Here is a 72089-nt window from a genome sequence, read left to right on the forward strand (position 1 = left end):
ACCCTTAACATTAGGCAAGTCATTGCACAACTATCTATCCCTACATTGATTTCAAAATAGAGCAATGGTAGGCACTATTATCATGGTGCTGGCTTCTATTTTAATAGAAGTCATAAGAGGTGAAGGTAATTATAGGTGGTAAGGAAGGCGGATGCTGTGAACTCATCTAGGAAGTAGGTGATGGGAGGCTGGATGTCTTGAGCTCCAAAAACAAGGCATTCTTTAGGGCTGGAGACATTGACATTATAGATCAAAGGAAATTCATACATGCCATGCTTCCCTTGGTCAAAATCCACACCGTGGTGCCTCGGGTAAGCCATGTAGGTGGGGTCATCCCTTTCATATGGTAGCATGTTGCAAAAAGCCATCCATGCCTCAAAATTTTTGTCCCAAATTCTTTGGCACCATTTAGGTTGGGCTTCATAGCCTTTGACCTTTCTAGGCTCTTTTGTGACCTCATCCTCCCAATACAGTGACTAGGCTCTCTTCTCCATAGTGTTGGTTTTCTTGCCCTCTCATCTAGCCATCGCTTTCCGAGCCTCTTCATGACCTAGATGGCCCCTTCAACCATTGGAGGGGGTAGCACTAGATTTAGGGAAGTAGGGTAGAAAAAGTTAAATTCAAATGGTGTGCCCCCCTTCTCCCACTGCTCCCAATGGTTTAATTCTAGTGCCCAATTGATTGGCAGTTGTTCCTCGATTTGTGGCATCTGAACCTCAGGCATATCTTGTGGCCTCACATTAAATTTCCTCCTTATGAAGTCAACTAGCTCTCTGCATTTTCTTTTAGCTTCGATTCCTGTAGTGGATCTTCTTCTTGGTCTTGTGCTTCTGTTGATGGAGGTAGGGGTGGGCTCTATTCAACAAACTGATTTTTGGGGTCATCCAACAACTCCAAATATGGACCTTCCTTAGTTGATAGTTTTTCTTCGGTGGTCATGGTCGACTATTCTTGTTGTTATTGGCCTCCAACTCCCAGTTTCTCCAAGTCTTCTCTAGAGAGCCCTACTTGTAGCAAAATCTACCTTTGTTGCTCTAGGCTTGGGCTTGATCTGGTTCTAGGGGTATGTTCTTGGAGCTCATACTTTTTGGTTCTTTGTGTGATTTCTAGCTTCTTCTTTAGCCCTTCTAAGTTGTCCTCATCTCCAGCTTGAGTCACATGAAGCACCATGTTTAGGACGGATGGCCCCACCTCCATTGCCTCGGCCCTTGCCTCTACCATGATCCTTCCACTTTCTACTAGTGTGAGGCATTCTGCTAGGTCTCTGATGTTGAGAAATGTGCAATCATATCCACTATATCCTCTTTGTATGGGACAAATAAGGCAAAGAAATATACAACAAATAAAGCCTTAGACTAGGTCATGTATGCATGGTTTATTAAAACCATGATTGTTGAATACCATAGTCCCTTTTCACCTATTTCCACCTACCAATACCACCTACTATAAGCCTATAAAAGGCACTCATCCCCACACTCATTCTATCAGTCATTATCAATCAATTGTACTTGTGTTATGTTTGGATAATATTAGTTGTTCTTCCTTGTCAATTCTTCTGTCTCATTATGATTGTCTATTTGCTCATCAGTGATCCTCCATAGCATGCATTCTCAATGTTTTAACATGGTATCAGAATAGGTTTTAAGTTAGTGAGTCAACAGGCCACTAATTGAGTCATTCCAGTTTGAATTTTTGGCTCCCTCCACTTTTCCTTAGACCTCTCACCTACCTCCATAGCTACCCATCTTCAGTGGAGGACTTGAAGCTCCCAATCCAGGCCATTTCAGCTTGTTGTTTCTTCTAGGGAAATACTCCTTGCTGACTCAGGGTGCTGCTCTGATGCCAGGAGGCATATTCCACGGTGGATTCCGTGCCACGGTGCATTCCGTGAGGTTTTACGGTGGATTCCGTAAACTTAGATGACCGGGGCTCATACACAAAGAGGATTCTTTGTGCGAGAAGTTGATGGGAACGCCTGTCCTTTTCGGGCGTTTCATTAATTTAGTGTGTACATGGGTGATTCCATAGCGGGTGATTCCGCAAAATGCATATTAAATTAATAAATGTTTATGAGTTTAGAGTGCGCACTCGTAATAAATTAAGGTTAGGATTTATTTCTAACCAGTTGATTTATTTATGTAGCTGAAGATTGCTAGGTATTCACTTTTGTCGGTTTAATTGTATGATTTTACTAACGATTGTGAATGCTTCAGTTGATGTGTAGAGATAGCAGCAGTGGCGGAGGAAAGCATTGGAGTCTAGCGGGTATTCGACCTTTGGACTATATTTTGATAGGCGCCACGCCTATATTTTGTTATGTCTATTGAGACATCGATTATTGATTATTATTTTGTATGCGCTTATGCGCCCAGATATGTTATTTCTATTTGGACATTGAGATTGGGCGTGCCAGACTCTATGGGCACCGTCCATTAGCTTTATTTTCCTATTTTTGTAGAAAGCAAACTCAAAAGCTAAAAGCTTGTCATATTTTTGTAAATTGGGCTATTATTGAGCATGAAGATTGGAAATATACATTAAATACATGCTTTGTGAAGTGCTCACACAAGGCATGGGGAAGATTGAACCCAATTTGTCTCTTGTCTCTTGTCGTGTATGCTTTTACATTGTTTTTTGTGCAAAAAGGTAGAGTTCATTGTTCTTGGGGACCTTCAGGGATTCACTACGTGAGCTATCTGCGACCGATCTGAGCACCAGTGGTATCAGAGCGGAGCAGAGATCAAGAGCTTCCAATCGCTACCAATCTCGGGCGAAGGCGGAACTCCAGGAACAAACGGGCTCTACAGTCAATCTCGTCGCGAACCGTCGATACAGGCAGACTTCTGGCGATCAAGAACCCCTGTTTCCACTGTCGGATCGCGAAGGACCAGGCTCTGCAGGCGGAGGACCACGCATCCATCTCCTTCAACAAGTCGTCAACAAACAGTGAGAAAACAAAAGTTTCATCCATTAATTCTCATAAGATAAAGCTCTAAGCTTAGAAGAAGCTTAAGAAGCTTAAAAGCTTCTTATTTTTTTCATCGTGGCCTCAGAGGAGGTCCGAATTTTTTGCACGGCGAAAAAAAACGGACCCCCCCCCTCACGAAATCAGACGCCGCCCTTCTTTAAGCTTATTAAGCTTAAGCTTAATCATTTAAGCTTAAGTCATTAAGCTCCCTGCAAGTCTGAGAAGACAGATAAGTTGGCAAACTCCAGGTCCTGCGCTGCCAAAGTCAAGTTCTACAAGTCAGGTGGAATCAAGTTCTGCAAGTTCTGCAAGTCGGCCTAAGTTCAGCAAGTCAACAACTCTGCAAATCTGCTAAGTCTGCAACTTTGCAAGTCAGACTAAATCAGAACTGACTAGTGCTTAAAACTCATAGAAGACTTGTTCGTATGCAAAAACTCTGAACTGGAAAGTTGTTCGCAGCAAGCTGTTCTACCTATCTACAAGTTCGTTGAAGTACTTTCACCAAACAGAGACAGAAATATTGCAAATTTTCAGAAAATATACAAAGAAATACCCAAAAATACATAGCCTTGTAACCCCAAATTTGAGCTACGCTCATCCCGCTAACCTGATTTTGAGAGAGAAAGGTTTGTTGAGTTTTACAGGATGACTACCCCACATATGGATGATCCTATGGCTGAAGACGACTTACCTGAGCCTACCATGGAACAAAAGCTGGATCTAATCATGCTACAATTGGAAGAAGAGCGAAGGGCTAGGCAAGCATTGCAAGCGCAATTGACAAAACTTCAAAGAGCGTCCACCGATAAAGAAGAACCTCAAGCTGAAGATTTGATTCGCGTACCATCGACGCCACTCTTGAAGCACAAACCATTCGCAAGGAATCCAAGATAAGTAAACGAAGTTTCAAGTTTCGCACTTTCAATGGTATACGAGAAGGAAAGACTGTTTTATCATTCATTAGCCAGTTTGATGACTATTTCCATGAGGAAACTTATCCCGAAAAAGATAAAATCAAGTGTGTTACTAATCATCTGATAGACAGAGCATCACTTTGGTGGACTGTAGTCCGCAAGAGCATAGAATGTCCTACTACTTGGGAAGATTTCAAGAAGAAGTTCATGCAAAATTTCCTTCCACCGCAATTTCATGAGAAGGCTATCAAGCAATGGGATTTACTTCAACAGCGAGATCGTGAGCCTATCCCACAATATACAGAGCGTTTTTGGAATGCACTCCTACAGCTACGCATGCTTGAAGACGTACCAGAGATGACACATAAGCAGAAGTATATGTCTGGACTTCTTGGACATTACTACGCTGAAGTGAACATGTTCAAGCCTGCTACCCTTGAAGACGCCATCTCCTTAGCTCACGACACTGAAGAGAAGTTATGCGGAAGAGACAGACGACCACAGCAATTCCAAGCCAACGGTAATTATGGAACTAAACAATTCAATTTCAATTTTAGAAGGTTTAATCCAGGTCGTTTATTATCACCATCTTTCCGCAAGAATTGGCCTAAACCACCTGCATTACCATCCACTGTCAATCCAAATTCTAAGCCTATTCCACAAGCAAATCCAAATGTACCCAGACTTCCAGCCATTGCAAATAATGTGACCAAAGCCAAGCCAATAGTATGCTACAAGTGTCACCAGCCAAGGCATCTCGCAGCAAATTGTCATTCAAAGAAGCCATCAGCACATATCAACTACCTTGGAGCCATGGATGAAGACGAGCATGAGGATATGCCGGATTTTACTGAAGATGAGGATGATCCTACTACTACTTCCGACACTTTACCAGGTATGTCTACTCCACATTCATTGTTGACTATGAAATGTATGGTGCATGGAAAATAAAGAACTATCTTGCATGATGACGGTAGTACCCATGACTTTATTTCAGCAAAATTGGTAAAGGAATTAAAATTGCATACTGTACCTACGCATTATCGCATAAAAGCTGCATTTTTAGGCACTAGGTACAATGGCACACAAGAAGTTCAAGATTTAGAAATTCAAATTGGTCCATACATTGAAAGAAGAAATTTCTTAGTTGTTCCATTACAGTCAAGCGACATTATTTTAGGAATGCCATGGAGACACCAGCATAATCCAAATATAGATTATTCCACACACACAATGAATATTAATTTTCAAGGAAAATCTATTACATTATATGGTATGCATGCATCTCATATTTTTCCACTGCTTTCGCATACTCAAGCAAAACGTGCACTACGCAAGAATACTAAATCATATCTCATTTGGGTGAATGAATTGCACGCAAAGGAAAATCATATGCACCCTAGGCATAAGGAATTTCTTGCATATTTTAAAGACTGTTTTGCAGAAGACCTACCACCAGGTTTACCACCTTCACGTCCAGAAGACCATAAGATTGATTGAATTCCTGGCACACAACCACCTTGCAAAGCACCATATAGGCACAATCAAATAGAGCAAAAAGAAATCCAGAGTCAAGTTGAAGAATTACTAAATAGAGGCTTAATTCGACCTAGCAGTTCCCCATTCGGTGCACCTATACTCTTAGTCAAGAAAAAGAATAATACCTATCGTATGTGTATTGACTACCGAGCATTAAATAAGATCACTGTAAAGAATAGGTATCCTATACCTAGAGTTGATGACCTTATGGACAAACTGCAAGGATCTTCTATATTTAGTAAAATTGACCTTAAGTTTGGATATCATCAGGTGAGGCTAGATAGATCTGACATATTTAAGACCGCATTCAGGACACAGTTTGGCCATTACGAATTCTTAGTCATGCCATTCGGATTAACTAATGCACCTGCTACTTTCAGTAGAATGATGAACCGTATCTTTCTGAAATATCAGTATTGTGTGATTGTTTTCTTTGATGATATTTTGGTGTTCAGTCAAAGTGAAAAAGAGCATTATGAGCATTTATCATTAGTTTTTCAATTACTGAAAGAAAATCAATTGTTTGCAAATCCTGACAAGAGTGAATTCTTTAAGACAGAAATAGAATATTTAGGACATATTGTATCAAAAGAAGGAATTAAAGTTGATCCTAAGAAAATTGATGCAATATTGCATTGGCCTGTTCCTAAAAATGTACATGAATTACGCTCATTCCTTGGTCTTGCTAGTTTCTATAGGAAGTTTGTACGTAATTTCTCATTACTTGCTTTACCATTAACAAAACTTCTTAAGAAAGGAATTGTTTATCAATGGACTGAAACTCAGCAGAAATCCTTTGATTTTCTGAAATGTGCATTAACTAATGCCCGTGTTCTACAATTGCCTGATTTTAACCGACCATTCTTTCTAGTTGTGACCGATGCTAGCGAATCAGGAATAGGAGCCGTATTAATGCAAGACAACCATCCAATAGCATATTCTAGTTCTAAGCTGAAACCCTCTGAGCTCAAATATTCCACTTATGACAAGGAACTATTAGCAGTTGTACAAGCATTAAAACAATGGAAGCATTATTTAATGGGTTCAGAATTCATGATAAAGACTGACCAGCAAAGCATTAGACATTTACTTAGCCAACCCCAAATTTCTGACCGTCATATCAAATGGGCTTCCTTCATTCAAAGTTTCCACCCTATCATTCAATACCAACCTGGAAAAGAAAATGTAGTTGCTGATGCATTGAGTAGAAGACCTGCAATTCATAATATTTCTATCATATCTTTTGATTCTTTGATTGCTATGAAAGATACATATCACCAGGATATTACTTTTCATTCTGATTGGCAAAAATTAGTTCAAAATAATTTCATTCCTGTTGATTCATTGTCATATAATGATGGATTTTTGTTTTTTGAAAAGAGACTGTGTGTTACTATTCCATTCCGATCTTTTGTTTTGAATGAAATTCATTGTCCCCCATATCAAGGTCATAGAGGTATCATATCTACATTACGCATGTTAACTGAAGATTTTTATTGGTCGCATATGGATGCAGATGTATCTAATTTCGTTTCTGAATGTTTGATTTGTCAAAGAATAAAGAGACATCATGGTAAACAGTATGGATTACTAATGCCTTTGTCTATTCCATCTAAACCTTGGGAACATATTTCTCTGGATTTCATTACTGGTTTACCAAATACTAAATCTAACCATGACATGATTTGGACAATTGTAGATAGATTTAGTAAGCAAGCATATTTCATTGCATGTAAGAAAACTTTAACAGCATCACAAGCAGCACAGTTATTTTTGAAAACTATTTTTACTAACCATGGATTGCCGAAAGTGATTATTTCAGATCGTGATTCTAGATTTTGTAATAATTTTTGGATTACACTGTTTGCAAACCTAGGCACAAAGATTGATTTCTCATCTGCATTTCATCCAGAAACAAATGGACAAACAGAAGCCACAAATAGCACCATTCTAGATCTTTTACGTGCATATACTATCTCTAAACCTCAGACATGGGATACTCATTTGCATTTATTACAGTTTGCATATAACAATACACCGCACACATCTACAAAGAAAGCACCTTTTGAAGTCATTTATGGATATAGATTATCTACACCTGTTGCATCTTTGTCTAATAGAATTCAAAGTGCTGATGATATTGCTACTATGCATAACAGTATTTTTGATGAGGTTAAGGATATGATTGCTAAAGCCCAACAATCATATACCAAACAAGCCAACAAGAAAAGACAAGTCATGAATTTCAAAGTTGATGATTATGTTTGGCTTAGAATAGAAAAGCGTAGACTGCAAAGTGTAGATAGACATCCAGTTGTAAAATTAGCTCCTAGATTCTATGGACCATTTAGAATTATTCATAAGATTAATGACAATGCATTCAAGTTAGAATTGCCATCTCATTGGAAAATTCATAATACATTTCACATTAGTTTATTGAGACCATTTAGAGGCCAATTACCTATCCACCCTGTTTATGAAAACCCACCTTTACTAGAAGAAGAGACTGAAATACTTGAACCAGAAGCCATCATAGACACTGACTACATGACCACTAGAACTGGCCGAAGGTATTCTAGATATCTAGTAAAATTTAAGAACCATCCTGTAGAGGAAGCACAATGGATGCACGCTAGAGACTTAAATGCTTTCCCCACTCTGTTAGCTCCACATTGAGCTAATAGCAATTGAGGTCAATTGCTATCCCACCCCGGGGGTATGATGCCAAGAGGCATATTCCAAGGTGGATTCCGTGAGGTTTTACGGTGGATTCCGTAAACTTAGATGACCGGGGCTCATACACAAGGAGGATTCTTTGTGCGAGAAGTTGATGGGGACGCCTGTCCTTTTCGGGCGTTTCATTAATTTAGTGTGTACATGGGTGATTCCATAGCGGGTGATTCCGCAAAATGCATATTAAATTAATAAACGTTTATGAGTTTAGAGTGCGCACTCGTAATAAATTAAGGTTAGGATTTATTTCTAACCAGTTGATTTATTTATGTAGCTGAAGACTGCTAGGTATTCACTTTTGTCGGTTTAATTGTATGATTTTACTAACGATTGTGAATGCTTCAGTTGATGTGTAGAGATAGCAGCAGTGGCGGAGGAAAGCATTAGAGTCTAGCGAGTATTTGACCTTTGGACTATATTTTGATAGGCGCCACACCTATATTTTGTTATGTCTATTGAGACATCGATTATTGATTATTATTTTGTATGCGCTTATGCACCCGGATATGTTATTTCTATTTGGACATTGAGATTGGGCGTGCCAGACTCTATAGGCACCGTCCATTAGCTTTATTTTCCTATTTTTGTAGAAATCAAACTCAAAAGCTAAAAGCTTGTCATATTTTTGTAAATTGGGCTATTATTGAGCATGAAGATTGGAAATATACATTAAATACATGCTTTGTGAAGTGCTCACACAAGGCATGGGGGAGATTGAACCCAATTTGTCTCTTGTCTCTTGTCGTGCATGCTTTTACATTGTTGTTTGTGCAAAAAGGTAGAGTTCATTGTTCTTGGGGACCTTCAGGGATTCACTACGTGAGCTATCTACGACCGATCTGCGCACCATGCTCTTGCTCATCACATCAAACCTCAACATTGCTGACTCCAGGCTCCAGCATTGCGCCATCACTCAATCGCTGCCATTTTCTACGCCCTCTGTTGTTTGTACCCTCCATTCTGCCTCTACACATCACGATGCTGACAAGCATCATAGGGCTTTGATAACCTACTTCCTAAGCTTTGTTTCTATCAAGAAATTTTTGGAAATTATCAACTATTCAGTTCACAGGAGGTGAAAAACTAGGCTGCCCCCTAAAACCCTAATGCAGACTCCATAACCATCAACCTCAAAGCTCAATTTTTTCTTCATTTTCCTACTTTCTTTAGCTCAATAATGTCAGTGACCCTCTGATCTACTATAACACTGATTTTCCAGCTAATTTACACTTCAAATCATCAAGAAGAAGAGTCAACATCAAGTGCCAACTACATTGTATCTAGTGTTGATTAACACTAATCCTCCTGTGTCCTTTGACACACTCAAAATCAACACTTTTGCTGGACTATTCTCAGTTCTTTTTCACAACTCCAACATCAAATCAAGGAGGGGAAGACTCGTGTAAAAAATTACACGGCACAACGAACAAAATTTGAGAAAGAGATAGAGAGTACATAACAAATAAGAGGAGAATAACACAATTTCTTTATCTCCAAACAACTGATACAAAGATGGCTTTGTCCATCCATGTGCTTCCACTATGAAGCTTAGATGGCGATCTAGATAGAAGATAGGTGAAGAGCTTAAGGCTAGTTGGAACAACTCTGACTGGGTGAAAGATAAATGATGGATGGCTATGAAGGGGTTTAGCTTTTATAGCTTGTGAAGGGAGTCATGATAGATGACCTTCCATATGCACTCCTTGCACTCGGTCATGCCAAATGCCTTTAAGATCTCCCATGCATACTTCTTCTGAGAGATGAAGATCCTTCATGGCTCTTGCCAGACTTCAATCCCCAAACAATAGTGTAGCAAGCCTAAGTCTGTTATTTCAAACTCAGAACTCAAAGCCTTTCGAGTTTGGTTGATCATATCTTCATAGTCACCTATAATAAGAAGGTCGCCCACATATAGGACAATCACTATAGACTTTTTACTATCCCTGTAAACATACAAGTTATCATCTAAGGCACATCTTTTGAAGTTTAAGTTTAAAAAGAACTTATCTATCTGCTAGTACCATGCTCTTGGGGCTTGTTTTAGCCCATACAATGCCTTCTTAAGCTTACACACTTTGTTCTCAGAATGGGGGCTTCAAACCCTAGCGGCTTAGCCACGTACACCTCCTCCTTGAGGTCACCATTTAAGAATGTTGATTTAACATCCATTTGGTAAACTGGCCACTGCAAGTACTATGCGAATAGTGGTCATTCTGGCAGTTGGGACAAATGATTCTAATCAAACCCTTCAACCAATGAAAATCCCTGGGCAAGTAGTCTGGCTTTATACTTTTCTAAGGTACCATCAGCCTTGTACTTTACCTTCCAGAACCACTTGGTGCCAATAACCTTCTACTTTGTTGGCCAATCCACTAGCTCCCAAGTGTCATTCTTCATTATGATGTCATACTCGACCTGCATAGCTGCCTTCCATGCTAGATCTACAAGTGCGTCTTCCAAGTTAGTTGGCTCCTTTACTTCTCTCATAATCTCAACCATCAAGGCCATATTGACTATGTGAGCAGAAGCCCTCCTTTGCTCCTCTATTCTCTCATACCTCCTTCGTCCGTCTGCCTTCTCCTCAATAGATGCAGGCATAGGATTATTGTGGTCATAGAGATGCTTCACCCAACATGGCAATGGCTTTTCTGGTGGGGTGATGTCAGGTTGGTGAACCTTTTCCTCATCATCTTAAGATGATGCTTCCTCCTCCTTAAGGATAGGGATAGGTCTCGGGACAGGTTCATAGTGGTCTACTTCTTCACTTGATGATAAAGCGAAATAACTTGCCTTCTTCTCCTCCACTGTATGCAGCTCCTCCTTGAACACCACATCACGGCTCGCAATGATCTTCTTTTCCTCTTGGTCATATAATTTGTAAGCCTTCTTCTCATCACTATAACCCAAGAAGACACATTTTTTGTTTTTTGGTTTTAACTTGTTTCTCTTCTCATTTGGAACATGTACATAACATTCACATACAAAAATTATGAAATGTGAGACAGATGGTTTCTTCCAAGTGTAAGCCTCATGAGGTGTTTTTTCCTTGAGAGCCTTTGTGTAGCTCCGATTTAGAATGTAGACTGCAGTATTAACAGCTTCAGCCCAAAAATGGTTAGGAAATCCCTTGCCCTTTAGCATGCATCTTGCCATCTCCACAATGGTGCGATTCCTACGTTACACAACACCGTTTTGCTGAGGTGTGTGAGGCGTCGTCAATCGGCGCTTGATCCCTTTGCTCTTGCAAAAGTCTTCAAACTCCTTTGAGTTGAACTCACCACCACCATGTATTCTAAATTTCTTCACACTTTTCCCTGTTTCACAAGTTCTAGTCATTCTTTAGACTTACCAAAAGCTTGAGCCTTATCATGAAGGAAGTATACCCACATCTTCCTACTGTAATCGTCAAAAATCAACATAAAATAAGAAGATCCTCCCAAGGCATGTGTAGGCATCTTACCGCCCAAGTCAGCATGCATCAACTCTAGAGGAGCCTGTGCTCTATTCTTGCTTTCCTATGGAAATGCCTTTCTCTGTTGCTTGCCCATCATACAAACTTCATATGGTTCCTTCAATTCAGTCACTGTAGATAGGTGAGCAAATATATATTGCTTTTGCATCTCCTTCAACACTGCAAATCTAATGTGTCCAAACCTTTCATGCCAAAGCTTACTTGTGCCCACTCCAGTGGTGGCTGTAAGAGCACTTACCTCATACATGTTGTTCTTTCTTTCTCCTTTGCCAACAATTTTTCCAGCACTGTCAAGAATTTCTGCACCTGTCTTCTTGAACCTCACTTCATGACCAAGATCAATTATGGCAGCTGATAACAGATTTCTCTTAATTTCAGGAACATACAACACATCTAAAAGCTTTTTGACTTCACCATTTGCAGCAACAAAAGAAACAGTACATGTGCCCGCAGCAAGGCATTTTGCATCATTTCCAACTGTCACAGTGATGGATTCTTGTAGAGGCTGCATAGAACTATATAGACCTTTCTTGTTGGTCATGTGATGGGAGGCCCCATTATCCAACACCCATGAGTCAGTGGTAGATTCTTCTTGTGCCGAGGAGCACACTTCCTCAATGCTCACCATGAATAACTCCAACTCTGCTTCAATCGTATTGGCTATCTCTTTCCCTTTACTTTTAAGGGTACCATTCTTTTCATCTGCCTTCTTAACACGACAATCTGCGATTGCATGTCCTTTCTTCTTGCAGTAGAAGCACTCTCCTTGAAACTTCTTCTTACCACCCTTCTTCTTTTTCTCCCCATCATTTTTGGTGGAGGAACAACCTTTGCCTTTTGCATTGGCAGAGAATGCATAGCATCTCCATTGTTACTTCCTTCTCGGGCTTTCAGCCTCAACTCCTCCTCCATCAATAATGCACAAAACTCCTCAAAATTCAAAGCTTGAGGTCTCACCTGAGTATTAAGGGCAGTTACTAGTCCATCAAACTTTTGTGGACAAATTCGAAGACATCTCTTCGCTAGCTCTTCGCTAGTCTTTTGTATCCCAGTGCCAGCCATCTGGTCGCGCAGATTCTTAATCTGAGTGATGAATGCTTCAACTGTCTCTCCTTCAGCAAACTTCTCTACTGCTAGTTGATTCTCTAATTTTTGAATCCTTGTTTGGTTTCATGTTTCATAGTGACTCCTCAGTACATTCCAAGCCTCAGATGCTTTGGTTGTATGCTGAATCAAAGTCAGAACACTGTCAGAATAGCTTGTAACTAAGGCACACAATGCATTTGCATTCCTTAGTTTCTAAGCTCGTAGAAGATCTACATTCGGAGGAATCATCACACTAGAATTTGATGGGTTGGGGGTAGGCTGTGGTTCTACGTCAGTCCCCAGCACAATCTCCAAAAGCTCATAAGAATCAAGGATAGTTGTAATTTTGAACTTCCACAAGGTATAGCTTGTACCATCTAACTTGCCTTTGTTGAAGGTTGGTGGACGAATCCTCAATGTTTGAATAGATGGTACAACAGCACCACCTCTTGCACCACTTCCTGATGCGCTAGAACCGCTTTCAGAAGATGACATCGTTTCTCTTTGCTATTGAAGCCTTTGCCTCTTGCGCACTCTTCAATCCCTAGAGCCCCCTGGGCTCTGATACCATGTAAAAAATTACACGGCACAGTGAAAAAATATGAGAAAGAGATAGAGAGTACACCACAGATGAGAGGAGAATAACAAAATTTATTTATCTCCAAAAAACTGATACAAAGATGGCTCTGTCCACCAGTGCACTTCCACTGTGAAGCTTAGATGGCGATCTAGACAAAAGATAGGTGAAGAGCTTAAGGCTAGTTGGAACAACTCAGATTAAGTGAAAGATAGACGATGGATGGCTGTGAAAGGGTTTAGCTTTTATAGCTTATGAAGGGGGTCATGATGGATGACCTTCCATATGCACATGTGTCTATTGACCTTCCATGTGCACCTTCACTAGTTGGCCATAGAATATTCTAGGGAATATTTCCTTTACCATTGGCTAGGGCCCCTGATAACTCTCTTACCCCGCAACTCAATGCAATGTGCCTCAAGTTGCTACCAGCTTAACTACTCTTTCTAACCCAAAGATTAGACCCACAATGATCACCTTTTTGCCATCCAGTCACATAGACCTCATCTGACATACAAGTCAGGACTCAACCAATGTCCAGGCTCACATATGGCTTCTCCTCATAATGGGGGCCTTACAACTTTGAGCACCATGGATCATTGGTGGCACCTTATGAGGGTGGGGCATTGAGCATATCTAACAACTCAGACTTGCAAGATCTTGAAGATTCCAACTTCAAGGGCATCGTAGTCACTGAATCAGCTAGTATCTCTTGATATGAATCACCTAGTGCTTCCTAACAGTGGTGCTCAACTGAAATTTGAAGTGTTTTGGAGCCAATTTTCGATTGATCTTGCAATCTCAAAATGGGAAAGGACTCACCGACATCCTGATTCAATGGTGTTGGATTCCATACAAGGTAAACTAATCCTAATGAAGAAAGGCTTGTGGTCAATCACAAGTGGTGAAGAGAAGAAACCAAGGGAAGCTGCACTTTCAGTTATGTGGGATAAAAATGATGATAAGGCTCAAGCTATTGTCAAGCTCAAACTTGATGACAGCTACATTCATCATGTTGATGATTGTGAAACCTCTTACGCAACATGGGATATATTAGAAACCCTATTTGGAGCTCATTCAAAATCCTCAAAATATGGTTTACTAATTGAATTTTTTAGGCTTGACATGCAAAGTAATACCTCACTTGCAACTCATTTGAATTATATGGAAAGCTTGTTGACACAACTTGCAGGAATCAACTTGAAGATGGATGAAGACATTTGCATTGGAGTGCTTCTCAAAAGTCTTCAACCTGAGTTTGATGATGTATCTACCACATTAATCAACATGCCAAAGCCGAAACTTGTGGACATCAAAGCCTCTCTCCTGGAAGAGGAAAAAAAGATCAAGAATAAAGGAGAAACAAGCATCCCAAGAGGAGACTAACAGCCCCTCTATGCGTGAAAGGGAAGAAGAGCATAGTCTGTGACTTTTGTAAGAAATCTAGGCATATTGAGAAATTTTACTATGCTAAGAAAAAGTCTCAAAGAGCAACTCTTGCTACAATCAAAGAATATGAAGACAACATTGAAGAAGAAGGAGAAGAAGAACTCCAAGATCAAAAGGATAAGACTCACCAGTCCCTCTTTTGTAGCTCATTTTTTAACGATAGGCTTTTTTAGTTTAACATGTGAACTTGCCTTATGTTCCTACCATAAGCTCCTAAACTTATCATGTAGCCTTTGCACACTACAACCTCTATACACTTAGTGAGGCCTTGTAACAACCTCTATCTTTGTATGGTTGTTTTTGTTTCTTCCATGTCTACACTTAGCAAGGTTCTACTCATGACAGCCTCTGTATACTCAGTATCCTTTCCGGTTGTGATTGAGGAGGGGTGTTGAGAAATATGCAATCGCATCCACCGTAGCCTCTTTGTATGGGACAAATAAGGCAAGGAAACATATAGCAAATAAAGCCTTAGACTAGGCCATGTATGCATGGTTTATTAAAACCACGGTTGTTGAATACCATGGTCCCTTTCCACCTATTTCCACCTTTCCACCTATTTCCACCTACCAATACCACCTACTATAAGCCTATAAAAGGCACTCATCCCCACACTCATGCTATTAGTCATTATCAATTACTTGTACTTGCATTATGCTTGGATTATATTAGTTGTTCTTCCTTATCAATGCTTCTGCCTCATTATGATTGTCTATTTGCTCATCAATGATCCTCCATAGCATGCATTCTTAGCACTTTTTAACCCTTCCAATATGTTTCTCTTGCCAAGCTTTGGCCTTCTCCTCCATCCTTCCTTGATTGTTTACTAGCTCTCTTAATAGCATTGCCATTACTTGTTCTTGTTCTTTCTAGGAGTCAAGCATTTTTTCTTTGTCTTACTTATGGTGGGCCAACTTTTTTTGTAGTCTTTCATGCTCTTGAAGAGTCTCAAGTAGTCGATTCTCTACCTCTAGGAACTTTGTGGTTGACTCCTTATCCTTTCAAGCCTTAACCTCTTGCAACTCCTTGAGCAATAGTTCTTTTTGGCTTTTCTCTTAGTGGTATTGTGCATGGACTTGAGTCTTTACTTTTTTTATCTCCTCTATGAGCCCATCCCCAATCGTCTTCAGTTGCTCAATGACCTCTTCTATGTCCTTTTGTCCTCCTTGCTGCATGAGGCTGGAGAAATGTGTTCCCAAGCTGGTTTTGTCCTCGACCTTTGCTGACCAGAGTTATTGTGTGCCTTCTTCTTCTTTTCTCAGCTCCACCTCCTTCTTTCCTTCTAATTATTTCTTCAATTCATTCAGTTGCCTCTGATATACAGTCACCTATTTAGTCTTTTCAAGCTAATAGGTAACAAACACTTCTGTTTTTATCTCTAGATCTGTTATGGCGGCCTTTCTTTCCTCTTTCATCTTCTCAAGCTATCCTTGGAGCTCCTATACATATTCATCATATTGAGCTATTGGTGGCAAGGCTAGTGGCATGGACACATCAACAACGTCCAAAAATAGTGCTTGATCTTGGTTTCTCTCTTAGGCTCCTCTCTGTTGGCTACTCGCTAGCTATTGAGGGTGAAAGGTCTCCTCAATTGACAGCCTCATGGCCAAGGCCAGTTGCTCATCATCTTCTTTTTTCAACGTCTTCTCCTTCTCTAGCTGCTTCCTCTTTCTTTTTTCCTCTACTTTGCACGATTCTTCTTCAATCTTTTTTACCTGCTCATTCTCTTCCTCTTGCTTCTTTAACTCTTCTAGATGCCTCCTCTTCCTTGCATCTTTCTTGACTTCTTCTCTTTGCACCCTTGCTGCTTCATCATCTCCTAGGTTTTCAATGGAGAAGGAGATTGGGGTCTACATCACACTTGGTGTTAACCCTCAAACGAACGAAGGTGGAAAATCTAGAAAAGCTAAAGCTTAAGACAAAGGCCAAGGCAAAGAGAAACGAAAGACAAAGACGCACAAGGAGAAAAGTCCTAAATAAGGGAGAAAGGAGCACAAGAAAAAGTGCAAGTCAATACTTTAGTAAAAGAGCGCAAGCGCATCATGGTTTAATTCAAGGAGCACTGGGCTCTCACCCGGTGCAATTTGTAAATGTAGACGGGCGGTAGAAAGGAAGCTAGGAAGATAGAAGGACAATGGGAAAAAGGGCGTAGGGCATGGCCAGCCATGTAAAAAAGGGGATAATGGGATGACCGCCCAAAAGGGATTTAGGGTTTTGTATATAAAGTTGAAAAGTGAATGAGAAGCTCATTCTAGTGTGTGGCCAAAAGTGGCTCTCCTCTTCTTCTTCTTCTTCTTCTTCTTCTTCTTCTTCTTCTTCTTCTTCTTCTTCTTCTTCTTCTTACTTGCTTAAGCTTGTGCTTGAGAGAGGGAGAGTGAAAGTGTGAGGGAGTGAGTGTGTGAGGGTGAGGGACCGGGGAGGAGAAGCTCTCCATCTTCTCCTCTCTTCTTCTCTTCTCTTCTCTTCTCTTCTCTTGTTTTGCTCGTGGCAATGGAGCTTGGAGCGTGGATATTGAGGATGGAGCTTTCTTGAAGCTTGCACTTGGATCGTGGAGTTATCGAAGTGCGCGAGAGAGGAGGTAACTCGATCCGCATGGAGGTAAGCTCACTACACCCGTAGATATGGATGGCGTGTCGGCTATGTGAGAGGTAGCCATTAGTGCTCGGCTTGGAACGCTTGAACAATAAGCGGTCCGTAGGTCTTGGTGATTGAGCGAAAGCTCCCACATTTTGGTTTCGTGCCAGGACCAACAGATTCAAGCCTTGAGCGCTTGCGCGCTTCGAATCGAGCATTGAAGTAGGGTTTTCCCCGAACCGGTGCTTGAGTTAGATAGGTAGGAAGCGAGGGAGTTTGAAGAGGTATTTGATCTCCTTAGCAAGTAGGTTTTGGTTTTTTGGATTTGGAAAAGCATGTTAAAGTAGTATAAGTGATTGCTTTGTGATTTGTATGCATTTAGGGTAGGAAAAAACAAAGAAAAAGAACCAAACAGTAGGGTTTTCTGTTGCTGTATAACAGGCTAAAACGGGAAAATAGGGGCACAGATCCTTGGAGTGCCATTTGATTCGAGCACCATAGTGATTCCAGGCATATGTGGCATTTCCTTGTAGTGTTTTGCACCTATCTAGAAGGCGCTAGATGATTCAGTGGAGTAGGCGTTGACCTTGAGGCATCGTGCACAAACCCACACGCCGTTGTCCGCATCGTCCAACCAGGCCGTCCGAGTCCCAAAATCGGACCTCTCCGAAAATCGGACCACTCCGAAAATTGAACCACTTTCCGATCCGATTCCTAGAATCGGACCACTGTGAGAATCGGACCCAGTCCAAAATCGGACCACATGTCAAAATCAGACCATTGGTCCTAGCGTAAAACTCAGACCACTTTTTTGATCCGACTCCCAGAATCGAAACACTTTGAAAATCGAACCACTTTTCCAATCCGCCTCCCAAAGTCGAATCGTCTGACTACTAGAATCAAACCACCCTGTCCGATCCGATTCCTAGAATCGAACCACTTCAAGAATCGGATGTGAGCAAAATCGGACCACTGGGCCAATTGGACCAACCCAAAATTGGACATCCAGACTCCTGAAAATCGGACATCTAAGAATCGAACAGAAAACTGTCAAAATCAGACAGGTATCTAGAACTCAAATTTTAACGCATCTAAACCCCAAAATTGACCCCAAAGGCTACGTAGAGCTAAAGGCACATCACAAATCCATCATTGGGCTGAAACTTAGAGCAAGTAGTTCAAAATTTGGCTATAAATGGTACTCCAAAATGCGCATGGTGTTTACCATAACGGCCCTGCGGGCCAGGGGGGACTACCCCCTCCCCCTCGAACCCCCGCAGAGGGGCTTTGCCCCATCCGCACCTCCCCCAAGTAGGTTGGAGAGAAAACGCACACCATGACAGGTCCTCCAAATTAGACCCTAGTGTAGTAATGGCTCTACATGAGCATGGATCCTCACTTGTAAAAGAGCAACCAAAAGCCCATACCCGAACAGAAAGAAATAGAGACCCTAGAACATCAATGGGCCAAACTAGTCATCAAGGGCAAAAAGGCCATACCATGAGAACACAAAGACATTGTGTTCAGACCGTGTCTAGTCAAAGCAAGATGCAACATCAGCAAGCTACGAATGCGAAGATGACTAGACATGACACTCTTGACGAGAGATGTACCTTGAGCAGCACTGCATAGATGACCCAAGACATCGGTGGAGAATCCACATCTGGTCGTGCAGTTGGGGACTCAAGGGCATTTGTTAGAAGGCTTAAATTTACAAGCCAAGACCTGAAAGACGAAGACATAGTACCACCTGCTTATCTTAGGGTCAAACTCACAGCGAAAAGAGAGCATACTATCAATGATCTGATTGATGAAGAAGCAGATTTTAATATCTTGACCTATGAGGCATGGACCCTACTAGGTCAACCAGAGCTCACACTGACTAATGCAACTCTTAGCCCTTACGGGGGACATCCACAAGCACTCATAGGGAAGTGTAAAATCCTTGTGAAAATTGAAATTTAAAGCTTTCCTATCCTATTTCATGTTCCTCCAAATAGTGCTAATTATGGGAAGGAAACCCTCCTAGGAAAACCCTTCAAAAGGGCAACCAAGTGTGAGGTTGACTATGTAGCATAGAGGATACAAATGACACTACCGGGTGTGGGGATAGTCACAACCTTTAGCAAGGGTGACCTCATCCAACCTCGAGGGAAAGGCAAGGAAGGTGCTGACATAACAATCAAGCCTACTAATGAGAGCAAGGACTTGATGGAAGAGCTGATACAAGCATAGGTCGAACAACGAGAACCAGTAAGTGAGGCCATGCATGAAAAAAGAAGGTCAAGGGACAATGCCAAGGACGAGCTTTGGACTTACAAATATCGTAGAAGACCCCAAAAGAAGCCCAAGCCTTATAGACGAAGGCATCGATGGAGGGTCAGCACAACACCACGATGGATATCCAAAGCGTTGCTATGTGCTCATAGGTATTACGTAGGTAACATATGGATTTCGATACCAAAACCCCCTACTAAACCACCTCTATTAGCTGAAGGCCAAATTGCATCAAAAGCAATGAAGCGTAGGAGGAAATCTAAGAGAAACTCTAGGTCTCGAGGCTAGAAACCAAACATGAGTGTTTGAAAGAAAGAGCCTCAGCCTAGCATGCTTAATAAGCAAATGTCATATGTAACCATTGAGCGTGCACAAAACCATTAGTGCCCAAAAAGCCTTTAATTTCCCGAGAGGATAACAGGCATCATAGGCACAACATTGCTCATGGCAAGGCTAATCACTTAGCAAAGCAAATGGCACTATCGTCTAATAGCCTCAAGCAAATTATTCAGCTAGTGCCAACTCCACCTAAGAGTCTTAGATCTCCTACACCCTCTTTTTCAAAACAGGCACAGGAAGCACAACAGCGGTCGTCAATGGCGGCTCCTCACTCTCAATCTCTATCTCCATCAAAGCTTCCAAATTTCCAAGAGTTGGGACATGACACTAGCTGTAGTTGTTGTCCCAAGAATATGCCTCTACAACCTAATGTGACTAGATCAACTCATGCTCGATCTACATAGATGAATGCACAAAGGGCAACAAAAGACATGACCACTTTCGATCGCCCTAGGGACCTGACACCGCAGTCCACCAAGAGTAGCCAGCCCAATGGACTAGCTGCTACTACTTCCAATTAGGGATCACAGCAGTCACAGCCCTTGGCCGTGACAATGCCCCTTGCAGAACGTGTCCTTAGAAGTTTACCTGTGGAGGAGGTGTCGCAACCAACTTCCTTGACAACTCCAGCACTTCCAAAGTGCCTAAAGCCTAGGCTGGAGAAGTTGAACACAAGGGAATTGGCTGAAGAGCCAGACTCTCCAAAAAGAGAGGCAATTGTATCCTCACAAGCTAGCAAAGCTATTGAGCAGGCTGTGGCTATGTCTCATGAGGACACACTAGAAAGAGAGAAAGCTGAGGCCCAACCAAGCACATCAACGGTTGACCTAGTCTAGGGTCCTGAGTCATTGAGAGATGCACCTTCACTAAACAAGAAAAAGAGGAGAAAACAACAAAGACAACAGTAGTCACAGGTGGTCGTGGACCCCAAGAACATTGACACCAAGAGCGCGGGAGAGTTGAGGAATAAAGCATCGTGTCCATCCACCAATGACCCCATTGATCCCTCTCCTAAAAGCGGTGAGACCTCAAACACATCTGTGTGCTCTGAAAAATCAAAGCAGTTGTTACCATCAATGGCTGCGTGCAACACTCAATCCATCGACAAAAGAACTCGCATTGACCAATCAAGAGTAGATACAATGCTGTCACAACAGGTTGACAAATCTATACTAGTCACATCCAAGGAGAACCATGACGCAATAGCGAAGCCTCAGGAGAAACATTGAAACCCCGAGAGAATAAGAAATCCTAGCATTGGCCAAACCTGCTCGTCTAGGCCAGCCCCCAGCTATGCTAAAGCCCAAGCAAACTCCTGGAACCTTGCATGAGATAGAAACCGAGCAAGCCCTCATTGAACATAGAAGTGTCACAGAATGCTTAACCAAGTTGGATGCTAAGCTCAAAGTGTTCGCACATGTCTATGTCCTCGCAAACATGGGCGCATTCTCTAAAGAGCAACTTGAAGAATACTTGCCATTTCCCTTATCCTGGGAAGAGCAAGAACATCTTGACATGCACTATAACAGGCTCCTATATGAACGCATGCGACTCATCTGAGATGAGGAAGCCGACGAACTACGCTTAACTGTCACATTCAATGATGTGCTTTGTCAACCAAACCTCTTAGAGATAGAGCAACTAAAGTGACTATTAGAAGGTCGAAGTCAATTTGAGCAATGCTGCTGTAAAAACCATGTTGCAATGGCCGAACTAGGAGCCCAAATCATGACAATCTCAGAGGAGCAATTGGCCAAATGGCGGTCTCAATGAGATCCAACCTATGTGGCACCAACTTCCTTTCGAGTGGTGACTGTCATTCGGGGAGCAGACTTAGCTGAACCTAGCCAAGACAACTCTCTATTTGATAACGTTCTCACTGAGGAGGAGTTACATATTGCCAGTAGACTCGCACAAGGTTCCATGCTACTCGATGTTGCAAAATATCTATCGATATTGAGTAAGCTGCCAAGAGTACTAGATGCGTGTGCCACACTCCAGTACAATCCAGAGTTCTACAATTGGCTTTTATCCTCGTGATGTGACACGGATTCATAAATATGTACATAAATAGACAATGAATTTTGTGACCCTATATAGACAATAGCAACACACACAAGCAATGATAGTCAAGTGTAGGGAGAAGGGTTGGGTTCAACAAGCTAAGCTCCTCAGGTCCTCCTCTCGCCACACATTTAGAAGTTGTGTGACCATTCCCGCCTCCAAGTGGAGGGAATGCAACCCTCATTGCCACTATAGGAAGCCCTGACCAACATCCCTGATGGTGTAGACAGGGTACCGTCCCTTCCCATACACCTTTTCCCTTTCCGGTCTATCCTTCCAAGGATGTGCTCTGCCCCACTCCATGACAACTAGTCCACGTAACTTAGCATGAGCCAAGATCTGCTAATGGCTGGAGGCCAAATGAACATCATCATGGGGACCATCCCTCTACAACAAACATTGCATGCCTCACCCCTCCCCTTCGCATCATATGCGCTTGATAACCCACACTATAATCCCTTTCATGCGAATGGTTTTATCCTATATCAAGGCCTAATCCTTGGTTCGCATTTTACAGGTCCCCCGACGTGGAAGACATGGAGCACCTAGGGCATCTGGCTTGCAAAGACACTCTCCTTTGTTGAAGGGAACATACAGCACAAGCTCCTTCGTCGGTGCGCTACGTGTCTACTCTCAAAAGGTAGGCAAAGAAAGGAGGTCCCAAGTGACACTGCCCTAGATGTAGGCTGAAGAATCCCCAGGCCAGGGGAGTATAAGCTTAAAGAAGCACACAAGGTATGGCAACATCGGTTGTGCAAGCCCCCAACAGATGCTCGGGCACCAGGTGCTCAAAGGCAGAAAGGGCAGCTCGAGACAAGGAAGAATTTGACGTATTTTTCAAAAGCACTTTGGAAACGATTGCAGCCAGAGGCTACACCATTCAGGTCCTTGCCGACATCTTCCCTGCCCAACCTCACAAGAGCCCCTCACCAGTAGAGCCTCAGTCGCGCTTGACCACCGGGACTCACCCTGCCTCGTGCAAATCGAGTAGCCCCTATGATATACAAGCAACTTAGCAAAGGCCATCCTGCCATAACTTTTTGTCTTTTGATGGTTAAAGGGGCAGGCTCCCCAAGTCTTGTACACACTTTCCTTACCTATTGCTAATATATGCCACGTCTTTAACAAGCACTAGAATAGGCATCGCAATCAGCATCATAGGATTTTGAAAAATTTATATCTTATCATGATTGCATTTGTTCATTGTACTTGATGCATGCAACTTGCATATACTCTCATGAAGTGATAAGTGGATGCAGGATGACACAGGTCTTCGTGCAAATGTGTTCAATGCCCAAGTCACCGCAAGACCACCAACCTCACAAAGAACCGCGACAAAGCCACGCTGCCAAACGCGAAAAATCACCCTTGGGAGTGCCCACATCGCACGAACCAAAGCATAGTCATGGGCTACGCTCTCTTCATGGGTCAAGCTCTACAGTGGGCTCACGACGGTTGTTACCTCAATTGTACCAACATCATATGTCGCAAAGAAGTTTGCAATATCTCAAGTGTATCTCCCCATCTCAACAACTGCTTCTCTAACAATGAGGCTAGGCCACAATCATCATTGTAATATCCATTTCCTGAGCCTTCAAAGCTTGACATTTCCCAACCCATTGAAAGGCTGATAGCCTCAACATATTGCAATGGTTGTACTCTGGCAACTAAAAAAAAAAGAAAAAAAAGAGAAAGAAAGAAATAAATAAATAAAAAAGCATAAGAAAAAGAAACAAAAAAGAAAACAGAAAAAGAAAAAAAGAAAAGAAAAGAAAGAAACGATAAGAAGCACCCACGATCACAGCACAACACTTAGGGGTCTTCAAATTAGGTGCATCTAGTGACCTTGGTCGGCTGGCTCCGTCCCTAGTCCCCTAGCCCCCTAGCATCACCCACAATAGTTCAGGGCACATCAAGGGCAGGACATACCTAGGAAGCTTGTCTCGCCTATGGTTAGACCTATCACCCTGACCCATTCACACGATTCCCTCTTGCAGTCTGCCTTAATACCATTGCAATCAATTGTGGTAAGCACTATACGAATGGCCATAAAAAGTACACTGTCCTCATCACACAAGTCCAATAGCTACCAGCTACCGATAGTGCAATGTCCCTGTGTTCAATTATGTTACATCGTGCAGTCACAATGCAAAGGATGTCGCATACACCTTCACGTGTACTTCTTCTCAACATGGACAACTTTGCTTCATCCACACATCGTTATGAGAAACCAACCTGTGGTCTTCTAACTACATAATATCTAAGTATGCACGAGCACTCACATAATATCTGCACCAAAATATATACACAGTTTGGGTCCTCAAGTGCAGGACAATACTCTCAGCTTTCTTAGAGTTTGACATGTCTCTGAAACTATTTAAACTATGTCTTGTGCATGATAGAGAAGACTAGCACTACCCCTAAGGAGAGACCGCTTAGGAGAGGTTTTCAATTGCAGGTATTGAAGACTCCAACAAAAGTGTTGTTTGCTCTTCATCGACACGCAGCTGTGAATTCCTATCCTTTATCATCCTGCAAGCCCACCAAGAATCGTCAAGTGCAGAATCCCCAACAAACTGCCACTTGTACTCCATCAGTGCAATCCCCACAAAGAATAGCCCTACCACTAGCCACATAGGCCCCCAACGGCCTTCCTTCCCACCACTACCAACACTCCGCCATGGCAAAACCACAGACGTCCTTTCCACCCACGTCTTCGGTGCATGCTAAAGCCTGCTACCTACGACGGTGAGTGCGATGGGAGTGACACTCATCTAGGAGGGGGATAATGTTAACCCTCAAACTAACGAAGGTGGAAAGTCCGGAAAAGCTAAAGCAGAAGACAAAGGCCAAGGGAAAGAGAAATGGAAGACAAAGATGCACAAGGAGAAAAGTCCTAAATAAGGGAGAAAGGCGCGCAAGGAAAAGCGCAAGTCAATACTTTAGTAAAAGAGCACAAGTGCATCATGGTTTAATTCAAGGAGTGCCGGGCTCTCACCCGTGCAATTTGTAAATGTAGATGGGTGGTGGAAAGGAAGCTAGGAAGATAGAAGGACAATGGGAAAAAGGGCGTAGGCCACGACCGGCCATGTAAAAAAGGGGATAAGGGGATGACCGCCCAAAAGGGATTTAGGGTTTTGTATATAAAGTTGAAAAGTGAATGAGAAGCTCATTCTTGTGTGTGGCCAAAAGTGGCTCTCCTCCTCCTCCTCCTCCTCCTCTTCTTCTTCTTCTTCTTCTTCTTCTTCTTCTTCTTCTTCTTCTTCTTCTTCTTCTTGCTTGCTTGCTTGCTTGAGCTTGTGCTTGAGAGAGGGAGTGTGAGAGTGTGAGGGAGTGAGTGTGTGAGGGTGAGGGACCGGGAAGGAGAAGCTCTCCATCTTCTCCTCTCTTATTCTCTTCTCTTATCTTCTCTTGTTTTGCTCGTAGCAATGGAGCTTGCAGCATGGAGCTTGAGGATGGAGCTTGCTTGAAGCTTGCACTTGGATCGTGGAGCTATCAAAGTGCACGAGGGAGGAGGTAACTCGATCGGCATGGAGGTAAGCTCACTACACCCGTAGATATGGATGGCGCGTCGGCTATATGAGAGATAGCCATCAGTGCTTGGCTTGGAACGCTTGAACAATAAGTGGTTCGTGGGTCTTGGCAATTGAGCAAAAGCTCCCACATTTTGGTTCCATTGCCGGGACCAATGGATTCAAGCCTTGAGCGCTTGCACGCTTCGAATCGAGCATTGAAGTAGGGTTTTTTCCGAACTGGTCAATGCAGCTCTCATTAGCAACCTATGTGAGGGGCTTATCTAGGAGCTTTGAGGTTGCATGGCTCCCTACTTGTGGAACAACAAGGATATTGAGAGTGTCAAGTTTTGTTGGTTTAGGGGCAATAAGTTGCAGTTTTGGTCAATAAACCTGTTGAGACTTTATGGGTTTGGTGGCATTTAGTTCAAGCAGCTTCTCAATTCTCGGTGTGGCCTTGAAGGTTTTGAAGATGGGCTAGGAGGTGGCGACTAACGCACATGGAAATCGTGATCTTAGGAAACCAAATCTAGTTATTTCCTTTATAATAGCCTTGAGCACACAATAGTGCTTTAGGTACCCATTGCAGCTTAGCCGTTTGTTTGGTTGTATACCGCCAACCTTGTCACTTAGGCTTAGGGTGTGATGTTCGTGGATTATGCGTCTATGTCTAGGTTGGATTTTAAGTGGTCGTGATTGTCATTTGGGCACCCATTTGAGCTATGGCTCAATGGTCTGGGCCATGTCTTCTTTGGGTTTTGTGGTCAGTTTGTCCTAGTGGGGTGGGACAAGTCACGATTCCTCTCCTAGTGGGGTGGGGTGGGACGAGTCTTCTTTGGGTTTTGTGGTCAGTTTGCCCTAGTGGGGTGGGGTGGGACGAGTCACGATTCCTCTCCTAAGACTTTGCACTAGGCTTCCCTACCAATGGCTCTGCGAGCTTAGATGGAGCTACACTGCCCTTGCTAAAAACCATCACTATGCGTACTCTGCCAATAACTAGGTGAATGTGCTATGAGTCGTAGTCAAAATTGTTATGGGCTTGCTTCTTGAATGTATGGCCCAACCAACGATTCCCTACCAATGGCCTTAGTGTTAGGTAACACATAGAAGATCATGAGGAAGCTTTTAGTCTCAATAGAGACCACTACTTTGCACTTTCCCAGCTATGGATAGGACTTTTCTCTGAAACGGGTTGAGCTTAGCATTCATGGGCTACAATTGGGGCTAACCAATGAGAGTCCAATGCTCATGGGTAAGGATGCTGAATTTAGCTCCCTCATCCATAAGCACATTGAAAGCGTGTGTTTTTGGAGTAGTGACTGCTATTTGCAAGTAAGTACATACTACTGCTTTCTCGTCCATGTCCTCAATCTCTATGATAGTGGCTACTCTCACATTGACAAGTGGTTGCAACATTAGGTGGGTTAGAGGGTGATACTTTTTGAGGAAACTACCATTGAACAAGCCTATGCCCTCTACCTGTAAGGTCTCAAGCTCAATATTGCTGGTTTGACTAATGTTGCAGACCTTGAAGTGTCCTAATCCTTTGAATTTTATATTTTTCTTATGGTCCTTCACGGAGTACAACAACACAAGGTCTCCTTGCTTGAAGTTACGCTATTTGTCATGCTTTTCAAAGCAACTCTTGTGGCATGCTTTTTCACACATTAGAGCATGGCTACTTAAGAGCTGGATCTTAGATAGATATTCTAGCTCTACTAGGCATTCCATCTATGCCTCCTTTCCATTCTGTCTCTCTTTAACTGCTACTCTCAAGCTTGGAATGAAAAAATCTTCTGGAAAGATTGCTTCAGTCCCTAGGTTAGCTTGAAGGATGTTTGCCACACTGTTGCCTTATAGGCTGTCCTATAGGCCCATAGTACTGCCATGAACTTATTATCCCAGTTGCTGCATGAGGCGCAAAGACCACTTTAGTTAGGATATTCACTAGGATTTTGTTCGTAGATTCCACCTGACTATTGACTTGAGGGTGGTAAGGTGATGATTTCCTATGGATGATCAAGAATGTGAACAAAAAACGAGCAATCACTTCATTAATGAAGTGCGTGCCTTAGTCACTAACTAGCTTGATGGGGCAGTAGAATCATGAGACCACCTGCTCCCAAAGGAGCTCAGTTGTAGTTCCAGTATCCTTCTTCTTGGTGGCTCAAGCTTTGGCCTATTTTGTGAGATAGTCAATGTGGTTACTATGATGTACTTAGCCTAGGAGTACTATGCTACAGGACTGATTGACTCAATGAAATCGATTCTCCATTTTTCAAAGGGGTTTCATGCTATGATTGGGGTCAACTCCATCTTATCTTTACAAATAGGGACTTTGGTCCTTTAGTACTCGTCACAATGCTGAAGTGCCCTTTGGTACCACCACAATTGAAATTGTAGCACCTTGCAGGCCATGGTATCTCTGTTGAAGTGCCCTCTAGAAATTCCAACATGTGCTTCAGTCAACACATCATGCATTTTGTACTCACATATGCATCTTCACAATACCATCATGTCCCAATCTATACAGTTGGTCAGTAATTAACTAATAGGGTTGAATCTTAAGGATAAGGCACTTTAGCTTGGCCTTTTTGATAGGTCTGTTAAGCAATCCATGCTCTAAGATTTGGACTATGTCATCTGCCCAATATGGCGTTAAGTCTACCCTGAACAATTCCTTTTTGCTAGACATGCTAAACAGGTGTGCATCAGGTAGGTCATCTATAATCCCCTGCGGCTTCTCTTATGGGTATGCGAGACATGTGATCGGCCATGTAATGCTACTTGCCCTTGTGTACCACCATAGAGAAGTCAAACTTTACAAGCAGAAGTGATCATCTAGCTTTTCATCCTATGTCATTGGGTTTTTTTTAGTAAAACTAAAGAATATGAAAGGCGTAGCCAAAAGATAATGCCGAAACTTCTTTACAACAAATACCATGGGCAGTCCTTCCCTCTCCATCATGGAGTAGTTCATCTTTGTATTCATGAGTTGTCTACTAGCAAAGCTCATCAGATAGTCAAGATTGCATTCAACATGCTAGAACAAAATAGCTCCCACCACAAGCTTTGATGCATCAATGTGCACATGGAAGGTCATGCTCCAATTTGGGACTCATAGAATAGGTGCCGTAGTGAGAGCCTTTTTCAATTCCTCCGAAGCATGTTGGCACTCCTCGATCCACTTGAATATGATCAATAACTTATAAAAGTCACTTGCAATACCATTTTTGGGACACCACATGCCCTAGAATAAATCTGTGTTTTACCCAGAACTAGAATTTCAAGGGGTTCAAAGAGACTCTACACAATCCACATTATTCAAAGATTGCATGAAGCTTATTTAGGTATTCAACCCAATTAAAGTGCATGCATAGATCATCCATGAATAGCTCTAGTTCTTGCTTAAGCATGTCCTTGAATATGGTGCACATTAGATGCTAGAAGGTGGCAGGTGCATTAGTCAAACCAAATGGCATGACTATGTAACCAAACACATCCCATTCCATGGGGAATGCAATCTTGTGTCTATCGTCAGGGTGCACTTGAACTTGATTATAGCATGAGAAGCCATCCAAGAAACTATAGGCTTCTTTTCCCACTACTCTCTTGAGCACATGCTCTGTGTAGGGAAATGGATAATTTTCTCTCTTAGTTGCAACATTGACTTTTTTATAGTTTATGCACACTTAGATTTTTTTAATTCTTTTTTAGGAAAATCACAATGGGTGACACCCAGTCCATGTGCTCAATCTCATAGATGAATTTGGCCTTCAATAGTTTATCAATCTCGATCTCTTCCTTGAAGATTTGAGAATTCTTTGGATTCATCGGGTAAGGTCTCTACTTTACTGGTATTTTGCTAGAACTCATTCAAATGTTATGCATCATGACTCTTGGATCGAATCCTTTGAGTTCTTCTAAGGACCAAGCAAACACATCTATATACTCTCCCAAGAGAACAATGAGATCAGCATCCTCTTGCTTGATCAGGTCATGTGGCTACTAACACGGGTCGAGGGTTCTCCCCTTCCCCTACTAAGTTGACTTCCTTGACTTTGGCAGGCTCTTCTATCAGTTTGCTTGCCTGTTTGTGCCTCTTCACTCCCAACAAGATCACTATCATATCTCCCTTCTTGAATTTAGTGAAGCACTTTAGTAGGTCCTAGGGCTTCCTTTGTTGTTCAACCTCTCTGACCCCTTTGGTCATCCTCTCTTTTCCTCCTTCAATCGTCTTCACCTTAGATGAACTAGCAAGTCCCCCTTGGTGCATTTGGATTTAGGTGGTCATGGTATCTCTAGATCGCTCTCAAAGTTTTCTTCTGATTTTGAGTTAAACTCCCAACCCTCACTAGAGGAGGAGTCCCCCCTGGTGGTCACATCTGTTGAGAATCTGCCAATCACACCGTATGTATGCCCCTTTGTATGGAACAACTAGGCTAGGAAGATGCACTTCATTCTAGGAAGAGAGACAGATCCCATAGGCACAGTGATGAAATGTGCTACCAAGCAATCCTATATAATGATGTACTTGACTATCACTTTCATATGATGATAATGCAATAGTACTTGTCTCTTTCTGTCAAGTCTCTGTGTCATTGTCAGTCCTACACAAGATTGTGTTTATGAGTTCAAGTCTCAATCTTGAAACCTAATTCACTTGTGTAACAGTTGTCTTCTTTGTCAATGTCAACATGAGTAGTATCTTCATCTTCCATCCTCCATAGCTTCCGCCTTTGCCATGCTCTAGATCCCGCATTTCTCACATGGTATCAGAGCCCAGTCGGGCATGGAATAACTCCCTTATCTGCTCTCTCAGTCCCTCTTAACCTCAGGTCAGCTCAAGTCCAGCTCATGGTTCCATTTCTTACCTCTATCCTCACTGAAGCTTCCATGGCAGCCATAGCCAGCAGCACCCTATCAACTTGAAGCTCCTGGATCTCTCTCCATAGGTCATATCTGAACCTGTTCTCTTCTAGACATTTGCTCCTTGACTCCCAAGTCTTATTTCTATCACTTAAGAGCTTGACATTGGCCACTCCATAGCTCAGCATTGCTTAAACTTTCAATCTCTGCTCTGTGTCTGCCATAGCCTGACAGGACCTACCTTACTTGGAGCTTCAATAACTTCTCAACCAGGCCATTTCAGCTCTTGATTTCTTCTAGGGAGTTGTTCTTCTACTCAAGGCGCTTCATCCTGGCACGAAAATCGATCACATTGCTGCGCCCTGATCCCGGCATGGCACAAATTCGTCATTGCTGTCCTGAACTGCGTCGAATCAGATCGAGTTGCCTGCATGCTTCATACAGTCCATGATCTTGACAATTATCATAGGGCTTTGATAGCTCATGAAGTCAGTTTCCTAGGCATGTAAAAATTTTTGAAATTTATCAAGTATAGCTCCTGCAATCTGAGAAAAACCAGGCCCCTGTCTCAGAAACCCTAAAATCCACCATAGCCAAAATCCTTCAAACTCAAAAATTCTTCATTTTCTCTCTCCTGACACTCAACCCAAGCCTCTTTCACTCTGATCCACTGTGTTACTAAAGTTCCCAGCAAGAAAAAGATTCAAGAAGATAAGCTTCAACAAAATCAAAGCATCAAGAATCATCATCAGTTCAACCATAGTATCTTTTGATACTACATAGTGTGTTTTCACACTGCCATTTGTTGTGTCGTCTGACACATTAGATTTCAACTTTGTGCTGGAAATTTTCAGAAATTTTAAGCTAATTCCATCATGGAAATGCCAAGCATGAAGTCTCTTGGGTGGTTACCTGTCATAAAGAGTAACATTACTCTTGTTGCCCATTTACATTGCATGCAAGACTTGGCTACCTTAACTGCAGAAAGACATGGAGTTGTCTACATCAAAGTTCAATCAATGAATCCATCAGAAGATTTTGAAGACATTTCCACTACCTCAAAGAGGATACCTTTGCTTGAGGGGGACATTGACATGAAGACTAAAGTTGCAAGCAAAGTCAAAGAAGAACCAGAACAAGAAGACCATAAGATCAAAGAGCAAAGGAAGAAGGACAATAAGAAGATCAACCATGAAGACCAAAAGAACACATCATTCAAAGCTAAAGAACCAAAGATGAAAGACAAGAAGATTTTCCATGCTGACAAAGAGAAATCATATGCTGAAAAAGACCACAAGGGCCTATCGGTCCTTGTCTCTCATTTTATGTTTTAAAAGCATTGTACCTGCCTTAATGTTCCTTTCATAAGCTTTGTAAACTCCTCATGTAGCCTTGTACTATAGCCTCTGTACACTTTGTGAGGCCCCTGTTACAGCCTCTGGATGTTCACCATGTTTATGGTACCCACACTTAGCCTTTTCTGCGACAGCCTCTGGTGTTTTGCCATGTTTGTGGTATGCCCACACTTTGCAGGTACTGCTCTCACTAAAGCCTCTACACACATTGTACTTTCAGATTGTGATTGAGGAGGGGTGTTGAGAATCTGCAAATCACACCCTATGTATGCCCCTTTGTATGGAACAACTAGGCTAAGAAGATGCAGTTCATTCTAGGAAGAGAGACAGATCCCATAGGCACAGTGATGAAATGTGCTACCAAGAAATCCTATATAATGATGTACTTGACTATCACTTTCATATGATGATAATGCAATAGTACTTGTCTCTTTCTGTCAAGTCTCTGTGTCATTGTCAGTCCTACACAAGATTGTGTTTATGAGTTCAAGTCTCAATCTTGAAACCTAATTCACTTGTGTAACAGTTGTCTTCTTTGTCAATGTCAACATGAGTAGTGTCTTCATCTTCCATCCTCCATAGCTTCCGCCTTTGCCATGCTCTAGATCCTGCATTTCTCACAACATCTCCTCTGAGGTTGATTCCATTCTGAAGAGAGGTGCAACACTAGGCTCGACTAGCCCTACTTGCTCATAGTCCATCACGTCTAAGTGATCCAACCAAGTGCGGTCACATTCACTTCTTTGATTCTAAAAGCATCGGCTCTCCATGGCTTGGATTCGACTCTTATTTGTTCAATCAATCGGCCATCTGTGTCATACTCTATCATTTTAGCCTCTTCTTCACTTTCCTCTTTCATAGAGTAGCAACCCTCGTACTTGTCATCTGAATCACTACATTCTAACTGCTTGTGAGATTGGTGGCTGGGTTACCAACTAGCTTCTTTATCAAGCACTTAAGAATCCCTTGGGGCTCAAGTCTATTAGATAGAATATGGAAAGGAATAGGAGTTTGCCATCGACTAGGGCTTTTAGCCATCATGAAAAGTGGTGCTGAAGGTTGGGTCTCACCCTTTGGTATAGCTGGGATGTGGCAGCTTTACGAGACTCACGTGTCATCCTTGCTAGTTGCTTGTAATACTCATCTTTGTCTGAAAATGGTAGGTTGATGATGGCTAGCACATTGTTGAGAAACACAGATTTAGAGCTAGCTAGCTATGGTGGACGCAAGTCAAACACACAATACATTATCAAAACAAGGGATTGTAACTCAAGTGAATTAAGTTCCAAGATAGATTAGCTTGGACTCATAAAGACAGTCTTGAGTGACTCAAACTAATAGTACCATTTCATTGAAATAAGAGCCAAGTACATGCTTATATAGCTTTTGGGTTATTCTACTTTCCTCATTGTGCTTATGGGATCTGTCATCTCTTCCTAGAGCGTACATCATATGTCTATCTTCCAACCTCTTTTGGACACATATATCAAGCATCATTTGCTATTCTCAACACCCCCCATCAAATGATGAGTCTCTACCCTCGCTGGTTTTTGCCCCCCCTGCATGTGAACATGGACCAGGAGACTAGCTCGTTGGCAACCTAGTCAAGTTAAGGCTTGAAACTTTACATCTTGGTAAGCGTTTTTTCATCCACTATGGGAAATAAGATCCACTACGGGAAATAAAAATCTACTAGAGGAGTTTTTTTTTTTTGGTTCTTGTTAGAAATCAAGCTCCACCCGTTAGTTTGTCTTGGTGTGTAACCAACATCTGTGACAGCTAGGTGTGTGTTGTCTCCATGTGACTACAGTGAATAAGTCGGGTTTGTGTTAGTAGGTGACATGACTAGAGTTAGTCAGTCTAGTCAACACTAAGACTAGGTTACTTTACATTGTATAGTGTGCTTTTCAGTTGTGTGTGGAATATGAAGAAAAGACTTTGAGAGCCTGAAGGCTCATGGATATGGTGTTTTTCCCTGTCTCTCTCTCCTCTTTGAACATGGTATCAAAGCATTGCCACGTTGAGCTCTCTGGATCAGGAGGAAGTCAAGAAGACTTGCAGGAGTGGAAGATCAAGGGTTCTAAAAGATCAAACAAGCTGTAATTGTGATGGATGGTAGGCATTGTGTGATTGCCTACTCTATGGTTCAAGCTACAGCTTGTGGCTTGTTTAGAGCCTTGTGAAGGGGGTATTAAGCACTAGTGTGTGCTCCATCATCATCACCATCATCAAATCGAGCTGTTAGAGCAGAGGACAGATCTGCACAAACTGCGCCTGTTTTTGCAGACATCTTCGTGGTTGGAAACATCATATGCAAGTGATATAAAGTGGCTAAATGCCTGACAGAGACTAGTGGAAAGTACTTGAAGAGTACAAGGTGTGATTGCTTATGTGAGAACTCACTTATGAGCTAAAAACAGAGATCACAGGTCTGTCATAAACAGTGGCCTGCTATATACAGCCACTACAAAGCATATACACTTGTTTGGCATGAGCTTGAAGCACTCATACATACCCAGAAGCAACACTGGAGCCAAGATGTATGTCAAGAAGCCATATGTACCGGATGTAATGCATTTGAGCTGAAGTTGCTCACTGAAATCACTCAAATCTGAAGTATGTTAGTGGCTGAAAACTGTCATACACAGTCAATGACAAGCATTGTGTATTACTGAAGCAATACAAGTCATCTTGGGGGTTCTATCATCTATATGAACTGACCTATACATGCTGAATGTATGGAGGATTGAAGCAAGCAATGAGCATCATTGAAAACTGAATTTTGAAGCTGAAATAAATGCAGTCACACTGTCTTGGTTAATTACAAACAGTTCATGAAGTTTATGCCATTGGTCAACGAAGAGAGGTTGTCTATGCCTACTCAGATGCTCATGTATTGAACTTGCCACTACAAAGTAAATGTATGACATGATTGGAAGACGTTTTTGGAGTTGCTTGGAGCTTGTTATGCTTAATTTTAGTTGACTGCAATATGCAACTAAATTTGTTGACACTTGTATGTGCTAGTTATGCATTGTTTTGTGTCTCTATGCTCTATCTTGACTGCCAAATGTACTAGCGGCTATCTGGGAGATTTTGGAACATGTATGACATGATTACCACTCAGTTTTGGACTTGAAATTGCTACTGGTTACTCACAATTTACAGTTTTCAGACTGGATGTATGTACCCTAGCAGTGAGGTTACAGAAGCTTAAGCTGAAGCAAACACATAGCTTATGTATTGACAGTTATACCTACAGTTGAGACCACTTGTTTGTGGGTTGTTTTGGGGTGTCTGTGGGCTGAAATACCCTATTTTTTCCTGCAATTTAGTGCAGAAAATTGTCATAAACTGTTACGGACTGAACTTGGTCAATCATACTTATTGGTCTGCAAGGAGTTAGGCACTTGATAGACAGTCTATTGCATCATGGCTAATGCACATGGGACTGGCAATATCACTCAGATAGTTGGAGAGAGGTTGGACAACAAGAACTTTGCATTATGGAAATTCAAAATGAAAAACTTTCTGGTTGGCAGAGGTTATTGGGATCTATGTACAAGAGATGAGGTTGCTCCTAAGTTGCCTGCACAGAATCCAATTAATGAACAAAAAAGAGCTTACAGGCTATGGAATGAAAGAGCATGCAAGGTGCTGCATTGGTTTTCTCTATGTATATCTGATGCTATGGTAATTCAAATCACTGGATGTGAGACTCCAAAGGATGCTTGGAACATACTGATGAAAAATTATGGAACCATGACACATGCAAGGAAGATCCTGTTGAAACAGCAGTTCAACAACATGTCTAGGAATGGCAAGAGCATCCAGGTGTATACCACGGAGATTAAGACCATAGCTGATCAACTTGCTACCATTGGCTCAAGTGTATCAGAAGATGATATGATTGTTGTTGCCTTGAATGGCTTAGGCGAAGAGTACAATGCTTTTGACACTTCCATTTCAGTCAGAGAAGAGCCCCCTAGCTGGGAAGAGCTAGTTGCTTTGTTGCTGCATGAGGAAATCAAACTTGATTTGAATACAGGTTCCAGTGCATCTCAGAGTAGAGACATTGTGTTATACTCTAGCCAGCGTGGTAGAGGATCTAGAGGTCGTGGTGACACTCATAATGCTTATGGACAGCAGCAGCAGTAGAGTAATTGGCATGGTGCAAATACACAAGTCCAACGTGGATCTGGCGGGTTTAGAGGCAGGGGGAGATCACCCCGAGGTAGAGGTGGTGGATCTGGTTCATGGTAGTCATCTAATCAGTCCAATAGGGACAAGGATTTCCATTATTGTGGCCGATATGGGCATATTTCAAAGGATTGTTACAAGAAGCAGGGAGATATGAAGGCAAAGGGAAGACAGCAAGGGCACTATGCATCTTCCAGTGATGCTCATGATGAGCCAGTTGATAGACTCTTTGCCATGCAGCATGTATCTAGAAATGCATCGAGACATGATAGAGATGACAGATGGTACATTGACTTTGGAGCATCAAACCACATGACACCTCATGGAGAGTGGTTTGATGAGATGGTCGTAGGTATACATGGTCATATATGTACTGGGGATGACACCCAACATGACATAAAGCATAAAGGGATTGTTCCTCTTATGATGCCTGATGGCAAGAAGAAAGGCCTGCATGATGTTTTACATGTACCGACCATAACAAAGAATCTGTTGTCTGTGGGTCAAATGGTAGAACAGAGTTTGCAAGTGAGGTTTAACAAAGATGGGTGTTTCATTGAGGAGTATGGAAATGGCTGCAAGCTAATTGCCAAGGGCAAAAGAGATGGCAGGATGTTTACTTTGGATGCGACCATTCCGGGACTTAAGGCAGCCATGTTTGCTCATGATGAGAGTGCCATTCGGGATATAGAGATTTGGCACAAGCAGATTGGACATGTCAATGTACAAAAGCTGAAATCTATGCAGCAGAAGGAAGTAGTACTTGGATTAACTAAATTCAAGTATAATGATTTTGGTCATGTATACCTTGCATGTCAGTTTGGGAAGCAGGCACGGTTTCCTTTCATGAGACATGTAAAAAATAGCACTAGGCCTTTACAGTTGGTGCACTCTGATGTTTGGGGTCCTTCACATAATGCTTCTTTTGGCGGTGCACGATGTTATGTCTCATTCATTGATGATTTTAGCAGATACACTTCGCTTTATATTTTGAAGCATAAGGATGATGTGTTTGATGCATTCAAAACTTCAAGAAGCATGCTAAAAAAGAATTGGGCTGTTACATATCATGTTTGAGATCAGATGGAGGAGGTGAATATGTCTCAAATTACTTTGACAGGTATCTTGCTAAATATGGGATCAGAAGACAGCTCACATATAGTTATACACCACAGCAAAACGGTGTTGCAGAGAGGAAAAACAGGGTTTTGATGGAGTCAACTAGAGCTATGCTGAATGAAAAATGTCTGCCAAATGGTTATTGGGCTGAAGCAATGATGACTACTATCTATGTGCTGAATCAAACCCCTATAGCAGAGATTCATGATGTCACTCCGTATGAGCGGCTGTATGGTCATAAAGCTGATATTTCTCACTTGAAGGTATTTGGCAGCATTGCATATGTGCATATACCGGATGAGAAGAGGAAGAAATTGGATCCTAAGGTAGTGAAAAGTGTGTTTATAGGATATGCACAGGAACGGAAAGCTTATAAGTGTTGTGTACCTTCTTCGCATGAGACACTCATAAGCAGAGATGTGGTATTTGATGAGTTAGCATCCTGGTATGGGAATCCTGTTGTAGTGCCTACTGATGGCTCACCTAGGATGAGTCATGCTAAAAATACTCCTGCAAAGAGTACTTCCATGAGTGGTCAAATAGGTGATGTATCATCTACAGTGAGTCCTTGGACAGGACGATTGTGAAGTCGCACTACTGCATCCACTGACACGGATATGTCAGTGAGGGGGAGAACAGATAAGGGAAAAGAAAAGGTTTTTGAAGATGTAACAGGTCCACTCACTGTAGGTTATGATTCATCTAGGAGTGACAGCTTAGACAGTGAATTGGGGATTCCATCTATTATGACGCCAGGTGCTAGGCAGAGCCGTTATGTGCCGCCTCATGAGAGGCAAGTTCACAGTGAGATACAGCTCAGGAGATCAGAAAGGGTCAGGCGACCTGTTGATAGGTATACTTACACTGGATATTCAGCCCATCATTATGGTTATATGACAAAAGTAACAAGTTTTAGAGAACCAAGTAAGTTTGATGAGGCAGTTGCAGATGAGAATTGGCGTGCTGCTATGGATAAGGAATATTTAGCTTTGGCTGAAAATGGTACATGGGATTTGGTACAGTTGCCTGAGGGAAAAACACCTATTGGATGCAAGTGGTGTATAAGGTGAAATGTAAATCAGATGGATCATTGGAAAGATACAAGGCCAGACTGGTTGCAAAAGGGTATGCACATCAGTATGTTCTTGATTATGAGGAGACTTTCAGCCCTGTAGCAAAGATGGCTACAGTTAGAACTGTGATTGCTTTGGCAGCAGCTAGAGGCTAGAAACTATGGCAGATGGACGTAAAGAATGCCTTTCTCAATGGAGAATTACAAGAAGAGGTTTACATAGAACAGCCTGAAGGCTATGTGCATCCAGAATTTCCAACACATGTATGTCGGCTGAAAAATGCATTATATGTGCTGAAACAAGCACCCAGAGCATGGAATGCTCACATCAGTTATTTGCAGCAACATGGTTTCCGATTGGGAGATGCTGATCATAGTCTGTTTGTGAAGAAGACAGATAGTGGCTATGTTTTCCTAATTGTCTATGTTGATGACTTAATCATTACAGGAGATGATGAAAATGGGATTGCTAAAATAAAGACATGTTTACAGGCTGAGTTTAAGGTCAAGGACCTTGGAGAGCTGAAATATTTTTTGGGGATTGAGGTTGTCTCTACACCTCAAGGCATATGGCTGCTACAGAAGCAGTATGCTCATGACATGTTACGGAAATATGGCATGGTTGATTGCAAGCCTATGGATACGCCTTTAGAGCAGAATGTCAAGCTACTGATTGATGTTGGGACAGAGATTGAGAATGTTACTATGTACAAATAGATGGTAGGTAGCTTGATCTATCTCACGATCACTAGACCTGACTTGAGTTATGCTATGGGGCTGATCAGTCACTTCATGCAAAAGCCTCGCAAACCACACTTGGATACAGTCAGGAGAATTCTGAGATATGTAAAGAGTACCATAGATCATGGGCTATTTTATGCATATGGGAAACCCCTTGACTTGATGGGGTACACTAATGTTGACTAGGCTGGTTGCACGTATGACAGGAGGTCAACCAGCGGCTATGCATTTGGATTGGGTAGTAGCATGATCAGTTGGTAGAGTAAAAAACAGCCTACAATTTCATTGTCCAGTATGGAAGTAGAGTATCGTGGTGCGGCCTTAGCGGCCTATGAAGCTAAGTGGTTACAGAAGTTACTGAATGACTTGAGAGTACACTTGGATAGCAAAGTCAAGCTGTACTATGACAATTTGAGCAGTGTCATGTTAGCAACCAATCCTGTATATCATGCAAGATCGAAACACATTGAGGTTCACTACCATTTCATCAGGGAAATGGTTTTAGCAGATCAGATTGACTTGGAGCATGTGAAGACTGAAGACCAAGTAGTAGACATCTTTACCAAATCACTTGGTAAAGATAAGTTCATTCACTTTAGACAGCTACTTGGAGTGATGCAGATGGTTTGAGTTTTTGGTTTGAGCTTGAGGGGGAGTGTCAGAAATCAAGCTCCACCCATCAGTTTGTCTTGGTGTGTAACCGACATCTATGAGACAGCTAGGTGTGTGTTGTCTCCATGTGACTACAGTGAATAAGTTGGGTTTGTGTTAGTAGATGACTTGACTAGAGTTAGTTAGTCTAGTCAACACTAAGACTAGGTTACTTTACATTGTATAGTGTGCTTTTCAGTTGTGTATGGAATATGAAGAAAAGACTTTGAGAGCCTGAAGGCTCATGGATATGGTGTTTTTCCCTGTCTCTCTCTCCTCTTTGAACAATTCTCAGCAGTGGAAAGTATCTTCTTTGTGCTTCTTTGGCACCCTTTGATGATGTCTTCAATCTTCTTATTCTTCATAATCTTCTTGGTCTTGTTTTCTTCATGCTCTTCATCTTTGACTTGTGTTCTAGTCTTCTTTGTGAGGTTCTTTTTCTCAGTGAGTTTGAGATGGATACAAATAAGTATATTTCTATAGGTTGTCATTACATAGATCTCGGAATACATTGGATTTTATGGGCATGGAACATTTGCACATGGTGCAGAAAAATCATTAAGTTTATGTGAAGAGTGCAATACCCAACACCGGCCTTATTGCTAAACAAGGGACATAAAAGACCAGTTACACCTAGCCACAGTCTTCAACATGTGAGAAATGCGGGATCTAGAGCATGGCAAAGGCGGAAGCTATGGAGGATGGAAGATGAAGATACTACTCATGTTGACATTGACAAAGAAGACAACTATTACACAAGTGAATTAGGTTTCAAGATTGAGACTTGAACTCATAAACACAATCTTGTGTAGGACTGACAATGACACAGAGACTTGACAGAAAGAGACAAGTACTATTGCATTATCATCATATGAAAGTGGTAGTCAAGTACATCATTATATAGGATTGCTTGGTAGCACATTTCATCACTGTGCCTATGGGATCTGTCTCTCTTCCTAGAATGAACTGCATCTTCCTAGCCTAGTTGTTCCATACAAAGGGGCATACATAGGGTGTGATTGGCAGATTCTCAACACCCCTCCTCAATCACAACCTGAAAGTACAAAGTGTGTCTTTTGGTCTTCATGGCTGATCTTCTTATTGTCCTTCTTCCTTTGCTCTTTGATCTTATGGTCTTCTTGGTCTGGTTCTTCTTTGACTTTGCTTGCAACTTTAGTCTTCATGTCCATGTCTTTGTCCCCCTCAAGCAAAGACATCTCATTCTTCATGATGGCCAAGGTAACTGGAGTGTCTTCAAAAATTTTAGATGGAATCACTGATTGCACTTTAGTATGAACAACTCCATGTCTCTCTGCAAGTAAGATAGCCAAGTCTTTCATGCAATGTAAATGGGCAACAAGAGTAATGTTACTCTTTATAACAGGTAACCACCCAAGAGACTTCATGCTTGGCATTTCCATGATGGAATCAACTTAAAATTTCTGAAACTTTCCAGCCTAATGTGTCAGAAGACACAACCAATGGCAGTGTGAAAACACACTATGTAGTATCAAAATATACTATGGTTGAACTTGATGATGATTCTTGATGCTTTGATTTTGTTGATGCTTATCTTCTTGAATCTTTTTCTTGCTGGGAACTTCAGTAACACACTGGATCAAAGTGACAGAGGCTTGGGTTGAGTGTCAGGAGAGAGAAAATGAAGAATTTTTGAGTTTGAAGGATTTTGGCTATGGTGGATTTTAGGGTTTCTGAGACAGGGGCCTGGTTTTTCTAACATTGCAGGAGCTATGGTGGACCATTTTCAAAACTTTTTTTATAGAAATGTAGCTTATGTGATGCTCTACCAAAGCCCTAATCTCCTTGTCCAGATTGCGGCCCGTACTGCATGCGCAGAGACGAATTTCGTGAACAGGCGCAGTTCTTACAGATTTCCGCAATGCTGGGCTCGATGATGAGCAATGTTGGACTATGATGTATTAGGGAGTTTCGCCACGAGTAGAGGAATGTTTCTCCAGAAGGAATCGTGGGCTAAGATGGCCTGTAGAGTAAGATATAGAAGCTCCAAGTGCTGTATGTCCTGTCTGACTATGGCAGACACAGAGCAGAGATTGACAGTTTAAGCAATGCTGAGCTATGGAGTGGCCAGTGTCAAGTTCTTAAGTGATATAAAGAAGCCTTGGGAGTCAAGGAACAAATGTCTAGAAGAGAGCAGGTTCAGATATGACCTATGGAGAGAGATCCAGGAGCTTCAAGTTGACAGGGTGCTGTTGGCTATGGCTGCCATGGGAGCTTCAGTGAGGATAGAGGTAAGAAATGGAACCATGAACTGGACTTGAGCTGACCTGAGGTTAAGAGGGACTGCGAGAGCAGATAAGGGAGTTATGCCATCCCCGACTGGGCTCTGATACCATGTGAGAAATGCGGGATCTAGAGCATGGCAAAGGCAGAAGCTATGGAGGATGGAAGATGAAGATACTACTCATGTTGACATTGACAAAGAAGACAACTGTTACACAAGTGAATTAGGTTTCAAGATTGAGACTTGAACTCATAAACACAATCTTTTGTAGGACTGACAATGACACAGAGACTTGACCAAAAGAGACAAGTACTATTGCATTATCATCATATGAAAGTGGTAGTCAAGTACATCATTATATAGGATTTCTTGGTAGCACATTTCATCACTGTGCCTATGGGATCTGTCTCTCTTCCTAGAATGAACTGCATCTTCCTAGCCTAGTTGTTCCATACAAAGGGACATACATAGGGTGTGATTGGCAGATTCTCAACACAACAACCACATGCCTGCTGGTCCTTCCGTTCAGGAACGCAACACCTTCAATCTTCTACACAACATCCATGCCTTGAACCACCTTGCCAAAGACAACATGCTTTCCATCAAGTCATGGAGTTGACACTGTGCACAAAAAGAATTGTGACCCATTGGTATTAGAGCCTACATTGGCCATGGACAGAACACCAGGGCAAGTGTGCTTTCTTGAGAAGTTCTCATTGGTAAACTTGGTCCCATAAATTGACTCTCCACCTGTCCCATCACTCCTAGTGAAATCACCCCCTGGCACATGAATTTGGGGATCACCCTGTGAAACTTAGATCCCATAAAATGTAATGGCTTGCCTAACTTCCCCACCCCCTACTCTCCTGTGCAGAGAGCATGAAAATTCTCAGTCATCTTGGGAGTGATGTCAACAAAGAGCTCCAAGCCCTCAGGCTTCCCGCCAATGTTGATGTCAATGAAAACCCTTGGGTTACTCATCCGGGCATAGGTTGGCGGGAAAGCGGATGTAGACAATGGCACAGAAGGCAGCAAAAGTGTCTGATATCTCAAACCATCATCAATGGTAGTTGGCCACTCTACTCACAGGCATCCTCCCGTCCGCTCCCCTAGCGGCTACCACCCCTCTACCCGACAAGCTCACGCATTTCCACTAATCCAGCCACACTTCATCCTCTTGCCTCACTGATCTCCCTCCTACCACGTTCAGGCACTTCTTCAATTACTTTCAGAGAAGCAAGGCTCGAATCATTGCCAAGCTTTAGAGCTTCAAGCTCTATCACTTCTTCTTTGTCTCTTCCTATTATAGCTTATAGTTCCACCTCAGACCAGAGTCAACGTTTTGGAAACAAACCAAAAACCACCTCGAACAATAGCAGTTGATTCCGATCTTCTTCTTGAGGTGGGGGCGCATGCTAATGAGACAAAGAAGAGTGCTAAAGGGAAGGCCTCTAAGAATTTTTGAAGCTTGAGATATTGAGATGGGAAATAGGATTGTACAAGGAGAAGAATGAGCTGATTTAGAATATTCAAGAAAGAATAAAATGTTAGGAAGCTATACCCACTAGCAATGTAGCTCAGCCATGGCTCTGATACCATGTTGAGAAACACAGATTTAGAGCTAGCTAGCTATGGTGGACGCAAGTCAAACACACAATACATTATCAAAACGAGGGATTGTAACTCAAGTGAATCAGGTACCAAGATAGATTAGCTTGGACTCATAAAGACAGTCTTGAGTGACTCAAACTGATAGTACCATTTCATTGAAATAAGAGCCAAGTACATGCTTATATAGCTTTTGGGTTATTCTACTCTCCTCATTGTGCTTATGGGATTCTGTCATCTCTTCCTAGAGTGTACATCATATGTCTATCTTCCAGCCTCTTTTGAACACATATATCAAGCATCATTTGCTATTATCAACACATCCAATCTTGGTCGTCTTCAAGACAAGGAATATACTTCATTAATGGCCTATGTGAATTCCTAGCATGTGAGTCCCCCTTCAAAATAAGGGAGATGGCATCCAAGTTGACCGATGTGGTCTTCCAAGTGTCCATCTTGACTCTTACTACCTCTGACCTATTACCTAGGAATATAAGACCATTACCCTAGTCTTCAATTACTCGTGCATTCTGCATCTAGGGTCAACCTAGCTGAATGTCACAGTCTACTCCCTTCATAACTATAAGGTTCACTCAGCACTAGACACCTGGTATTTTCAAGGGCCAATCCTTCAGCACTTTGAATGGCCTAAGTTTCATCCCATTAGCCAATGTGACGTTAAACCTTGTGGTCTCTAGCGACAGGTTACCCCCCATGCTTGTAGGACTGCATGGTGAATCACATAACTCACATTCCTATGTCTACAATCCCCTTCCTTGTAACATCTCCTAATTCTAACACCAATAGGACTATCTGTACCCTCCCAAAAAATCATTTACATGCAAGAACTTAGACACTAAATTTAGGTTAGGCTACATATATGTGTGGCTATGTCATGGTCATGAAATCAGCTTCTCTTGGCTTGTTAGATCCCTCTACCCACTACTTTAACTCTTGCCATAATGAGGAACTTTTCCTAAGTAGATTCCTCATTGGTAGAGTCACCAAGGTCGATATCAACATTGTAAGAAGACCACTACCTGCTTGCCTTCCATTATGCTCTACACTCTTTTGCCACACTGCTCTTGAGCAGTCTGCTCATCTGTGGCACCTAGGCTTTGTCTTTGTGGTCCTACAATGGGGGTGCAAATGCTTCTCTAGATTCTATGTGAGTAGGTGAGAGAGGTGTGCTAACACTAGAGAGCTCGTCGATCTCATCTTCTAAGATGGACTCGACATTTTTAGGTGCTCTTGGGCCTCTCTCGCCCACTCCTTGACCTTGTTAACCACTTCCAATTGGTGCCTTGGATCAGGATATTCTCCAACCTTGGCACTCCCCTTCTCTGCTAATAGATGTTTTCACTTTTGCATCCATGACTTGCTTACCCTTTGGTAGTGTAGTGGCACTATCAAGTTTGAGTGCGATTTTTGTCTCAACTCCAAATAGCCCCAAATAGCCCCAAAGGCAAGAATGCTTGTAGGACTGCATGGTGAATCACACTAACTCCTCTTTTCTATGGAGCCTATGTCAAGGTTGCTACGTCCAGATAATGAGATACCATCCTACCTTGTCTGCACCCTGATCATGACATTCAAGGAGATGGGAGTGGCCTCATCATCAAGCATCTTGACTCCAAATAGCCCCAAAGGCAAGAATGGCACGATAGTTGAACTAGTGGACACTTTCTACCTAGGACACTCGGCATACAAATGAGTGATTCCACACTCAAGGCATCTCAAGTTAGCCTTTTCTTGATTAGCTTTCTCTCATTCAAGGAAATGAGATGAGATGTGTCTTGGGTGGTTGCAAGTCCAATGCCTGGTCTGACGACGCGGTCGACGGCTCGTGAGTTGCACGTGATGCCTCTAAATTGATGTCTACTACACTGAATCGGCCAGTGCCTTCCAGATAGATACAAAACACTACCAGGAAGTGCCAGACATGCCTGGAATCACTATGGTGCTCGAATCGAGCGGTACTCCAAGGATCTGTGCCCCTATTTTCCTGTTCAGCCTGTTATACAACAACAGAAAACCCTACTGTTTGCTTCTTTTTCTTTGTTTTTTCTACCTTAAATGCATACAAATCACAAAGTAAATACCTACACTACTTCATTCCACAACATAAATCCCAAGAAAGCAAAAAACCTACTTGCCAAGGAGATCGAATACCATCTTCAACCCCCCTCACTTCCTACCTATCTCAAGCACCAATTCAGGGAAACCCTTACTTTGATGCTCGATTCAAAGCGCGCAAGCGCTCAAGGCTTGAATCCGTTGGTCCCAGCAATGGAACCAAAATGTGAGAGCTTTCACTCAACCGCCAAGACCCACGGACCGCTTATTGTTTCAAGCGTTCCAAGCCGAGCAGTAATGGCTACCTCTCACATAACCAATGCGCCATCCATATCTAAGGGTGTAGTGAGCTTACCTCCGTACAGTTCGAGTTACCTCCTCTCCCGTGCACTCCAGTAGCTCCATGATCCAAGTGCAAGCTTCAAGCAAGCTCCATCCTCCCGCTCCAAGCTCCAACCTCCATTGCTACGAGCAAGACAAGAGAAGGGAAGAGAAGAGAAGAAGAGAGGAGAAGATGGAGAGCTTCTCCTCCTCGGTCCCTCACCCTCACACACTCACTCCCTCACACTCTCACACTCCCTCTCTCAAGCACAAGCTCAAGCAAGCAAGAAGAAGAAGAAGAAGAAGAAGAGGAGAGCTACTTTTGTCCACACACTAGAATGAGCTTCTCATTCACTTTTCAACTTTATATACAAAACCCTAAATCCCTTTTGGGCGGTCATCCCCTTTTCCCCTTTTTACATGGCCGGCCATAGCCTAGGCCCTTTTTTCCTTTGTCCTTCTATCTTCCTAGCTTCCTTTCCACCGCCCATCTACATTTACAAATTGCACGAGTGAGAGCCCCGGCACTCCTTGAATTAAGCCATGATGCGCTTACACTCTTTTACAAAAGTTTTGACTTACGCTTTTCCTTGTGCACCTTTCTCCCTTATTTAGGACTCTTCTCCTTGTGCGTCTTTGTCTTCCGTTTCTATTTGCCTTGGCCTTTGTCTTTGTCTTCTTCTTTAGCTTTTCCGGATTTTACACCTTCGTTCGTTTGAGGGTTAACAGTGCCCACACTTTGTAGGTGTTGCTTTCACTAAAGCCTCTATACGCTTTGTACTTCTGGTTGTGATTGAGGAGGGGTGTTGAAATATTTGCAATCACACCTACTTTAGTCCCTTTGTGAGGAGCAGTGATGAGGGCTCAGGATCAGAATCCCATATGCACAGTAGGAGAAAGTACCACCACTTAAATCCTATAAAGCATTGTACTTGCACTCTTTTTCTAATGCAATGATAGTACTCTTTCTTTCCAGTAAAGTGTCATGTCACTGTCAATACACAAGATTGTGTTTATGAGTCCAAGTCTCAATCTTGGAATCTAATCCACTTGTGTAACAATTTATCCTTGTCAGGGTCAATGTCTTCATGAGTTTCCTTTTTCTCTTTCAACCTCCATAGCTTCCGCATCTGCCATGCTCTAGATCTCGTGTATTTTAACAATCATCAATGCGTAAATCAATACCGACAAGTTGAGTTAGGAGACTTTTCATGTAATTCAAATGAGAAGCAAGTGAGGTTTCAAGCTTCATTTCAAGACAGAAAAACTCAGCTAGAAGTCCAAACTTGGAGCTCTTTCACTTGGATCCAAAGACAGTATTTAGAACATCCCAAGTATTCTTGGCATTGTTGCATTCATCCACATGATGGATGTAGGTATCATCCAACTCTAGCTTGATTATGGCTTGTGCTTTGTCATTGCAAAATTCCCATGTAGTGGCTTGAGCAGGATCTTGAGGCTTCTTCTCCTTCCATTTGCAATATTCCATAAACTTTTCTTCATGAGGACCAACTTGATCCTAGTTTGCCATGTATGAAATGAAGTTCAAGAGAACTTGAAGATTAAGTCATTATCCTTCGAAGGCATCTTGACCCAAAAAAAAAGTGTCTAAACTCTTTTTAAAATTAAAAAAAAAATCCTAACTAATCTTGGAGATCACAGGCACCCAAGAATGTGTTCATAATGAAAAGAACATTCCTCCTTGGGGCAGAAGAAACTATCATCCCCATACAAATGCATGTTCATTGCAACAATAATTAAATACTTTCCAAATGCAATGATGATTGAAGAGAGAGTACTCTACTAAACCACACTAGTAGGGAGTGTGGAGGAAGTCGGCAATCTCCACAACTCTGGAACCTACGATTATGGTCTTCAAGGGGAAGGATGTATCTCGTAGCATCCAAAGGCAGGAGATCTTGGTGCTTTCACATCACTAGAAAACATCAAAACTGTTGAGGTTTTGGAGGGTTTCGTCTACTGAAGCACCTGTGGGTTGGGTTACAAGGCTGTCACATTAGAGTGATAATCATGAGGGCAAGGATCTATCATCCTTTGGGTTCTGAGAAGTAGTCTTTGTGGGCTTCACTGTCATCGCGAGAGGGAGCAGGGTTACTTGAATATAGAGGAGCCAACTACTACAAGGAGCCTCTATATTCTCCTCATGGTGGCAGTATAAGATTATTAGCATTGAGAGGGTTACACTTGTAATCTGCAGTAACCTTATCTCGTGTAGAATCGAAGAAGAGGAGGTGCTTGTGATCAGTACCACTGAAGTGCAGCAGCGAGGGAGTGGTCAACTCTACAGTCTGTGGTCTTAGAGAAGGATCACACAAAGTCTTCCTGAGAAGAAGAGGAGGCACTCGTAATTGTCTTGACCCAGCAGAATGCCGTCCATGGCTACTTGCAGATGTTGTAGAGGCTATCAAGCTTGTTTGTGCTACAACACGAACCCTACTCTTTGTAAAAAGGCAGGTAGGAGCAGAAGGAGAAGCCATAAGTTGAAACTTGGAAGATGCTGTCTTGAGGCCTTTGGCCTGGAGCTCTGATACCATATTGAAAAATGAGGCAACAAAAGCAATAGAAGGCACACAATAAAATATCTTTATTCACAAGAGAGTCAAAATATATAAACTAGAGATTGACATCATCAATGACTCCATGAAATGGAATCCAGATCCTATAATCTCTCCTCTAATTTCTCCATGATTCTCTCCACACCACACATGGTACTCTCCTAGATTCTATCCTACACACACATGGGCATACTACCTTACATCATAGATTAGGTCACTCACACTAGCACACTCTTAAGCACACATCTAGTACTATGTTCACCATGTGAACTGATGCTATACCCCTTTACATTTAGTCCTCTTGAGTTTGATTTACCAACAAACTAGATACAACCCTTCTCACCCATGTAGAGCCAAAAATTTTGAGCTTGCTTGGCATCTCTTGTAAGGTTGTTGGCTTCACAAACTAGCTAAAATCACTCTATGAAGTTATATGGAACATTCAAGCATGATACTTGTCAAGTTGTTTGGTCAACTAAGGGCACTGTGACTTGGTCCCATTGGAGAGGTGTATTTCCCATCTTAGGCAAAAGATCTACATTGGACAAGATCCAGTCGATGGGTGATCTTGACTTTCTTGCATTCAACAACATGTTCATGACCCCATCCAATTCCAATTTCATAGTTAAAAACTTGTCCATATTGTGTTGTTCAAGGATCTTTCTAAAGGTACTAGTCCCTTAATCCTTAAGAGTCAAAAGCATCATTTCTAGCTCCACATTTGAGAGTTTGCCACAATCAAAGCATGCAACTTTTCGATATTTCTCCAAGGATTCTTGGAGATCTCTCGGGAGAGGCTAGAAGTGCATGCAACTTTTTGCTATTTCTCCAAGGATTCTTGGATATCTCTTGGGAGAGGCTAGAAGTGCATGCAACGTTTTGGTAACTCTCCAAGGACTCTTAGACATCTCTTGGAAGAGACTATATTTGATACCTCATCCATTGTACTAGGATTTTGGTCTAATGTTTCTTGGTTGACTAGGTCAATTACTTGGTTAATTAATTGTGTAATCTTAAGAATTGATTGCTTGATTGGAGTGGATCCTCCTAAGCTAGGGAGCTCCATGAAAGGAGTACGGATCACCTTGTCATTTCACAAAAGTATAAAATAAGATCAATCTTAAGCTTTCACCTAGGCCTTGGAGTTCTATGTTTATGGTCCTTGTGATGTGATAAAGGGTGATTTGGGTTACTTGACCTTGATTTTTACAAGCTTCTCATTGAGTTCTCAAGGCATTATGATGTTTCTTTCAATACTTTGATTCCACAACATACAAGTTCTCAATGCACTTTGATACACTTTGATTAAAAAACATACAAGTTCTTAAGGTACTTGGATATATTTTGATTCTAAAACATACAATTTCTCAAAGTGCTTTGATACACTTTGATTCCAAAACATACAAGAGCGAGTTGTGTGAAATTAAGCTTTCATCCTTTCCAAAATCAAGGTGCACACGAGTGAGCTATGCAAAATTAGGCTAGCTTCCTTTCCAAAATCAAGGTACACATGGAAAAAGCAAACCCACAAAGTACCGCAACCCTTGAGTGCTAAGGATGTGGGGATAAGCATGTGCATGAGAGTGAAGTGTGGGTGTAGGGGTGTGTGTGTGTGTGGGAGAGTAAAGTGAGTGCAAATGAACTACATGTGAGTGAAAAAAGTGCAAAGGAGCTACATATGAGTCAACTTTGCATGAGTGATCCAAATGAGAATGAACTATGTGCAAATGAACTACGTTCTAGTAATCTAAGCGTGAATTAAGTACATGTGAGTAAACTAAGTGCAAATGAATTGTGTGTGAGTGAACTTCATGTGAGCAATCTAACTATGAATGAACTACATGTGAATGAACTTTGTGTGAGTGATCTAAGTATAAATAGGCTATGTATAAGTGATCTAAAGTGGAATTCTTGCAAGTTATCTAAGTGTAAATGGAAGATGTGCAAGTGATCTAAGTGTAAATAGACTTCATGCGAGTAATCTAAGTGTGAATGAAATATTTTGTATGACTAATCTAAGTGCAAATGAATTATGTGCAAGTGAACTAAATGAAAATGAACTACATGCAATTGAACTTTTTGCAAATGAATTACATGTAAGTGAACTAAGTGTAAGTGAACAGGATGAAAAAACTTTATGTGAATGAACTAAGTGTGTGCGGGGGTGGTAGATGTGTGTGGTTTGAGTTTAGTATTGTGTGTGTTTTTGGGGTGTGTTAGGAGTGTTTGTGGTGGGTTAAGTTGTATGGTGTGTGTTAAGTTTGTATGTGTGTGTGTGAATGTGGTGTGTTAGATGTGTAGGTGATGTGTTAAGATGAAGTGTGCTAAGTGTTTAGGTGTGTATGTGAGTAGGGAGTGCATGTGGTGCAAGCATGATTGGTATGTAAGTGTGGGAATTTTGATTATGTATTGGGGATGAAATGTTTGTATGGATCGTGTTTGGTATAAGTTAGTGTAGGGAAATATATGTGGGTGTAGGTGGTATGTAAGTGTACATGTGGTTGGTGGTAAAATGGGTGTGCACGTGGGGTGGGGTGTTAGGGTAAGGTGCATGTATGAGTAGGGAATGCATGTGGTTGTGTATAGTAGGTGCATATGTATACAAGTTTTGCATGTGTGTAGTATGTGTGAATGGGTGCAAAGAAAGCATAAACTTAATTCAATCCAATGCACATAATTCAATTCTAGACTTGATTCATTAAAATAAAAACATTGTCTTGTGCAAGATGTCACTTGACAGGTTGATGAATCTCAAGATTGGTAGGGTAGCATCTTGAAACTAGCATCACAGCTTGCAATGATTGCCACAAGGAGTTAGCCACACTAGCTTGTAGGAAGATTGTCACCTCCTTGAAAATAGCTTGCAGAAGATGGGAGACCATGGACGACACTAGGCTAGGTAGCATCTACCCAATTCCAACAAATCAACATTAAATCCACCTTAGACCATGTTGTTAATTGCCACATTTATATACACAAACACCAATCACGTCACAACACAAATGCCACTTGCATCACAATAATGATAGCCACCACACTACCATCACTTCAAAATACCATTGTGCAAAAATGCAATAAAGTGTATTTCATTCATTTTTTCTGATGCCTCTCTAACTTCTTCTTTCCATCCTTTACAATCCTCTTCTCAAAATTTGTAAGGATCTTTCACACTGGACCTTTCACACTTTATAATCCTCTCTACTTTCTTCTTTCCACCCTTAACAATCCTCTTCTCAAAATTTCTAAGGTTCTTTTCTAAGATTCATTTATCCCTTCACCTTCTCTTGCTTCCACCCAAGCTTCTCACTTCCTCAACTACCTCTCTCCCTAGATTCAAGCTTTGAGTGCTTGTGCACTCCGAATCAAGCATTGAAGTAGGGATTTCTCAAACTGGTGCTTGAGTGGATATGTAGGAAGTGAGGGAGTTTGAAGAGGTATTGGATCTTCTTAGAAAGTAAGTTTTCTGATTTTTTGGATCTAGATGAGTAATTTGGACTAATGTAGGCATTTGGTTGTGATTTAAATGCACTAGGATCAAGAAAAAGCAATAAAAAGAAGGTTATACATAGTAGGGTTTCTGTTGTTGTGAATGGCCAAATAGTAAAAAGGGAGAGAAAAAGAAATCTAATGTATAATGCATTAGAAGAAAGAAAGGGGAAAGATTAGAACTAAGTAGGGAAGGGCTTTAATAGGCAAGGAAAAAGTGGGAGAGCTCATTTGCTCAATTGAGAGTGAGAGAGAGAGCTTGAGAGAGAGATAGAGGGAGCTGTAAGAAAAGATGAGAGATTGTGCATCATGATCTTCTTCACAGCGTATTTGATCCTCCAAGTATGTTTTGGGAGCTGTAAGCAAAGATGAGAGATTGCGCATCATGATCTTCTTCACATCGTATTTGATCCTCCAAGTATGTTTTGGATATTTTTTCGTGCTTATTGATCAATGTTGACTCCTTGGGGGAAATCATTAGTAAGGTATGAGTAGGGTTTTTAAATATTTTTTTTCATTTGGTAGCCAATTGCCACAGTCAGACAATCGCCGCAACATCCGATTAGGGCAATCAAACTGTTCAAATTTTGTCCACTCAGACACACTTTTTCTTGTCCAAGTCACCAGACTCATACACTTGGACTCAAACCACTCAGACCACTTATCCACTCGGACACACTCATCCATCCAACTTGGACCACATAGTTCAAATTGTTTGTGACTTAGACACAATCCGAATTAGACCCTAGTCATTTGGATGCCCAAAATCGGGCACTCGGACATTGGATTCAACCCCTCTAGCTCGGACCATTCGAGCCAACCACTTGGACAAGAGCTAGAAGACAAAGACAACATACCCTAGACTACACAGCCCAATTCAGAGCTAAGCAACACCCCCATAGGCCTCCAAACACATCAAAAGGCTTATAGCGCCTCCGTACTCTAAAAATTTTGACTTGGTAGCCTAGGAAGCAGGTGTGAACACAACTTCTCAGGCCACCCATCAAAAATGTCTCAAAGGACCCAAAAAAACCTATTGGAGCAACCACTGCCTACAATAGTGGACTAGAAAAGTGTTTAATGCACCACATTATTTTCATCACAGTCACACACTACATAAATAATCACTCAAAGTGCATCTAGAAAGTTGAAAGCTTGATTTTGCATCGCATATGAAATGAAGCACCCCACGAGCACCTGAGTGCACTTAAAATTGAGAATTGTATGAATTCATAAGAAACTCACATGCAAGATAAGCAAGACCAAAAGAGCCCACTAATAGGAGAATACCTTCAAATCTTGAATGTGCAACCAAGGATACTAAGCCTCAGAGAAAGCATCTTGAAGAGTGAAAGGAGTTGACAGGATTAGGGACTCAATCTTACCCGAGATAATCAGCCTAATCGACACCCTAGTAGCCCAAGAGACTGACAAAATGTTAGGATCCAACACCAATCCCAAAAATGGTGAGCTCAACTTGGGGGACTTTCCAATTCACATCTAGGATATGATAAATCAATATGATTTGCAGACCAAAATGAAGCACCACGGAAGTCCAGGTGAGAACATCTTAGCAGACCTCAAGTAAGAGTAGAGACTAGCAAAGCAAGCACTTCAAGGCATAGCCATCTATAATCAGGAGCAGCAAACTCATAGGTTGAGGCAGGAGATAGAAATGTGGGAGGTCTAGTGAGTTTCAGCTCTTGCCAATAGAAATAGGAAAAGACCCAATGCTAAGAGGGAACAAGCACTTAAAGTTGACCTTACGTTGAGTGAGCTTCTCACAAAGAAACTCATAGATAACATGGCTACGAAGAAGCCCTAGCAACTTCATTGCTAATAGGAATAGGTATTACTCCAAACTCCAAAAGCCAAATGAAGATACCTGTAGTTGCCAAGAAGCTCAACAAGTATCAACCCGAAAATGAACCATATAGTTTCATGGAGTAGTTTGAGTAGGTATGCAAGGCGAATAGCCTAACGGACCCTATCCAACATACACAGGCTTTTGGTTTTTGTCCAACATCGTGAGCTATAGAGATGGCAGCAACAATAGCACGAACAATAGCACGCGCATTCTGGACAGTGACCATGAATTTTGTCAATGTTGGGCTCTAGAGTGGCCAATGTCAAGGTGTCACGTGATAGCAATATTCTCCTTGAGCAAAGGCACAACTTTCTAGAAGGAGGCTTCCAAATATATGAGCTTTATGATGAGATATGAAAGCTCCAAGTGCAGCAGGTCCTATCTAGCTATGGCAGCCATGAAGGCAAGCTTGAAGGTGGAGATGGAAAGTGAGTTCATAGACTGAGATTGAGCTGAGTAGAGATGGAACAGAGGTGAATATCTACTAAAGTGAGCTAAGCCATGCTCAGCTGAGCTTTGATACCATGTTAAAATACGCAAGGTCTAGAGCATGGCAGATGTGGAAGCTATGGAGGTTGAAAGAGGAAAAGGAAACTCATGAAGATATTGACCCTAACAATACAAATTGTTACACAAGTGAATTAGGTTCTAAGATCGAGACTTGGACTCATAAACACAATCTTGTGTATTGATAGTGACATAACACTTTACTGGAAAGAAAGAGCACTATCATTGCATTAGAAAAAGACTGCAAGTACAATGCTTTATAGGATTTGAGTGGCGGTACTTTCTCCTGCTGTGCATATGGGATTCTGGTCCTGAGCCCTAATTGCTCCTAACAAAGGGACTAAAGTAGTTGTGATTGCAAATATTTCAACAATGAAGATATCTCAATTGATGTATTACTTAAATCCCTTCCTAGTCCTAAATATGACAATGTTGTAACAACTCTAACCAATATGCCGGATCCACGACTAGTGGAAATAAAAGCTTCTTTGCTTGAGGAGGAAAAGAAAAATAAATTCAAGCAAGAATCTCCACTTGCTACTACAAGATCATCTACAAGAGAGGAAGTACTTTACCACAAGGGATTTTCTGGAAAAGGGAAATACAAGTACAATGACACCATCATTTGTGATTTCTGTGCCACAAGCTAGGCCACAAAGAGAGGGACTACTTTTCAAGGAAGAAAGCATAAAGAGCCTATCTCATGAGCATCATCGACAAAGAAGAGCATGATGAAGAAGAAGACCAAGAGCATCAAGAGGAAGAACACTAGAATCTCAGCATGGAAGTGAAGAAGAAGGGGGCCTCTAAAACTCCTTCAACTTCATTTGATGATTGTTTATTTTGAATAAAGATATAACCCTGGAACATTAACCTTGTCTTGATATTCTATACCAATTCCAAAGGTAAACTCATTGTAAGTCATGGCTAAACCTCTGACCCAAGTCTCCTACACCTTCCACACCACTAAGAAACCACCTCCCTGCGTTGGATCATGGATGACCAAGTCACGTCATGCCTAAACTATTGTACATCTTGAGTTTGACAGGGGGTGTTGGTAAATCAAGCTCAAGAGGACTAAATGTAAAGGGGGACAGCATCAGTTCACATGGTGAACATAGGACTAGATGTGTACTTAAGAGTGTGCTAGTTTGCGTGACCTAATTTATGATGTAAGGCAATATGCCCATGTGTGTGTAGGCTAGAATCTAGGAGAGTACCATGTGTGGTGTGGAGAGAATCATGGAGAAATTAGAGGAGAGATTATAGGATTTGGATTCCAGTTCATGGAGTCATCGATGATGTCAATCTCTGGTCTATATATTCTGACTCTCTCATGGATAAATATATTTTATTGTGTGCCTTCTATTTCTTCCATTGCCTCATTTTTCAAAATAGTTTATGGACCTCGATGCAACTAAAGAAGGCTTCCTTTGTAGCCTTTAAGTTTCTCCTCATTAAGAAATTTGCAGAGGTGGGATATAGAGACCATCTAATTGTCCAACTCATGAACATAGAGTAGTAGGATAAAGAGAATATGAGACATTATGTGTCCAAATGAATAGGGCTATAATCAAATCCCACTAATAGAAAAACTAGTTTTTAAAGCAATTATGAAGGCTTTTATCAAGGGCATCTATGATTAAAAGATTTATGAGGCTAGCTAATAACTTTGTCCTTAATCAAAGGAATCACCATACAACTTCATAGAGCAATTCAAACAAGTTTGTGAAGCCAATAATCTTACAAGAGATGCCAAGCAAGCTCGAGATTTTGGGCTCTCCATGGGCAAGAAGGGTCTCCATGGGCAAGAAGGGTCGTATATGGATTATGGGCCTCGATGCAGCTAAGAAGGCTTCCTTCGTTTCCCATAAGACTCTCTTCATTAAGAGATTTGCAAATGCATGATATGGGGACAATGTAATTGTTTGACTAGTGAACATAGAGCAGCACGCTAAAGAGATCATGAAAGATTATGTGTCCAAATTAAGAGGGCTACATAATAGAATCCCCCTAGTAGAAAAACCATCTCTACTAAAGTAGTTACGAAGGCTTTCATAAAGGTTACCTGCAATGAAAAGATCTATGAGGCATTGGCTAGCAACTCATATCCTTGATTACATAAATCTTAAGAGAGTATTGGACGAAGCAATCATACTAGAGAACCTACACAAGGAGAGAACTTGAGACAAGAAAAGTAAATTCCTAAAGTCCAACTCTCAATCTAATAGAGGTGCACTTGAGATAGGGAAAACCCAAACTTGTAAGCTCATGAAAAATGTGATAAAGCAACAATAAGAGCTCCTGAAAATGATTAAATCACTCAAGCAAACCCGACCATACTAACAAAATGTGTAGTGCATAATTTTCACAGTTGATCACTTGTCATCTAAATACTCTCAATAAAGCTGGACCTACACCAATTGTGGGAGATTCAAGCATGAGGTATCCACCTATAAAGCCCATATGTGGCTTCCTTATTTTACACAAAATGCAAATGAAGGGCCCTATTACAATAGTTAGTATATGCAAAATGCATAATAGGATTACAGTACTATATGAAGAGTTACAACAAACTACTCTACTACTTTGGTAAATGAGCAAAAAAATTAAAGACTACATAGTGTTCTCATGATAGCATTAAAGGGATAATAAATAGAGAATATTGCTGAAAGAATGCACAAAAATGGAGCATGAAATAGGGCACAAACTATCAGAGCATGTTTCCATAATCAAATCTAATAATCTCATATATCATAAGCAGTAAGAATAGATGTTAACCCTCAAAAAAACACAAGCTGCAAAGAAGGCTTAAGAAGGGGCATAAGAAGATAGCCCATTGGAAAAACAAGAACAAGAAGAGTAGAAAAATTTTTAACATCGAGAACAGGGCACATAAGAGATAAAGCGCATTTTAGTCCTTTGTAAAAGAGCATCAAGCTCTCTTCTATTCAACTTGTAAATGAAAAAGGCACACGTAAAGGATCCATGACAATAGGAAAGAATAGGAAAAGAGTGGAAAAGAGGACCATGGCCAGATGGCAAGGGGTGGGTACCCAAGGGGAGAAGGGCATGTATGAAAACCAAAAAGGTTAATGGATAAGCTCATTCTTGATATGTGTGCAAACTAGCTCTCTTCTTATTCTTATTCTTGCTTCCTAATTGTGCATGAGAGAGAGTGTGTGACAAGGAGAGTATGAGTGTGTGAGAGTGAGGGACCATGGAGAAGCTCTTCTTCTCCTCTCCTTTCTCACAAGTGTAGGTCTAGAGTTTAGATCTTGGAACATGGAGATGGAGCTTGCTTGAGCTTATTAGATATGCTCAATGCCCCACCCTCATAAGGTGCCACCAATGATCCATGGTGCTCAAAGTTGTAAGGCCCCCATTATGAGGAGAAGCCAAATGTGAGCCTGGACATTGGTTGAGTCCTGACTTGTATATCAGATAATGTCTATGTGACCGGATGGCAAAAAGGTTACCATTGTGGGTCTAATCTTTGGGTTGAACTAAGTAGTTAAGCTAGTAGCAACTCGAGGCACATTGCATCGAGTTGCAAGGTAAGGGAGTTAAAAGGGGCCCCTATTTTGGGATCTGGGTGCCACGGAAGCTGCCCCTGGCCCGACTGTAAAGGGAATATTCCCTGGCTGACTAGTGGAGGCTCATATGGTAGGTTGATCATGCCGACCTATCCGCCTTCACGAGCTATAAAAGCTAAACCCCTTCATAGCCATCCATCATCTATCTTTCACCTAGTCAGAGTTGTTCCAGCTAGCCTTAAGCTCTTCACCTATCTTCTGTCTAGATCGCCATCTAAGCTTTACAGTGGAAGTGCACGGGGTGGACAGAGCCATCTTTGTATCAGTTGTTTGGAGCTAAAGAAATTTTCTAATTCTCCTCTTATCTGTTGTATACTCTCTATCTCTATCTCTTTCTCAGATTCTGTTCGCTGCGCCATGTAATTTTTACATGGTATCAGAGCCGAGGGGGCTCTAGGGATCGAAGAGTGCGCAAGAGGCAAAGGCTTCAACAGCAAAGAGGAACAATGTCATCTTCCGGAAGTGGTTCTCGCGCATCAAGAAGTGGTGCAGGAGGTGGTGGTGTTGTACCAGCTATTCAAACATTGAGGATTCATCTACCAAGCCTCAACAAAGGCAAGTTAGATGGTACAAACTATACCTTATGGAAGTTCAAAATTGCAACTATCCTTGATTCTTATGAGATTTTGGAGACTGTGTTGGGGATTGACGTAGAACCACAGTCTACCCCCCCCACCCATCAAATCCTAGTGTGATGATTCCTCTGAATGCAGATCTTCTACAAGCTTGGAAACGAAGGAATGTAGATGCATTGTGTGCCTTAGTTACAAGTTGTTCTGACAGTGTTCTGATTTGATTCACCATACAACCAAAGCATCAAAGGCTTGGAATATATTGAGGAGTCAGTATGAAACACAAAACCAAATAAGGATTCAAAACTTAGAGAATCAACTAGCAGCAGAGAATTTTGGTGAAGGAGAGACAGTTAAAGCATTCATCACTCGGATTAAGAATCTGTGCGACCACATGGCTGGTGCTGGGATACAAAAGACTAGCTCGGAGCTAGCCCTGAGGTGTCTTCGGATTTGTCCACAAAAGTTTGATGGACTAGTAACTACCCTTAATACTCAGGTGAGACCTCAAGCTTTGAGTTTTGAGGAGTTTTATGCATTATTGCTGGAGGAGGAGTTGAGGCTGAAAGCCTGAGAAGGAAGCAACAATGGAGATGCTGTATTCTCTACCAATGCAAAAGGCAAAGGTGGTTCCTCCACCAAAAATGATGGTGAAAAAAAGAACAAGGGCGGTAAGAAGAAATTTCAAGGAGAGTGCTTCTACTACAAGAAGAAAGGACATGCAATCGCAGATTGTCATGTCAAGAAGGCAGATGAAAAGAATGGTATCCTTAAAAGTAAAGGGAAAGGGATAGCCAATATGGCTGAAGCAAAGTTGGAGTTATTTATGGCAACCATTGAGGAGGTGTTCTCCTCGACGCAAGAAGAATGTACCACTAACTCATGGGTGTTGGATAGTGGGTCTTCCCCTCACATGACCAACAAGAAAGATCTATACAGTTCTATGCAACCTCTACAAGAATCCATCACTGTGACGGTTGGAAATGATGCAAAATGCCTTGCTGTGGGCATAGGTACTATTTCATTTGTTGCTGCAAATGGTGATGTCAAAAAGCTTTCAAATGTATTGTATATTCCCGAAATTAGGAGAAATCTATTATCAATTACTGCCATAACTGATCTTGGTCATGAAGTGAGGTTCAAGAAGACACATGCAGAAATTCTTGACAATAATGAAAAAGTTGTTGGCAAAGGAGAAAGAAGGAACAACCTATATGAGCTAAGTGCTCTTACACCCACCGTTGGAGTGGGCACAAGTAAATTTTGGCATGAAAGGTTTGGACACATCGGATTTGCAGTGTTAAAGGGGATGGACAAGCAAGATATGGTTGCTCACCTACCTATAATGACCGAATTGAAGAAACCTTGTGAAGTTCGTTCATGCTGACTTGTGCAGAAAGATGCCTACATAGGCCTTGGGGGGATCTTCTTATTTTATGTTGATTGTCGATGACTATAGTAGGAAGATGTGGGTGTACTTCCTTCATGATAAGGCTCAAGTTTTTGGTAATTTTAAAGAATGGCTAACACTTGTTGAGAATGAAATAGAGAAAAATGTGAAGAAATTTAGAATAGATGGTGGTGGTGAGTTCAACTCAAAGGAGTTTGAAGACTTTTGCAAGAGCAAAGGGATCAAGCGTTAATTGACGATGCCTCACACACATCAGCAGAATGATATTGTGGAATGCAAGAATTGCACCATTGTGGAGATGGCAAGATGCATACTAAAGGGCTGGGCTGAAGTTGTTAATACTGCAGTCTACATTTTAAATTGGAGCTACACTAAGGCTTTGAAGGGAAAAACACCTCATGAGGCTTACACTAGTAAGAAACCATCTGTCTCACACTTAAGAATTTTTAGACGTGAATGTTATGAACATATTCCAGATGAGAATAGAAACAAGTTACAACCAAAAAGCAGAAAATGTATCTTCTTGGGTTATAGTGATGAGAAAAAGGTTTACAAATTATATGACCAAGAGGCAAAGAATATTATTGCGAGTCGTGATGTGGTGTTCAAGGAGTAGATATATACAGTGGAGAAGGAGAAGACAAGCTCTTCCACTTTATCATCAAGCAAAGAAGTAGTCCACTATGAACCTGTCCCAAGAGCTGTCCCTATTCTTAAGGAGGAGGAAGCATCATCTTCAGATGATGAGGAGAAAGTTCACCAACCTGACATCACCCCACCAGAAAAGCCATTGCCACGTTGGGTGAAGCAGCTCTATGACCACAATAATCCTATGCACACATCTGTTGAGGAGAAACAGACGGACCAAGGAGGTCTCAGAGAATAGAGGAGCAAAGGAGGGCTTCTACTCACTGATGGGCAAAAATGGGCCAGCACTGGCTATGGCACTAGCTGGACCTCATGGATACAACAAACAATCCCACCCCACGGTCTCGCGGGCCAGGAGCGTCTAAAACTCACTTTTCATTAAATGCTTATGACGATTTTGCATTTTTATCCAATATGTAGTCCAACATTCACCTTCCCTTCTCCTCAGAGGGAGATCCCATAACATATAGGCATAATGCCTCGTAATACACACATAGGGAAGCACCTCTTGGCTAATTGCCGCGGCTCCACTACAACTCTCCTACACCTCGGGGATTGGCCCCAAGATGCGTTGCTAACACATATAACATTTACACAAACTCCACTCTTTCATAATTCAGCATTCCAGGAGATTTTGATTTGCCTCACAAAACTTTCCCCAATGGAAGCACCCGTCTAAACCTACAGCTTGGGTTTCATGTCCTCTCAGTGTTGGTCAAAGTTTATCAAACAAGTGTAATGCATTCCAGGAGATACCACGTGACATGCTTGATGCAAGGTGTATGACGATTGTGCACAACCATTTTATGATTAAAAAACCAGCCATGTGAGGTGCGAAAAATAGTCCTTTCATGAATTTTAACTAAGTCTTATGTACTACTCTGCTTTAGGGACTAGCATCGGAACTTTCGTGCTACTAGTCACCTATATTTAATTATGAAACGATCCCTAAATGCTATGCACAAAGAGGAAAATCAGAATTTGTATATTTTCGACAATTAAATCGTCGCACAAATTGTATCCCCCCCTCACCGTTTAGGTGTTGATGCATTGCATAGGTGTAAATGGTTGTTTTGTATCATTTTTGTGTATAAAAAACAATAAACACGTACTATAACACAAAGGACGAGGCCAAACTAAGGCTTAACCTCATGCTTTAACCTCGCCAAACATTCACGCACATAAATATTATTTTTCCATATTTTTTGAGCGCGTGATGGGACCTAAAATGGGTTGGCACTGGCTATGGCACTAGCTGAACCTCATGCATACGACAGACAACCCCACCACACGGCCTCGCGGGCCGAGAGCGTCTAAAACTCACTTTGCACTAAATGCTTATGGCAATTTTGTGTTTGTATCCAATATGTAGTCCAACGTTCACCTTCCCTTCTCCTCAGCGGGAGATACCATAACATATAGGCATAATGCCTCATAATACGCACATAGGGAAGCACCTCTCAACTGATTGCCACGGCTCCACTGCGACTCTCCTACACCTCAAGGATTGGCCCCAAGATGCATCGCTAACACATATGACATTTGCACAAACTCTACTCTTTCATAATTCAACGTTCTAGGAGATTTTGATTTGCCTCACAAAACTTTCCCCAATGGAAGCACCAATCTAAACTTACAGATTGGGTTTCCTGTCCTCTCAGAGTTGGTCAAAGTTTATGAAACAAGTACAATGCATTACAGGAGATACCACGTGGCATGCTTAATGCAAGGTGTATGAAAATTGTGCACAACCATTTTATGATTTAAAAAACCAGCCATATGAGGTGCAAAAAACAGTCATTTCATGAATTTAAACTAAGCGTTACGTGCTACGCTGCTTTAGGGACTAGCACCGGAACTTCTATGCTACTAGTCACATATATTTAATTATGGAATAATCCCTAAATACTATACATAAAGAGGGAAATAAAATTTTGTATATTTTCAACAATTAGATTGTCGCACAACCTTTATCCCCCCCCTCACCTTTTAGGTGTTGCTGCGGTGCATAGGTGTAAATGGTTGTTTTGTATCCTTTTTGTATGTGAAAAGCGATAAACATAGACTATAACACAAATGACAAGGCCAAACTGAGGTTTGACCTCATGCTTTAACCTTGCCAAATATTCACACACATAAATCTTATTTTTTCATATTATTTGAGCACAAAAAACCCAATTTTTCTAAATTTTTATTATTTTTTCTTATTTATTATTCATAAAAAATAGGAATTTTTTGATTTATTTATATTGTCTTATCATTTTGACTGAAACTTAATATTTTCTCTGAGTTTATTCCATTTCCACCCCTTTTCTCCAACTCAAAATTGAAAAAACCCACTAATTTCCATTAAAAATGATATTTTACAGGTTTTAAAGCATTAATAACCTCTCTAAATCATTACGGGTTCTGTATTTCTGTAGATATAGCCCTCAATCATGATGCAACCAAGGTTCAGTCAAAAACTCATCCCATATGAACAACATTTGGACCATGAAACGACAAAAACAATCAAATTTCTTTGTAAAATTGGAGCATGCCGCATGTCTTGCGTGTTGCAGGTTTTTTAATGATTATTCTGAGCAGCCCACAGACTGACCACCAACCATTCTTCAGTGCTGAACCTATATCCTCAGCCTCCACTTCATCTTGAAGCAATCCGATCACAGTCGGACAAGCATTCTTCAGCCCCTCTCTTCTTCTTGATTTCTTGCACACGAATTGCCTCTATGCAGGAGAGAGAGGGAGGAGAGAGAAAGACTAAAAATCAAAATTTCATTCCCTTCATCATATTACACGTGGTTACCATTAAAATCTTTCCCTCTCTGCATGGATCAGGGATCTTCCCTTCTCTCTCTACATGATTGAGTACCCAAGAGGCACATACATCCCCAAAAAATGGGGCGTCAATCAAAAAACGCCCCTCCTTGCATCACGACATGTTTTTGCATTTTTTTTCATTTAGACTTTCATTTCATTTCATTTATAAATTGTCCACTTTTTAAAAAAACCACCTTCACACTACTATAGAAGGGTTTTCAGCCTGTTTGGGGATACAAACGGATTCCGATTTGTGATCTAATTGGACAGATGGCTCTGTGGCATCAAAATCTACAAAGCTACGCTCTATCATGCTCTTCTCGACTTCCACATCCAGTAGCTGCTTCACAACCCCGAACCTTGCGGGGATTAAATGGGGGATCAAACAACCTCGAAATTGAGATCTGAGACTTACGTTGGATTCCTGACGTCATTTTGCATCTTTGAAAACTCTAGCTCGGCCATCTGTCATCATTTGATTTCCCATGAAAATTAGCACTAGCACTTTAGGGACTTGCTGCTTAAAAACATCCTGATTGCCACAGCCGCCTTCGGCAAAGTCTATTTTTCCCTTGATATTCGTAATTTTTTGCCATTTTTAAGCACTTCTCGACATAAAAAATCATCTGTCGAAGAGATCTACACAGAAACAATAAAAAGGAGCATCAAGCTGATACAAAAAAACACACAACACAACACGTCACAGCTCATACCCTACCCCCTGACAAAACCAAGGCATGAAATCCATGAGGAGTAAACCTAGCATAATCTGATAGAAAGTCTAAAGCCAATCACTAACCAACTACTGCAACACAGCCAAGCTAAAAAGAACTATCAAAGAGGTTGCCCTAAATGGTGGTCTGAACTACCTACCTAACTAAGAACAATGCAACTAGGAGCTCCTCCTAGGCGAGAACTCCGATAGCCTAATCAAGAAATATTTTCTTTTAGCACATTTTTTCTTTGAAGATTTTATTTTTCCATACTCGAGCGTGTAAAAAGGAGGGAGCTGAGCGTAGTGACCCAAGGAGAACATGGCATTGGCCTCAAGTCCTGTCTTGGTACCCAAGAACCTACGAAGCCCTCGCAAGGTGATAAACAACAACTCAAGGATTTTTCTTTCTTTTCCTTTTCTATTTTTATAGGGGTCAAAACCCCTTTTTATACACCTCCGTATATATATACTTTCTTTCATATCTTTAGGGTTTTGTCTCTTTCCATCATTATTTTAGTAGGCTTCTCTAACTGCCTCACAACTAACAAGAACTCCCAGAACGGCTGCCTAGCAGGTCATCAGAACAGGGCCGCTAGAACTCCCATCTAAAACAGGTCTTTCAATGCCTAACAATGTCTTGCAGGAGGCAAGGACTACTCAGACCTCCCCCAAACATACAGAGCCTAAACATGGGACTTCATGCCTTGATTGCAGGTCCCCAACAAGAAAGAAACCCCCCTTCAAGTACACAGATACATATATCGTGAAAGAACATGCACTTGTAAAGGAGAGATATCACCTTGATAGGGCCATGAGAAGCTTCCACGCGGCAAAGGCTCCTTCCAAGCGCTTCTTTGAACCTGTCTAGCATAGGACTAAAACAAGAAACCTTTAACGGCACCCATACTAAACCGACACCTGGCCCTCTTAGCCGAATGAAATAACACATTTTTCTGCAAACTAATTGGCCCTCTTGGCCTAAAGAAATAGATCATTAAAACCCAAAAACAACTGGCCCTCTTGGCCTAATGAAATAAGATATTAACTACTTAAAGCAACTAGCCCTCTTGGCCTAAAATGGATAGTTCATTCTAATCCATGCAATATATGATCTCCTTGGCATATACAGCACATCCTATCAAACTAATCAGGATACCAAGGATAGAATAAAATATGAGGACTAGCCTCATGCTACTCATGCGAGTCAGCTAAAAGCTTGATCTATACTCTTTGTAGATCCACTAGCCCAAGCCTTTCTACTAATATCTCAATAATAATGGCCATCTCTTCTTGGATACCGTGAGCTGAACGAATGACATCATTAGGTTGATAGGTCTCCATTCAAACGGATCGCTTGTCCCAACTTTCTAAAAACTCCTCCTACATGGAGAATCATGGATTTATGATCATTCAACTCTTCTCTAATTGGACCATTATATATGTCAATGAGACGATCCAAACTAGACAGAGCTTCAAGCCTAGACCCATCACATAGATGCATCTTAGGGCGGTGGTCCCTATTTTCAGATGTTGCATTATGGCCTTTAGTCGCATCCTCTTGGGAATCCATCAAAGCATGTCCGCATGCAATTCTTGGCCCTTCATCTGACACGCTAATAGTATTTTTAGGGGTTTTGGGCCGCCAAACCCATCTCATATTCCTTTTCATATTCTTAGACTACCTCACCTACCCACATTGGTCCAATGGACTCACTATGGATTTATCACCATTACCAGATGACCTCACAGCCTTATGGCTTCTATTTAGTATAGGTGGACCTTTGGCATGCTGCATCTTCTCTACACGAGATGTCTTTACTTACCTTTGTCCACTCTGCAACTGCTTAGCCATAGGAACCATGCATTTACTAAAAGGAATAGCATCTACTCGAAAGCATGATTCATCTATAAATTGGAAAGGTCTCTCAAGATCCTTACTAGGAGCACAACTAGAACCACTCATAGCATGCTCACCTGAGCTTGTAGGCCTACTGGTTCTATCAATCCCACTGTCACAACTACCTCTCATGCAAGTGTTGCAAGCCTTGATGGGACTTACTGGGCTTGGAATCTTCTTATCCCCAGAGGGTATATTATCCCTATTATTGCCATTTTTTGCTTGGAGATTTTGGCTACCAAGGTTCCTCTCATAGGCTGCCTTGGTATCAACAAGTGAGCTATCTCCTTGTACAAATGTTTGGAAGCTAGAATGCACTTGTATTGAGTGGGGGAAACTCCAAAATTTTTCCCAACATCTCTAAATATGTCCCTCATAATCAATGGCATGCATCTTTGCTTCCCTTAACGACTTAGGATTCCGCAATCCCACTTGGATTTTCATGTTAATCTCTAAGCCACTCAACAATGCAATAGCTCTTCTTGGCCAAAGCCTCAGAATATCATCAAAGGCTCTAGCATATTCTTTAATAGAAGGATAGGACTCTTGCCTACTCTGTATCAGCTGCCCCAAAACTTGGGTCATAGGCACCTTCTTTTCATATTCATCTAAAAATCGATCACTCAACTCCTCAAAGGATTTAATAGACCCCCTTGGGAGGCTCCAGTACCATTTTCTAGCCTCTCCCTTTAGGGTACTTGAGAATACGAGCATTCAATGAATATCATTGAACCCACTTGCAAGGAAAGTTAGGCCATATTCTTGTAAATGCACCATCAGATCCTCATTAACTAGCCCATGAAACACTGGGAGATCCCTATAAGGAGGAGGGCATTTAGTCATTTCCTTCGGGATTAGCACTGGGGCGTTAAAATCCTCATAATCATGGTCTAACCCTAGTGTCTTAGGGTCTCCAACCTCTTCCATTTCCACCTTTACTGGTGTAGGGAGGTTAATATTATCCTTAATGTCTCTTTCTGCCAACTCATAAAGTAGTCTAGGGAGTCCTATGCTATGCACTAAGGAGTCTACTCCATCACTGGATGTTGGTGTTTTAGTAATTATATCCTCATTTGCTATTGTTTCCCTAGAATCGGAGGTATCTCCTAATAGAACCTTCCTTTTTTATAAGGGTTTTCCACATATGTAGATATCGTCCAATGCTTTATGGATCTGCAAAATTGCACTTTGGAACCCAATTACATCAGGTCCTAACATCGGAGGTATCTCCTGCTCATAGGCATATATTACTTTGACTAATGGCATCACGGTCTTTTCCTTCAAAAACTTATCGCTTTTGAGGATCACAAATGACTATGCCATCCTAGCATCACTTTTACCCCCTAATCTTTCCTCTAGCTTCCATGGACTATCCAGCATGGTGTCACTTTCAGGGCAAAGGGTAAAGTAATCAGCCACATTTCTAGCCAAAGATCCCACTAAACTATTTAGAATGGACAATGTATCTTTAGGGTTACAGGGATTCCTTGGTTTCATCATCATGCTCATGGCTGAAACCTCAATCCACCTATTTTAGCATCCACCGCTTCAAAGCAGCTATCAACTATGTAATATAAACCTACCAGGTTCCTTATAAGACCAAGATTCGGAAACCACAACTTATAGGCAGTTCCCGGCAGATGCACCTTTGATGGGACCTAAAATGGGCCAGCATTGGCTATGGCACTAGCCAGACCTCATGCATACGACAGACAACCCCACCACATGGCCTCGCAAGCCAGGAGCGTCTAAAACTCATTTTGCACTAAATGCTTATGACGATTTTGCGTTTGTATCCAATATGTAGTCCAACATTCACCTTCCCTTCTCCTCAATGGGAGCTCCCATAACATATAGGCATAATGCCTCGTAATACACACATAGGGAAGCAGCTCTCGACTGATTGCCGCGGATCCACTGCGACTCTTCTACACCTCAGGGATTGGCCCCAAGATGCATCGCTAACACATATGACATTTGCACAAACTCCACTCCTTCATAATTCAACGTTCCAGGAGATTTTGATTTGCCTCACAAAACTTTCCCCAACGGAAGCACCTATCTAAACTTAAAGATTGGGTTTTCTGTCCTCTCAGCGTTGGTCAAAGTTTATGAAACAAGTGCAATGCATTCCAGGAGATACCACGTGGCATGCTTGATGCAAGGTGTATGAAATTTAAGCACAACCATTTTATAATTTAAAAAACCATCCATGTGAGGTGTAGCAAACAGCCCTTTCATGAATTTAAACTAAGCGTTACGTGCTGCGCTACTTTAGGGACTAGCACCGGAACTTCCATGCTACTAGTCACCTATATTTAATTATGGAACAATCCCTAAATGCTATGCACAAAGAGGGAAATCAAAATTTGTATCTTTTCAACAATTAGATCATCGCACAACCTTTATCTCTCCCCCCCCCCATCGTTTAGGTGTTGTTGCCGTGCATAGGTGTAAATGGTTGTTTTGTATCATTTTTGTATGTAAAAAATGATAAACACAGACTATAACAAAAAGGACAAGTCCAAAATGAGGTTTGACCTCATTCTTTGACCTTGTCAAACATTCATACACATAAATCTTATTTTTCCATATTTTTTGAGCGCGAAAAATTCAATTTTCCCTATTTTTTGTTATTTTTCCTATGTATTATTCATGGAAAATAGTATTTTCTGATTTATTTGTATTGGCTTATCATTTTGACTGAAACTTAACATTTTCTCTGAGTTTATCCCATTTCCACCCCTTTTCTCCAACTCAAAATCGAAAAAAACCACTAATTTCCATTAAAAATGACATTTTATGGGTTTAAAAGCATTAATAATGGCTCTAAATCATTATAGGTTTTGTATTTCTGTAGTTACAACTCTCAATCATGATGCAACCAAGGTTCAAACAAAAATTCATCGCATATGAACAACATTTTGACTATGAAACAACAAAAACAATCAAATTTCTTTGTAAAATTGGAGCATACCGCGTGTCTTGCGTGTTACGGGTTTTTTAATGATTATTATGAGTAGCCCACGGACCAACCACCAACCATTCTTCAGTGCTGAACCTCTTTCCTCAGCCTCCACTTTATCTTGAAGCAATCCGATCACAGTCAGATAAGCATTCTTCAGCCCCTCTTCTTCTTGATTTCTTGCACGCGAATTGCCTTTATGCAGGAGATAGAGGGAGGAGAGAGAAAGACTAAAAATCATAATTTCATTCCCTTCATTATATTGCACATGGTTACCATCAAAATCTTGCCCTCTCTAATGGATCAGGGATCTTCCCTTCTCTCTCTACATGATTGAGTATCCAAGAGGCACATACATCCCCAAAAAATGGGGCGCAATCAAAAAACGCCCCTCCCTGCATCACGACATGTTTTTACATGTTTTTTTCATTTAGAGTTTCATTTCATTTCATTTATAAAATGTCCACTTCAAAAAAAACCACTCTCACACTACTATGAAAGGGTTTTCAGCCGGGTACATAACGGCGGACTCCGATTCGCAATCCGATTGGACAGCTGGCTCCGTGGCATCAAAATCTACAAAACTGGGCTCCGTCACGCTCTTCTCAACTTCTATATCCAGTAGCCGCTTCACAATCCTGAACCTTGCGGGGATTAAATGGGAGATCAAATAACCTCGGAATTGAAATCTGAGACTTGCGTTGGATTCTTAACATCATTTTGCATCTAGGTAAACTCCAGCTTCACCATCCGCCTTCATTTGATTTCCCATAAAAATTAGCACTAGTGCTTTATGGACTTGCCACTTAAAATCGTTCTGATTGCCACCACCACCTTTGATAAAGTCTATTTTTTCCCTAATATTCATAATTTTTGGCTATTTTTAAGCACTTCTCGACATAAAAAATCATATGTCAGCGCAAAAACCCAATTTTCTTTATTTTTTCCTATTTATTATTCATGGAAAATATATATATTTTTTAATTTATTCATGTTGGCTTATTATTTTTACTGAAACTTAATATTTTCTTTGAGTTTATCCCATTTCCACTCCTTTTTCCCAACTCGAAATCGAAAAAATCACTAATTTCCATTGAAAAATGACATTTTGCAGGTTTTAAAGAATTAATAACGGCTCTAAATCATTACCCGCATTTTTGTAGTTACATCCCTCAAATGATGTAAACAAGATTTATACAAAAATTCATTGCATATGAACAACATTTGGACCATGAAACAACAAAAACAAGAAAATTTCTTCATAAAATTGGAGCATACTGCGTGTCTTGCTTGTTGCGAGTTTTTTAATAATTATTCTGAGAAGCCCACGGACCAACCAGCAACCATTCTTCAGTGCTGAACCTCTTTCCTCAGCATCCTCTTCATCTTGAAGCAATCCGATCACAATCGAACAAGCATCCTTTAGCCCCTCTTCTTCTTAATTTCTTGCACATGAATCGCCTCTATGCAGGAGAGAGAGGGAGGAGAGACAAAGACTAGTTTTTCATCTTCACAACCACGCAGCCAATTGAGGAGTGGAGACTGGCGATGGAGAGCAAAGATCAAGGGTAGAACATCCATGAGATCAATTGGGGGGGTTGCTTGTAGGTGCCATAGCCCCCCTCTAATGGCGCCCTCTCCTTCTTCAGGCGGCGAAAAAAACGCAGCCCCCCCCCGCCCCCCCCCCCCACGTTTTTGGATTTTGGGCTCCCCAAAGGGTCACACCCTTTGGACTCTCCTAAAGTCCATTCTCACGCTTGCCATTTTGGCATTTGGCCTTCCGAGTACTCCCTTTTCCACATCCGATGTCCGATTCTTAGCCTGAAAAATCCTAGGCATCCGTCTTGAAGTCTTCCACTGTCGAGCATCTCCTAGGGTCTCGTTTGTCATGCCAAAAAGTTATGAAAATTCTCTGACCGGCGTCCAGTGGCTCTTTTAAGTACTTTCCGGGCATTGCCGCTTAAAATCGTACTAATTGCCACCGCCACCTTCGACAAAGTCTATTTTTCCCCTGATATTCATAATTTTTGGCTATTTTTAAGCACTTCTCAACATCAAAAATCATCTGTCATTGGCGACCACGGGATAGGGCGACTCAGCCCGTCAAATCCCATGAATAGATCTACACATAAACAACAAAAAGGAGCATCAAGCTGATACAAAAAATACACAACACAACACATCACAGCGCATACCCTACCCCCTGACAAAACCAAGGCATGAAATCCACGAGGAGTAGGCCCAGCATAATCTAATACAAGGCCCGAAGCTAGTCGCTAACCAATTGCTCCAACACGACCAAACTAAAAAGAACTATCAAAGAGGTCATCCTAAGTGGTGGTCTGAACTACCTACCTAACTAAGGACAACTCAACCAGGAGCTCCTCCTAGGCGAGGACTCCTATAGCCTGATCAAGAAATAGTTTCTTGTAGCACAGTTTTTCTTCTTTTAACCTCTCATTTTCCATACCCGAGCATGTAAAAAGGAGGGAGTTGAGTGTAGTGACCCAAAGAGAACAGGGCATCGGCCTCAGGTCTTGTCTCGGTACCCAAGAACCTACCAAGTGCTCGCAAGAGGCGACACTTAATCCTTTTCTAACGGTCACTTTTATTTTCGTTCCAACCTTCCTTTCTTTTCTTCTTTTATGGCAAGATGCCACCCCAAGGAAGACAAGGCATCGACCCTAGTCTTACTCGTCCCCAAGGAACCTACCAGGCCTTCGCAAGGCAATAAACAATAGCTCAAGGATTTTTATTTTTTTCCTTTTCTATTTTTATAGGGGTCAAACCCCTTTCTACACACATTTGTATATTCATATGTTGTCTTCGAGATCTTTAGGGTTTTGTCTCTTTCCATCATTATTTTAGTAGGCTTCTCTAATTTCCTCGCAACTAACAGGAACTCCTAGAATGGCTATGTAGCAGGCTGGCAGAACAGGGTCACTAGAAGTACCTTCTAAAACAGGTCTTTCAATGCCTGACAATACCTTGCAGGAGGCAATGACTACTCAGACCTCCCCCAAACATACCTAACCTAAACCTAGGACTTCATGCCTTGATTGCCCGTCCCCAACAAAAAAGAAAGTAATCCTCACCCACACATATATCATCACTTGCTTAAGGGAAAAAACTAGAAAAGAGGACGAAACCACCTGGAATGGCCACAAGAAGCTTCTTCGCAGCAAAGGCTCCCTCCAGAAACTTCCTCAACCTATATGGTGCAATCACTAAAACAACAAAGCATTAAGCA

General features: G+C 41.6%; 1 pseudogene; it reads right to left on the reverse strand.

The window, feature by feature from the left end:
• Positions 1–16303: 16303 nt before the first annotated feature.
• On the reverse strand, positions 16304–42755 carry LOC148041092 (uncharacterized; annotated as a pseudogene).
• Between the last annotated feature and the right edge of the window lie 29334 nt (positions 42756–72089).

Source organism: Lygodium microphyllum, chromosome 1, assembly GCF_053477565.2.
Source record: "Lygodium microphyllum isolate KBCC chromosome 1, Lygodium_microphyllum_v1.1.10, whole genome shotgun sequence".
NCBI lineage: Eukaryota > Viridiplantae > Streptophyta > Polypodiopsida > Schizaeales > Lygodiaceae > Lygodium > Lygodium microphyllum.